Genomic DNA, 72,089 nt, shown 5'->3' on the forward strand with positions numbered 1-72,089 from the left:
ATTTGTTTAGCATGGACATTTTCACAACATTAATTCTTCCAATCCACAAGCACAAATATCTTTTGATTTAGTTGTGTCTCCTTCAATTTCTTTCACCAATGCCTTATATAGTTTTCAGTGTATAGGTAGGTCATCCACCTCCTTGGTTAAATTTATTCCTAGACATTTTATTCTTTTTGATGCAATTGTTAATAGGATTGTTTCCTTAATTTCTCTTTCTGATAGTTTATTAGTATATAAAAATGCAACATATTTTTGTATATTGACTTTGTATCCTGCCACTTTAAAGAGTTTATTAGTTCTAACAGTTTTTTAGTGGAATCTTTGGGATTTTCTACATAAACTACCATGTCATCTGCAAATACTCAGTTTTACTTTCTCCTTTCTGATTTTATTTATTTTTCTTGCCTAATTCTCTGGCTAGGACTTGCAATACTATGTTAAATAAAACTGGTGAGAATGGACATCTTTATGTTGTTTGTGGTCTTAGAGGAAAAACTTTCAGCTTTCATCATTGATTATGAGTTTAGCTGTTGGCTCCAACTGATTTCTTTGGCATGGAAATTAAACATTACTAATTTTACTAGATAGCTAGCATATTTTTATGCATGGTGGCTTGTCATGCTCATGTAGTTTATGCACGGCCAATCTTGTTTCATTCCGTAAATATTGTCCTTTGGCTTGGGTTCTATCAGCCGAAAGGGGTAATCATTATTTTTTTAGTTTGTCAATGCAAAAAGAGTACTTTTTCTAAGTCACTGTATGTGATGACGTGGCAGCTCATTTTGGGGGTCATTTCATTTCCACTTAAGCCTATCCAAAAGTTTCCACTAAAGCTAGGAAGTTCATATAATACCAATCTGAGAAGTTTGTTACTTAAAAGGCTTCTGGAATAGATAATATTGAAAAAATTTAGAATAATATGAAATGATAAAGCAAATAATAGGGCAGCCCAGGTGGCTCAGCTATTGAGTGTCTGCCTTCGGCCCAGGGCATGATCCTGGAGACCCGGGAATGAGTCCCGCATCGGGCTCCCTGCATGGAGCCTGCTTCTCCCTCTGCCTGTGTCTCTGCCTCTCTCTCTCTCTCTGTGTCTCTCATGAATAAATAAAATCTTTAAGAAAAACAAATAATAGAGTATAAATATCTATATTCACACAGAAACAACTCACAATTCATATAAGATGCATCAAAAATATAAGAAAGATATAATTCAGCCCAAATGGAAGAATATCCTGAAAATACAGTTCAGTATGATGGGAGGTAAAGAAAGAAATGCCCCACTAATACCAAGCAAGAAAGCCTAAGCAGGGATCCCTGAGTGGCTCAGTGGTTTAGTGCTGCCCTCAGTCCAGGGCATGATCCTAGAGACCCGGTCGAGTCCCACATTGGGCTCCCTGTGTGGAGCCTGCTTCTCCCTCTGCCTGTGTTTCTGCCTCTCTCTCTGTGTGTGTCTCTCATGAATAAATAAATAAATAAAATCTTTAATAAAAAAAAAAGAAAGCATAAGCACTGGAGATTATACAAAACAAAAGGTAAAGAATCCTTAACCTGGAGCCCATTTCCCCATGTCCACAGGTCATCAGTGGGAATAGAAATGGAGGAGAGACCGGGAACCTATATATTATTATTTTTCTTTTAACCTCACTTCTTAACTGGCAGATAGAAGGTGTGGAGAAGAATGATGTATAAGATGGGAAAGAATATCCCCAAAGCCAACTCTGCAGTTTCAGAACAAAGATAACTTTGAAGAAAAAAAAAATGTGTGGACCTAAGGAACAAAAATGTTTGATTAATCCTCAAAACTATATTCTTATCAAAGTGCTGGCTCAGTGAGATACAAAATTTAAGTGACATAATTTGCTGACATTGTAACCCCAGTAAAAGAGTTTCAATTTAGAGAAAAATCAGGCAAACAAAACAGAACAAAACAAAAACTCAGATTGTAGCTGCCTAGGGTATTGACAGAAGGAAACATGAACTATCGATATCTCACGCATAAGCTCTATAGGGAATGTATATACAAATACACAAATAATGAAGTCAAGGATATGACAACCACAATATTCTGAAAGAAATAATAGGTGGAGAACTAGCTATCCATTCCATGATGAATAGATAAAAAATATTATAACTTGAAACTTTTGCAAAAAGATTTCAAGCATAAAAAAATAAAAAGAAATGGAACAGAGGATATCATAAGTCAGAAACAATTTTTGGAAATTACTATATGTAACAAAAAATTAAGCAATGTGTGTCTTTAGTTTCAAGGAATGTCAAGAAGACAAACTTTATGAAACATGTTGAAAAATGAGTTAATAAGTCATTAGGATGCTATTTTTAAAATCAAATTGACACAACCAAAGAAAAATTAGGCAGAAAAATAATACCAATGAATGGCTTAAGACTTTGCTAGAACCATTAATATACAGAAGACTCTGATAGTGAGTGGTATGGAAAAGTAAATTCAGAAAAATTGCATTAAATGAAAACCTGGACAAAGAGATAAAAAATTATTAGAGATAGATTTGAAATCAGAAATCAGGATTTCAAAAGATGGAGAACTGATGTTTTTCAGAAAGTGACTAGGATAAATAGAAGAGAAACAAACAAACAAAAAACCTCACAGCTATCATAGAGCGCTTCCACATAAATAGAACAGATTAGCCACATTCATTTCTATCCTCCCTTACACAAACCTGCTTAAATGATCTTACAGTAACAAAAAGTTGTGTTGGTCTGCCTGAACAAAAAAAAAAAAAACAAAAAAAAAATTGAGAAAGGACACCAGAGACACAAGATTCCAACAGAGTTTTGGACGAGAGAAAGTGGATGGATAGCAATGTGAGGCCATGAAAGGGATACTAAAGAGAGGTTCAGGATGTGGGCCAACCATACACCTGGAAAGTAAGGTCCTTGTTTCAACCACCCACACTGTCGGTGATTCACTAAAGGAATCACAGGATCCAGCATATAATTATACTCACAGCAAAGATTTGTTACAGTGATGCAGAAGGATTAGTAAGGGAAAAGACATAGGCAGAGCCTGGGGGAATCAAAGTGCAGGCTTCCTAATCCCCCCTCCTCTGTCACACAGAGCACACATTCCTTCCAGTGAGGAGACTGCAGCAACACATGTGCAATGTCTCTACTCTATGAAGCCTGTTTGAGACTAACAGCTTAAGGTTTTTATTAGGGGCTGGTCACGTAAGCACCTTTTGCCTAGCAACTACAAAAATTCCAACTCCCAGGAGGAAAGCAGGTATAGGTTTCCCCTGCTCTCCAAAAGTAGACTGTTCTTATGCAACCATTTGTAAGTCAACAGAAATTCCAGGAGAATTTTGCTTTTAAGAGAAAAGCTGTCACCGTACTAATGGAGATCTTTCATAAAAACAAGCTGGGTAATGTGAACTTTCGGAAAGTGGGTATACTTGTATCCAACATAAGTCACAATGTTTGTACAAACAGCCTACGCATAGTAAAATAACCTTATCAGTAACAAAGTGAACATTCTGAAAGCCAAGATACCGGGTGCCAATCAAGGGCCAAGCTTGCAAGCAGATAGTAACCAGTCTTGTCATGTTCTCTTCTCCATGGTTTCACTCCCAACCTTTACAAAGACTTTTTCTTTCTCCATGGCCTTCCCAGAGTAGAACTTACTTTCTGAAGGAACTGAAATGAGATGTTTTAAGCCTGGGACCCAGAACTCCTGTAGCACAAAATTGAGGCACAGTACTAATGCAAGGAGAGTAAGAAAAAATCTGCATATTGAGCTATGAGGTTCTCGAGCCACCCCACTGTCCAAAACGTTGAAAGATTCTACTCTGGGGAAACTAAGCAATTCCCAAGGGAAAAAATTACCTTGTACTTCCACTAAAAATTTTCCGATAAAAAGATTATAAATATTTTTGGTATATCTCTCTAAATTAAAAACTGATTAAGTTATTTTAGTAGGTACCAGAGATGGTTTTCTAAGTATCCCTTGCCTAAAAACTCCCTCCTCCCTCATCAGTATGGTTTTATGGAAGTGCATTTTTCAGCGCGGTGAGACCCTGTCCCCTGGTCCCATCTGATTTAGAGTTTGGGCCCAACTCAAGTTGAATCCCTTTTCTAGGATATTTTAATTCAGTCCTAGAGAAAACTTGAAGTCATTCTCTCCCTAGTGTCTTAAATAATGAGGTGTAAAATTTGGAAATCATGGGCAACCACATGTCCTGCCATGTGGATAAATTTGCTCTGCAATGGAAGAGAATAGAGTTCAAGGAGGGGTGGCACTGGAGTACCTGGTGTGGAATGTGCCTTACGTCCAACTGCATACTTGCCTCTTCCATGGTTTGTATTCAACATTTTCCTGAATTCTATAAGCCAACCCATTTATTTTTATCTGTATGCTGTTTGGAGTTGGCATTTAGTCATTTGCAAATAAAAGCATTATTATTACTAAGTATATCACCAAAATAAATCATTCTTATTAGGTGAATTTTTAAATTTATTTTTAGTTTTATGCATCCTCTATGGAAGCCAAATGACACTTTTTAAAAAGATTTTATTTATTTATTTGCGTACCCGCACGCGAGAGAGCAAGAGTGTAGGTAAGAGGGAGAAGGAGAGAGACTCTGAAGCAGAATACACACTGAGCACAGAGACAGATGTGAGGCTTGTTTCCACAATGGGGAGATCATGACCTGAGCCAAAACCAAGAGTCAGACGCTTAACCAACTGAACCACCCAGGCACCCACCCCACAAATGACATTTTACCAACATTTTCACTGAGTCAATTACTTCAACTGTAAAATAAAAGCATTGACAGTGGGTTTTCAACCCTGGATGGACATTAAGAGTCACGTGTAGAGTTATTGTTTGTTTTCAATGCTGTGACCCTACTTTGCTTACTTTCTTTTTCTTCTTCAAATATTAAAATTTATCATATGTGGTGTTGGGAAACTTGGACAGCCACATGCAGAAGAATGAAACGGGACCACTTTCATATACCATACATAAAAATAAATTCAAAATGAATGAAAAACCTATATGTGAGACAGGAATCTCAACAAAACTCAAAGACAACCTATAAAGTGGGAGAAGATATTTGCAAATGTCTTATCAAATAAAGGGCTAGTATCCAAAATCTATAAAGAACTTATCAAACTCAACACCCCAAAACAGGAAAATCCATCAAGAAACAGACAGAAGACATAAACAGACATTTCTCCAAAGAACGCCATTCTACAAATGGCCAACAGACACATGAAAAATGCTCAACATCACTCAGCATCAGGGAAATACAAATCAAAATCACAATGAGATACCACCTCACACCAGTCAGAATGGCTAAAATTAACAAGTCACAACAGATGAATGAATAAAGATGTGGTATATGCATATGATGGAATATTACTCAGCCATCAAAAAGAGTGTAATCTTGCCATTTGAAATGACATGGATAGAACTAGAGGGTATTATGCTAAGTAAAATAAGTCAGTCAGAGAAAGATAAATTCTAAATGATTTTACTCATACATGGAACTTAAGAAACAAAACAGATGAACATAGGGGAAGGGAAGTAAAAATAAAATAAGACAAAAACAGAAAGGGAGGCAAACCATAAGAGATTCTTAACTATAAGAAACAAACTGAGGGTTGCTGGAGGGACGGTAGGTAAAGGGATGGGGTAACTGGGTGATAGGCATTAAGGAGGGCATGTGATGTACTGAGCACTGGGTATTGTATGCAACTGATGAATCACTGAATTATACCTCCAAAACTAATAATATAATATATGTTAATTAAATTGAATTTAAATAAAAAATTTGAAAAAAATCATCATTATATGATTTAACTTGAATAGTTATGCAATTTGTTAGGCTAACCTGAGAGATGTTATTGTGGTGAAAGGTTTTTTTTAAAGATTTTATTTATTTATTCATAAGACACAGAGAGAGAGGCAGAAACATAGGAAGAGGGAGGAGAAACAGGCTCCATGCAGAGAGCCCAATGCGGGACTTGATCCCGGGACTCTAGGATCACACCCTGAGCCAAAGGCAGATGCTCAACTGCTGAGCAATGGAGGCATCCCTGTAGTGAAAGATTTAAGAAGAAAAATGAATCAAAATTGTATAATAGAGTATCTATGTATGTAATCTAATTCATCCATATTTCAGAGGATAGCCATCAATTAAATACTAAGTTTGTTGTTGTTGTCATCTTTTATTATAGTTGCAAGAAGGAAACACAAATATCTGAAGCAAAGAAAAATAATAATATGTAAATAATACCAGTGTGGAAACAAAATCTTTATAGTATTTAAGGAAAATCTCACTAAGGCAAGAATCTTTATAGGAAAGAATATTAAATCCAGTCATCTGCAAAGAATTCAAGAATTGTTTTCAAATGTCTATTTCGTTTTAGAAAATATCTATAATACAAAGATAAACAGCTCTTCCAGCAAGGCCTTCCAGACCTCCAGCCTAGTATAGATACTCTGCAAAGTTTAACACACCCAGAGGTCACAGCCTTCTTTTCTCCCTCCCAAGGAAAGAAACAGAAGAAACATGTCTCTTTCTCATTTTCATCCAAATCCTAATTATTCAAAATGTTTTTTAAAAAGTTTTATTTATTTACTTTAGAGACTGAGAGAGAGAGAGTGCATGAGCAGGGGTAGAGGCAGAAGAAGATGGGGGGGGGGGAGGATGACTCCCCTCTGAGCAGGAAGTCTAATCAGAGAACATGACCTGAGCTGAAACCAAGACTAGGACGCCTTATGGACTGAGCCACCCAGGCACCTCTGTGTAAAATAAAACATTTTATCTGTCATTATTTTTTTATTATTTTTACTAATTGAGTCAAGTAAAGACTAACAGAGCATCTACTCGAGAAAAATCACAGTGCCTACTCCAAAAGAAAAGAAAAGAAAACTTACAAATGCCTTACTTTGAATTTGTGGGGATAGAGAAGATCCAATATATAAAAAATATGGACACCAGGAATATATGAATACCAGGTAAACTATAAAGAAAATAAGATCAAACACTAGAGCCATTATATAGTGAAGGGTTAAAATCTAGATTTTTGAATCCAGGATATATCATTTTCCAACTTTGTGCTTTTAACAGGTTATTTAGTGTCAGGTTGCTTATTTTCAAAATGGGATTAGTGATGTCTATTTCAAAAAGTAGTAGTAAGAATTAAATTGGAACATGCAACAGGAATATCACATTACCTAAAATTGGGTACTTACTAAACAGAAGAATTATCTTAGCCAAGGCTCTTTTGATGAGAAGTTTCAAAAAAAACCCCACTATCTTAAGTGGTATTATCTCAAGGAAATTAAAAAAAGAAATTTATCAGGGAAGAAAAAAGAAAAGAAACCAAGAACTAAGTCACTAAACATCTAAGTACCTATTATATTTTTAAGATTTATTTTTAGGGTGCCTGGTGGCTCCGTCAGTTAATCTTCTGATTTAACTCAGATGACGATCCCAGGGTCCTGGGACCCAGCTCCATGTTGAGTTCCCTGCTCAGTGGGGATCCTGCTTTTCCTTCTCCCTCTGCCACTTCCCCTGTTCCTGCGCTTGCTCTCAATCTCTCTCTGATAATAAATAAATAAATAAATAAATAAATAAATAAATAAATAAATAAATAAATCTTCTTAAAAAAAGATTTTACTTATTTATTTTAGAGAGAGCAGGGAAGAGTGGCTGAGGGAGAGTCTTAAGCAGACTCTGCACTGAGCACGGAAGTGGGGCTCCCCTCATGACCCTGACATCACCACCTGAGCCAAAAACAAGGGACCCACATTCAATTGACTGCGCCAAGTAGTTATTCTTAAAAGTGTTTCTCTTACTTTCCCTCTTCCTCTGGTCACATAGGCACAATATATATAAACACATCTGTAACCTGCAAAAAACTCTTAACCACCATCAAGAACCAGTTTAAATATTATTTATTTTTGGGATACCTGGGTGGTTCAGTGGTTGAGCAGCTGCCTTCGGCTCAGGGTGTGATTCAGGGGTCCTTGGATCGAGTCCTGTATCTGTCTCCCTACAGGGAGCCTGCTTCTTCCTCTGCCTATGTCTCTGCCTCTCTCTGTGTGTCTCTCATGAATAAATAAATAAAATCTAAAAATAATAATAATTAAAAAAATTTTAAAAACTTAGAAAACACAAAACTGTGTTCACAAATGCCCAGAACAGAATCACTTTCCTTTTTCTATTTCCTGACATACTGTATGCTCGGTATACTCCTATCTGCAGTCCCATATATACATATACATATATATACACATATATATACATATATATACATATATATACACACACACACACACACACACACATACATACTGGTACGTATTCTGTTCGAGTCTATTCTCTTTGAGAGTTATCAGAGTGAAAACCACAGAACCTGTGATTACAGAGATGTGTCAGCCAGTTTGATCTCTACAAATGGGTTTCACATTGCTGCCTTTTCCATTTCTTAAAGTACTTAATTCTTCCTCTCTAGTTTCTGTGGACCAGGCATTTTGCAAGAGGTTGGATGGGAGATTTTGGCTCTGAGTCTCTCATGTGCTTGGAGACAAATGTTGGCTGTGGCTGGAGAAGGTGACCGGCCATTATCTACTTTTTAAACATAGTCTCAGAGCTTCTACATGTGGAGTAGTTTGGGCTTCCTTGATGCATGGTTTCTCCATGGCAGCTGAATTGCTTACAAGGCAATGTGGGGATCTGGTGTTACTGCTGCATAACAAACTTTCCCAAAACTTAGTGACTGAAAACACAAAAAATCATTCATTTTCTTATGAATGATTTCAGATTTCATGAATCTGAAACTTGAGCAGGACTAAGCACATCAGCTAATGTCACCCAACTGGGGATCAGAGAATTCATTTTCAAGATGGCTTACTCACACACCAACAGGTTAGCCCTGGCAACTGACTAACAAGTCAGCTATAACTATGGAACAGGGGTCCCTTGTGGGCCTTTTCACTTGCCTCTTGGACTCCCTCACGTGAAGTGTCTGGATTCCAAGAGTGTCCCATAACATGCGAATTCTATGACAATCTGACAAATATATATGACAATAGATTTTAAAATCTAGCCTCAGAAGTCACAGAGCATCATTAATGCCACAGTCTATAAGCAAGCCACAAACGTACCAAAATTCAAGAGAAAGGAATTAGACTCTGCCTTTTGATGAAACAGTGGTATAAGATTCTAAAAGAACACATGGAATGAGAAATTTTGTTGAGGTTATCTTTGGAAAATACAATCTTCTGCAGCATATCCTTAAGAATAGGGAAAACCTTATCTGGAATCTTTGGGGTTTGGTATGTTTCAAAAACTGTAATTTTTCACCTTTTAGAAAGGTAACATGGTATATGTAATGCTTCTTGTGTAAAATCCTCCCTAGATCTGTGTAAGCAACTGCAATTAAAAAATAGTAGTATTTTTCCAGTACATAGCCAGCCACTCTAAGTAAATAAACATTACAAAGAGATTTATGTCTGTTCAGATCATGTTTTACCACCAAATGAGTTTGCCACATATTTACAAAAAAATAAAAAATATTTTAGGAGCTTTGTGGGTTTCAGATTTGTCAATAAGTGATTACATAATAAATCATAATATTTAGGAAAAGATTAGTGTCTTGGAGCGTCCTCATGGATATGTATCTTTAAAAATTGTATTTATTTTCTTTGTTTTTAATTATTTTTTAACTGTTAAGCGTTTAGGTCACAAGTTTTCCAAGGAGTAGCACCAGATTTTAATTTTTATATCTTGTCACAAACTGAAAGCAGAATAGTAATTTAACAACTCAAGATTTCCAATATTTGCAGGGAAACGATTCCAAAGTTATGGTGACAATATCTATGAAGAGTATCTTCTATCCAGGAATAATAAAGAGTATGAAGAAGAAACAATGGCATTAGAGAAAAGTGAGTCTCTTCCACCAGCATCAATTCATAATGTCTTTTGGTCAACACAAATATGTTTCAGCGGAGTCTCAAGAGCCATTTGTTGTTGGCAGGGCTAAGAGATCACTGTTCCTATATTTTTTAACACCTCTAAATGTTTACTACAAATAGTTATTGAGGAGAATTTAATAATAGTTAAAATTTTAGATAAAATTTCAGATTTCCTCTAATGTTCCAGAGGCTCACTAGGGTCTTAATCCTTAGCCTAAACTAGACATGGATTTTAATACCCAAACTTCTAGTATCTGGCCAAACCATGTATTTTGTCACCTTGTAAAACAGTGTAAATGTAAAACTGTAGTCCTCACAAAAGCAAGACAAGAACGAGTTAGCTGTTACTTGATCTTTAATAATTTTCATTTTTGAAAAGCGCAGGCTTATAGTACCTACTCTACACTATTGGATGCTTTTTAAATCAATTTTCCGTTAGATAATTAAAAAGATGACAAGCTTATGATAAGGCTTTAATTTTAAAGCCTGAAAAATTTTAACATAGTTAATTCAATTTTACTTTATACATGAGGCAACCAAAGCATAAAGCAGCCTGCTGATTTGACCAAGCAAGTTTCTATCATTGTTAAAGAAACTTTCTTTTTTTCTTAATAAACTCATGTAAAGTAAACCAAATGAACTTTTGCAATATAAAAGGCAGCAGAAGGTTTGCACTTGACTTCCACACATTTTTAAAAACCAGAAAAACGGAATTCCTTTTACAACAACTCTTCAACAAAACCTTTCTTAACACCTTTTTAAATCAGATAGTTATTAATAATATGCATATTTTTCCTGATAAATAAGTGATTTCTCAGGTGATACTATGCCTCTTGGAGCCTTCAGATGAGAGACAAAATGATTACTCAGAGTTCCGTATCTTGGAACAAATTGACGCCCAAAGTTGGCTACACTGCCAGGCATCACCAAGAAGTGTAGGCGTGGAGGTGAAGCCCCAAGTCTGGGCTGACTTTCAGATTTCTTACCATATAATGTAAAGTTTGTTGAAGCAAGGAAGGAAAAATAGCTCAAGAAACCAATCACGTGAAGGGCAGCCATGATCTGCGGGGGTGACCATCTGCAGGAGTTCCAGGGGAGCATAGGCTAGGGGGCTGCAGGGGAGGAACTGACCTCTGCAGGCCTGGCTATTTTGTCCACCATCACTGCTGTTTTCAGCTTGTACTGACCCATGGCAGGAATAATTGGCTTTTGCCACACTCATAGAGCTGCCGCCAGTTATGCCTGTTCCTGTTCTTATTGTTTCTTTTACCTGCTGAAGTCTTGCTCTCCCACAATACTATTCACTCTGTTTAGTAACAAAGTTAAATTAAGAAAAAAGCAACTGAAAAGAAAAAGCAGCTGAATAAAATATTCTGCTTGAAAATTTAAACTGTAGCAACAAAATAGCACATTAAAGATTTTTAGGATTTATTTTTCCAAAATTAGTTTAAAGGGTTTGTGCAATTTGGATCTGAGACATAATTCAGCAAAATATGAATGATAAGCTGAAATACAACATTTACTTTTTTTGAACTCTAATTGAGAATATTCTTAATCAGCATCAAATTTAGCACCCTGGACTAAAGTTTTTGTGGTGAACTTGATTTGCATTTTGACAAATTATCTAAAATTCAAAATTTCTAATAATCCATCTAGTTCACAGAATTTTCTCCAAAAAGGCTTCTACACCTATATTTTTCTACAAAATATAACCTATAAGTCTTGTGTGCACTTCCCTCAACTTCATTTCCTCCTTTTCCCCACTACTTCATTTCTCAGAAAGAGCAAATAAAATACAGTAAAATAAAACTGATGTGACACTTTTAATATTAACCTCAGCTATGTCTGCAAGAGTATAGAATGATGTGATTTTGTTTTGAGGTTTTCTTTTTCCTTTTGGAATGTGGAACATTAGTTCATACCTCAATTTTATCCAGACTTAAATACCCCTTTCTATTTTATGTGTCTTATAGGACCCACAGAGTCTGAGAATGTGACAGAGGAGCCCTTTCATGTCTGGGAATGCGACAGGGAATGTATTATATCTATTTTTAAATCTTCGAAATTCTTGTAGTAGTTGAAACCTGGAAACTAGACTTGAATTATCTCATTGTTGGACCTCACCTAACACCCAGTTACCCTTTTCCTCATGTTGTACACTTGGAGGTTGTTCCTGTCATTTATATGCTTCCTGCCATATCGTCACAGGCCACCATTACTTCCACATTCATTCTCCAACCACTCTCCACCACAACGCTCTGACTAAATGATAACCTAGTGGCTGGAAAGACTTAGGATAGCTTTCTCAAAGCCAAAGTAAATTCTGTTCAGTAAAGTAATTGAATGGTATCTTTGTGAGTTGGAGTAGTTAGATATCTTGCATGGGAATGGGGACCTGCAAAATCCAATAGGGCAGACAAACCAAGAGCCCGGAGCTTCACACTCGGGGAGACAATTTGAGTTTTTGTTCCTCTAAGTGACACTGATACATGAATTGGTCGGCTGAATGTGTTATAACTACTTCACTTCCAGATGTGTTCTCAATGGGCCCTTCATCTGAGAGTTGGTTTGAGTGAATATGTGTTTGCTGAATCCTTCCCACACAAAAAGCTCTGTGTTTATTAACTTTTCTCTAGAAGGCTCTGTGATGGGCAATAGGAAGATAGAGATGCCATGTAGTCTCCATCCTTGAAGGGCTCACAGAAGATAGACACTACTATGAGAAAAGGGTTACACTAGAAAAGTTAGCCAGAAAGACCTGGGAACCCAGGAAAGGGACAGCAATCCAGTCTGATGATGAAAGTGAATATTTTCAGGAAAAAAATGCTTGGTGGATGGTAATGGGTGGATGAGAAAAGGCAGGTAGAACAAAGAGGAGGTGCCTTAGGTAAGGGAGCAACACAGATGAAGGCATTCAACGAAGCATAGTACTTTAGGAAACCACAAGTTGTGTGGTGTTCTGAGAACACATAAAAAGGTATGAGATGAGATAAGACTGGGAGGATAATACCATGGAATAATATCAGGAAGGGTTTTATATTACCCGTCCACAAAATGTGGATATCATTTACAGGCAATGAGGAGCTAGTGCATCACTGAATGGTGTCATTAAAAGAAAGAAGGGATTTTTAATTAAAAAACAAAATTAAAAGCAGGGCACCTGGGTAGCTCAGTGGTTGAGCATCTGCCTTTGGCGCAGGTTGTGATCCCAGGGTTCTGGAATCAAGTCCCTAATCAGGCTCCCCACAGGGAGCCTGCTTCTCCCACTACCTATGTCTCTGCCTCTCTCTGTGTGTCTCTTATGAATAAATAAATAAAATCTTAAAAAAAAAATAAAGGGTACCTTTACCTATTCTATGTTCTAGTCTCTAGTCTCATAACTGAGATTCTTACGTACTCCTCAAAATCATACTAGTATTTGACCAGGGATCATTGTGATGATAATTTTCTAAACTCTAAACAGGATTCAACTTATCCTTCCTCTCCCTACTGATTGTCGCTAATGAAATTTGACAAGACCCATGCCTTCTTTTCTGCCTTTTGTTTCTATTCTTTTTTGTGTCTATAACCAGTGTTACTCAGCATTACCACAGTACCTTCTAGTGTTCAGAATTCTTTCACAAAGAGAAACAATTAGACATGCTCAGTGGTTATGAAGGGAGGGAGTCTGGAACTTTGTTGTTGACTAAGCTTGGAACTGAGAAAGAAGTAAAGAAGGAAATAGAACAGCTAAGGAAATACACTCTACCAGGAAACCAAGGGGGGAGGGAAGAAGGAAAGGGGGCCTTCTTAATAGGTTATCTTTCTCGCTCTCTCTTTTGAGAAGCCTTCAGAAATAGCATTATTCATTACATATACACTTGATATTCTATAAATGTCCATAATTATATTAGCAATGAAAATACAATGGAATGTATTGGACCAGGGCTAAGCCTTCCCAGGCTCAATATCCTACAAATCATTTAACAAAATACAAATGCAGAGCAGTCATACAGCCAGTTCACCAGGTAAATAAGTTCCATCACCGTCTTCTCAAAATTTTGACACATCTAAACCTGAAAATGTCAATATTCTTCCATCCAATAAATTTTTAGAAATGTTTTATTTCAAGAAGAGCCAAAGGAAAACCTCTTTGCATTTCAAATACCTTATTTAGGCATTGAGTAGTAAGTGTTTTATTTAGAAAAATGATTAATCATTCTGTAAGACTTATAAAATACTTATGAGAGGAAAAAAAAGACCTTTAAGTTGGAAAATTCCTCTCAAAGGAATTCTAAATGTCGCAAAGAACATACTGGACCAATTTTTTTTAATTCCCTTTGCATCACAGTGCATAACTCACATCTGGGTTGCAAAAGGGAGGCTGAGACTGTTTACAGATAATCATTATCAGAGACAAAAAAAATCTAACTGTAATGAAGTGGGGCCCAGGGTAATGAAATCATAAGCAGATCTCCCTGAAGGAAGTCCTTGAGTTGGTTGGCCTTCCATCCAAGCCAGAGAAATGGAGCCAGACCATGAAAGCATTTTTGTGTGGATGCATAGCTCCCTCCTGCAGAGGGCTGCCTGCAAGAACACAGGCTTCATAGTTGATGCTTTCCCATCATCTCTGTCCCCTTCTACCAGTATGCTTCTGGACCAATTTTACGAGGTTAGACAAGATAAATATTTTTCTGGTAACCTCCTTGTGAGCTGGAGAAAGTATGCTACAATCCTTTCACTGAGATGAAGAATTTATAGCTTCCTACCAGTAGTTTAGGTTTCTGTTCTGGGCCTCGTGACAAGATTTCCAAGACAGCCTCCCTATCCCCACAGCCTGTTCTCTACCTATCTATCCTCCTACTGGCCTTCCTTAAAACCCCAATTCTTCCAACTGGAAGAAAGTCCTTCCAATCCCAGTGCCTGGGAAACGTGTGGCCAGACCAGGAGGTGCAAAAGGCCCCTCTGTGGGATACCCTGGATAAATTAGAAGCAGACAAGAAGAACAGGGGGTAGGAAGAGGATGTAAAAGAATCCAAAAGCATTGTGCCAAGCAGCTAAGCATCCTGTTCAATTGCTTTAAATGTCCTCTTCCTCCCTCCAGACCCACAAGAGGAAGTATTGCATTAATTTGTTGCCTTTTGGGACACCTGGGTGGCTCAGCGGTTTAGCGCCTCCCTTCAGCCCAGGGCATGATCCTGGAGACCAGGGATCGATTCCCACGTCCGGCTTCCTGCATGGAGCCTGCTTCTCCCTTTGCTTGTGTCTCTGCCTCTCTCTCTGTGTCTCTCATGAATAAATAAATAAAATATTTAAATAATAATAATAATTTGTTGCCTTTCCTTCTTTTGAGCAAATGCTCTAGAGCTCAACTACCATAGATAGAAAAATAAATCAATGTCTAGAATCCTGCCAGAAAGAAGGCACTGCTGCAGAGGATGTTAAGCGCAAGAAATGAGTACAGCAGTCATGTCACCTGCAGAGAAGCTGCCTTCACCTGTTGGCCCCCAGCATTGAATGAAATGGCTCTATTACTCTTTCACTTCTTTTTTTAAAAGATTTTATTTATTTATGTATGAGAGACCAGAGAGAGAGAGAGAGGCAGAGACCCATGCAGAGGGAGAAGCAGGCTCCATGCAGAGCGCCCAATATGGGACTTGATCCCGAGTCTCCAGGATCACACCCTGGGCTGAAGGTGGCACTAAACCGCTGAGCCACCTGGGCTGCCCAGCTCTATTACTCTTAAATCCATGGTTTCCACAACAGTATGACTCTGATAGTTTTATCTGTCAAGAAAAAAACTAAACAATGTTTTCTTCCCAGTGAATGTGCTCCTCAGTAAGGAATAAAACAAAGTCTTCTCAATGACCCTTCTACAAAATATCAAGAGTCTAGGGACAACTGTCCATAGACTAGCCAATCCAGTGATAAGCTTAGGGTAGCAGAAAAGACACCATCAATTGTTCTCCAAATGCAGAGAATCTCAGAATATTATTAAAGGCACCCAGGACTTCTTGGGACAATAAAGTGTTAACAGAAAATATTTAAACTCATGAAGGGGTTTTATTTTCTTTTATATCTTATGATAGATTTTTCTTTTTAATCCAATGTTTATCCACTGTCCTACAATTATAATTTTACTTGATTAATCAAACACTAGATGTTTAAGAAATTTATTTTGACCAATATTACACTTAAAAATGTATCTCATCAAAGTTTTCATTTGCTATTTTTCAGTATTAGCAGTGAGATCTTGATATATTTTTCATATGTTTAAGAACCATTTCTATTTTTTTTCCTCTCTGATCACATTCTGTGTGCATTTTGTTGCTGTAGTTTTCCTGTTGTTTTTAAACCAATCTGTTAAGAACTGTTCATATAGCAAGGAAATTAACTGGTTGATTATCTTAAGAAATTAAAATACTTTTTTTCTGTCATTTTATCTATTTTGACTTTTTATATTTGCCATTTACAATCTATTTTTCCCCAAAACCACTCTTCTTTCTAGAGCTATAATGGCATGTAATATATCTGGGTTATGATTATATGTTCATATCTGTTTCTTTATTTTTTAAAAGATTTGATTTATTTATTTATTTGTGAGAGACACAGAGAAAGAGAGAGAGAGAGAGGCAGAGACACAGGCAGAGGGAGAAGCAGGCTCCATGCAGGGAGCCCGATGTGGGACTCGATCCCAGGTCTCCAGGATCAGGCCCTGGGCTGAAGGCAGCACTAAACCACTGAGCCACCCGGGCTGCCCCCATATCTGTTTCTTTAAAATGAGTTTGAAGACAGGAATGACATTCACCCTTACAGCCTCAACACAGGGTCTGAGTTGGATAATGGATACATAATGGATGCTCAATAAATATTTCAGCGTCCTCATAGCAGAGATTTTGTCTATTTTATTCACTGATGTGTACCTAGCACCTAACCACAGCTTGGCTCTAGTCCTCAAAATATACTTGCTGAACAAATGAGTAAAAGGGTAACTCAAAGTAGTTTTCCAGGAAATACATTAATTTGTGCATTTTTTTATGTCTTTAGAGAAGAAGTTCAGAATTTTTTTGACACAATACAGTGTTATCAAATATAGTCACCATGTTTTACATTAGATGCTCAGACCTTATTTATATTATAGCTCTAAGTTTGTAGCCTTTTACCAACCTCTCCCTATTTCCCCCACCTCTGACTCCTAACAACCACTTTTGTGCTCTCTTTTTCTAAAAGTTGACAATTTTTCTAAGACTATGTATAAGTGCAGTATTTCTCTTTGTCTTATTTGTCTTTGTCTTATTTCACTTAGCATAATACCTTCAAGTTCCACCTATGTTGTGGCAAATGACAGAACTTTTTTCTCATAGCTGAATAATATTCATATTCATGTATATATATTCACATCTTCCTTATCCATTCATCCATCTATGGACACTTATGTTGCTTCCATATCTTGACTATTGTGAATAATGTTGCAATAAACATGGGGCAGACAACTTTTATATTGTTTTCATTTCTTTTGGTTATATGTCCAGAAGTGGGATTACTAGATCATGTAATAATTCTATTTTTAAGTTTTTGAAGAACTTCTATACTGTTTTTCCTGAAAACAGGGAAGGAGTTTACATTCCCACCAATAGTGCACAAAGGTTCTGTTTCTCCACATTCTTGCCAACACTTGTTATCTCTTGTCTTTTTAGAATAGCCATTTAACAGGTTTAAGGTGATATCTCTTTGTGGTTTAGATTTGCACTTTCCTGATGATTAGAGATGTTGAGCACCTTTTCCAAGTACCTATTTGCTACTTGTATGTGTTCTTTGCAAAAATGTCTGTTCAGTTTCTCTGCCTATTTTTTAATTGGGTTGTTTGTTTCCTACTGAGTTATATGAGTCGTCTGTATGTTTTGGATATTAACCTTTTATCCAATATATGACTTTCAAGTAACTTCTCCTATTCCATAGGTTGCCTTTTCAGTTTATTGATGGTTTCCTTTGTTGTGCAGCTGTCATATACAATTTTTAAAACATTTTTATGTAATTAAATTGCATAAATTCAAGTGATAAATTGAATTTATCAATCCTTTTTAAAATAATGTCTGAATTTTACATTTTGCTCAGAAATACTTCCCCATGTTCCAATTGTTTTTATCATTTTTCAAACACTTAAATTTTCTATATATCAGTAATCTATTCTGGAGTGAACTGCAATTTTATAAGAGATTCAACTTTATATTTTTCCAGATGGCCACTTGATTATGGCAAAACTATATTTTCTTCAGTAATATGAAATATCATTTTCACATTATGCAAAGCATCCATGTGAGTACTCAATATTATCTTATTCATTTTTTAAACTAGATTTCCTGAGTGTTTACTATGTACCACACTGTTCTTCTTTGGGCACTAGAGATACAGCAGTATATTTTTTTACTGCTAAAAAATAACAACCATGATGATGATGATAATAATTAAGAACAAGAGAAACAAGAAGATGAGGGGGAAAAAAGGAAGGAAGAAGGAGAGGGGAAAAAAGACAGAAATAAAGACAAATAAATGAAAGAAGGGAAACAAGCCCCTCTTCTCTTCTGGGTTTGACATTGTAGTGAATGGAAACTATACAAAAAAATGAGTTAAAAAATTAGATAGTGATAAGTGCTGTAGAGGAAAAGCAAAGCAGAAAAGTGGAAGATGGAGTTGGAGGTGTGGCAATTTTAATATATTGGTTAGCAAAGGCTTCACTGACAGAGGGGCTGAGCAAACACTTAAAAGAGATTAGAGTCCTTTGATCTATAAGAGAATAAAAATCAACAGCACGTGATTGCATGTTTGAATCACTGTAAGGTAAAAAATATGGCTGGAGCAGAATAAGCAAGCAGAGGAGTAGAGGGAAAAGATACAAAAACATAGAAGGATGTCAGAGACTGGATGTAATGAAATGGGAAGTCTTTGGAGGGTTTTGAGCATAGGAATTTTATAATATACTTTATGCATTTTAAAATTATGGTGACCAATTATTGAGAGTAATAGCAGGTACAGAAATTAAGGTACAGAAATGAGGCAACCAATTAATTGGTGGAAAACAGTACTAGCTTAGAACTAAATGGTAGAGATGAAGATGGAGAGAAGTGATAATATTATCATAAGATATATTTTTTAAAAGATTTATTTATTTACTTACTTACTTATTTATTTATTTATTTATTCATGATAGACATAGAGAGAGAGAGAGAGAGAGAGAGAGAGGGGCTGAGACACAAGCAGAGGGAGAAGCAGGCTCCACACCAAGAGCCCAACGCAGGACTAGATCTCAGGACTCTAGAATCGCGCCCTGGGCCAAAGGCAGGTGCCAAACTGCTGAGACACCCAGGGATCCCCTCATAATATATTTTGAAGGTAAAATCAATAGAGCTGGCTCTCAGATTGGATGTTGGATGTGAAAAACAGAAACACCTGAAAGATAAGATTTTTGATCCCAAAGATGAGCAAATGGAATTGCTGTTAGTATATTGGGAAGAATATGGAAGATACAGACTTCAGAGAAGTAACAGGATTGCTCAGAATTCTTGTGTATTCCACATCTGTACCACAGATGAACAAATTAAAATATTAGAAGCTAGAATAAATTCCTATTTTGCTATAATGATTATCATATTCATAAGGCTGTTCACAAACATTCCACTTTTCTATCCAAGTATCTGGTAGTATTACACAGACCCCTCCAATTTAAGGTTAGGTGTAGCCAAATAACTATCAGTAGCCAATGAAACTAGTTACATGGAGCTTCCATCAATCTGAATTCCTTAACAGGAATTCCTTGTAAAATTCCTTGTTACAAGGAGCAACACTCTTCTATTATCCTGTGTTGGACATATAGCTGGATCTAGAAATAAACTTTGTTGGGTTAAACCACTGAAATTTTAAGGATATTTGTTGACTATAGCATATCTTAGCCAGTCCTACCTTGCATATTCTTACTGATATAGAAATCAAGGATGCCTGGGTGGCTCAGCGGTTGAGCATCTTCCTTTGGCTCAGGGTATGATCCTGGAGTCCCAGGATCAAGTCCCACATTGGGCTCCCTGCATGGAGCCTGCTTCTCCCTCTGCCTGTGTCTCTGCCTGTCTCCCGGTGTCTCTCATGAGTAAATAAATAAAATCTTAAAAAAAAAGAAATTAGAACTCAATGTGAGATGCAGTCATGATTTATAACATAAGCCATAAATACATAGCATTGCTTAGTAGTCAGGTAATGGAAAGCAAAAAACCTGCTACTGGCAGCTAGAAGGATGATGATCAATACTATATACCAATGATGCTTTCAGTTAAAACTGTTACCTAAAATAACCCAAAAGGAAGACTATCTATATTAAGAACCTATAGCTTAAGTGAAAGAGATCAGAAAATAATGTCACTATAGCATACTGATTGCTTTTGGCTTCATTTGATAAGGTGTTATGAGAAAATGAGAATTCTTTATTCTTCATAAAAGAATTTGCTAGCTTTAGGTAGAAGTAAAAGTAAATAAAATGGAATAGCTAACTTCACAAATAAAAAAAGCTACCAAAGCTATGAATTCTCCTTCCTTAACTTGTAGAAGAAGAATTTAATAGTGTCTTAGAATGATAAACACAAATTAGAGCTCATCAAGGATAAACTTAAGAGTGTGACCTTCAAACTCATTGTTAAAGCCCCTGACCAGAGTAAGAGAACAAGAAGAGCAAAGAACAACTAGAAGTTTAATGCTCATTTATTTCTTCCAGTTGGAAAAGGGGCTTAGGGAGGAGAAAAAAAGAAGACCAAAGTCTGCTAGGTTCCTGAATAACTAAATGTGGAGACAAGAGAACTTTAGCAAAATGAACTGGTATGTCTAAAAATGAACTGTGTGTGGTTATTGGCACATAGAACTGAATGGAACCTAGTATATATGGTGCTTGCAATCCTTCAAGAGTTACACTACCAAAAAAACCCACATATTTGAATTGAAAAAAGTCAGTAGCTATTCAAGACTTAAGATCATCTTAGGCCTCTGACTATCCACTGTTATAAAGCAGATTGACAAAATTTCCCAGCACAAGGTGGCAGACAAATTTTCCAGTGTTTATTTCAGATGAGGTCAAAGAGTAATGAAAAAGGAAGAATCTTGTAGAGCAACAGATTCAATAGCCATGGGGACCAGAGGACCAGAGACTGTCCCAGTGAGCAAAATCAGGGACTAATCAAGGAACATTTATTATTGTCCAAGTAGGCTCAGCTAGATTTCAGAATTGGTGTGGACCTATAGCTGCTTTGTGTCTCCTACTCTTCCTTCTTTCTAAGTGGAAATGTTTATTTTGGTAGTCGTATCCTTCTTCCACCATTGTATAATAGGTGTATGGTGACTAACAATTTGTCTATTATGTTCGTAGATTTTCAGACTAAGAGGAACCATATCCAGACCAGTAAAAAGACTAAAATGCATCACTCAGAGATTCTGTACTTGGGGCTGAATGCAATATCTGGATGGAACTTTTGGATAAAAGGTAGGCAAACATTTGGGGAAAAGAAAGGTAAGTGATGACAGTCATTAGAGTTACTCACTTTAGCTAATAAAAACTGACTGGGGCAAAAAAACTGACTGGAAGTCAAAGTCACTTGCAGGTGAAAACTCTAAGACTGTGGGATTCCCCATTGATACAAAGATCCTCAACAAAATATTAGTAAAACGAATCCAATAATACACTAAAAAATCATTCACCCTGATCAGTAGGATTTGTTTCAGGAACACAAGCATAGTTCAATATTCGCAAATCAATCAACATGATACATCACATTAGCAAGAGAAAAGATAAAAACCATACAATCATCTCAATAGGTGCAGGAAAAGCATTTGACAAAGTACATCTATTCATGAAAAAGCTCTCAAAGAAGTAGGTTAAGAGGGAATATACCTCAACATAATAGGGGCCATATATGAAAAACCAACAGATGACATCATACTCATTGGTGAAAAACTGAAAGCTTTTCTTCCAAGAACAAGAACAAGACAAGGATATCCACACTCACCACTTTTATTCAAGATAGAACTGAAAGTCCTAGCCACAGCAATCAGACAAAATTAAAAAAAAATTTTTTTAAAGAAAAATAAATAAAAAGCATCTAAATTGGTAAGGAAGAAGTAAAACTTTTACTATTTGCAAATGTATAGAAAACCATAAAGACCTCCAAAAAACCCTGCTAGAACTGATAAAAATGAATTTAGTAAAGTTGCAGAATACAAAATTAATATACAAAAATCACAGAAAAAGAAATTAAGAAAGCAATCTCATTGATAATTGCACCCAAAATAATAAAATACCTAGGAACAAACTTATCCAAGGAGCTGAAAGACCCATACTCTGAAAACGATAAAACATTGATGAAAGAAATTGAAGATGACACAAACAAATAGAAAGATATTCCATGCTCATGGATTGGGACAACCAATATTGTTAAAATGTCCATACTACCCAAAGTAATCTACACACCTAATGCAATCCCTATCAAAATACCAACAGCATTTTTCACAGAACTAGAACAAATAATCTTAAAATCTGTATGGAATCATGAAAGACCCTGAGTAACCAAAGCAATCTTGAAAAAGAAGCACAAATCTGGAGGTATCACAATACCAAATTTCAAGATAAACTACAAAACCATAGTAATCAAAACAGTATGGTACTGACACAAAATAGACATGAAGATCAATGGAACAGAATAGAGGCCCAGAGATATACCCATGATCATATGGTCAATTAATCTACAACAAAAGAGGCAATAATATGCAATGGGAAAAAGACAATCTCTTCAACAAATAGTGCTGGGAAAACTGGACAGCTATATGCAAAAAAAATGAAACAGGATCACTTTCTTATATACCACACACAAAAATAAACTGAAAATGGATTAAAGACCTAAAGGTGAGGCCTGAAACCATAAAATTCCTAAAAGAAAAGAAAGTAATCTTTTTGGCATCAGCTGTAGAAACGTAGGTCTAGATATGCCTCCTCTGGCAAAGGAAACAAAACCAAAATTAACCTATTGGGACTACCTACCCCTCCTTCCCCAACCCTCTCCCCCTCCCCTCCCTGTCCCCCCTCTTCCACCTCCCAGAAAATCATTTGCACAATGAAGGAAAACCATCAACAAAACAAAAAGGCAACCTGCTGAATAGGAGAAGATATTTGTAAATGACAGATCCAATAAGGGATTAAACAAAAAAAACAAAGGAAAAAGAGACAAACAAGACCTAGATTCACAAATAGAACAAACTGGTAGTTGCCAGAGGGAAGGTGGGTAGGGGATAGGTGAAATAGGTGAAGGGGATTAAGAGTACACTTACTGTGACGAGCACTGAGTAATGCATAGAATTCTCGAATCAATACATTGTACACCTGAAACTAATAATACACTGCATGTTTACTACACTTGAATAATAATTTTTAAAAATGTGGGATTCCCCACATTCCCTTGTTCTTCAATCTGTCATTATGAAAGTATACGACAGAATGAGGAAGCATGGCACCTCCATGTGCTGGGAAGGAGAAGGGAAACACTTGTGAGCAGCTGTAATGACTGCCATCGTCTCCTTTTTCCGAGGGAGGAGAATAATTATCCCTGAGATATTCTAGTCTCAGCCCCTCACCTAACAAGCGAAAGAAAAATAAAATAGCAGAGCCTTCCCACTCCCCATTCTGAATCTACGGGGAGAGAGGAGGAGCTAAGGTCTCAATCAGAAAGATCAGAGTTTTAAAATAAACTCACTTTAAAATCATCAAAAGTGACCCCAGTTTTAATCTGTCCAAGATGCTGTCTGAGATACTATAAAGAGCAATCCATCTGAGCATGGTTCCAGTCAGTGACTGGAGCAAAACAGAATGGTGTCATATTCATTCCCCACTGAGTACAGACTATTCAAAAACCAGTTACAGCTGTGACCCCATTGGAGAGCTGTTGTGCCAAGATGAATGTGGACTCTGAAACAGATGAACATGGAAATACTATTGAATATGATAGAACTGAATTTGAAAGCAGGTAGAGAACGCTGTAAACCTAAGAAAGCATAGAGTGATACTCAAAGGTTTAGAGGGGGAAAAAACAAAGATGAGTACAGTCTTAAGAGTTTGACCAAGAGATGGACTTTTCTGTCATTACTTGAGAAATACCAAAAATGGAGGAGCATAGAAAATGATTTTTAAAGTCTCTATCTCAGACCCTGAATTTCCAAACAGGAAACCTCTATAAATTAGAAATGTACACAGTGACTTAGGTGCCAGTGCCCTGGAGTATGAAACTATTCATATGTCCCCATGCCTAAATACACCACCCCAGAGATCAGCTAATGTGTTGGAGCAGACAGTGGGGAAACCAGTATTCCTTTTGATGCAAAAAAGTAAGATATCAATAACTGAGTTTATTTTTGAAAGTGGCATTCCCACCCATTAGTGGTTTAGTGCCTGTGACTGAATGTCTCAACTAATCAAAACAGATTTCAAGATGTGTCGAATACCAGAGATCAGAGCATGTCAGCTTTTTGGATAAACTTCAGGAGGCTGATTGAAAAGGCATCTATGTAGATACAGACTGTAACAATGGACAAACTGGTAGGGATCTGGCCATAGTACCTCACACTCAGGGAATGTAGATGGTCTCTAAACCAACTTAAGCAGGGCGATTTTCCATGAGTTGCTTTGCTCTGAGATCAATATGACTAAATTCTAACACTTCTCTCATCTTCTTTCAATGACTGATGCTAATAAAAAAGCACTGATGGCTCATATCCAAGATTTGAAAAACAGGTGTCAAATGGATGATTTCAGGGGAACTGGCCTAGTCCCTAATGAGCTAGAATAGACAAGACATTATCAGAGCAGCTGGAAGCTCAATCAACTGCTTTGTCAGCTTTTGGGAAGTCTGGTGTAAACACCTTCCCTGAGGCCTCTTCCAAAACATTCTGGCAAGATAAGAGTGCTCTACCTTTTTAGTTTGATGTAATTTTGTTTATTTTAATTTTTGTTAGCCTTGGCTGAGGATATCAATTCCAAAAAAAAATATTGCTAAAACTAATGTTATAGAGCTTACTGCCTATGTTTTCTTCTGGAACTTTTATGTCAATTATGCTTCAAAAATTTTTTAAAAATTGTGTTCATACCTACAAATGTTCAGGCCCATCAATCCACCTGCCATGTAAATGATGGGATGATAGACAGAGGTAGAAGGATCTGCAGGAGGAGGTCTGAGCTCACAGTGGGACTAAACACACACTGCACAACCATGACGAGGAGATCCAGAGATGCCCATAAGAAGTAATAGAAGTGTGACTGCCCATCTCTTAGATTTCCTGTGGCTGAGGTGAACATTTGTGGGAGGTCACTCTCATGAATGTGAAGTCAAAGGCATAGGAATTACATAAAAGCAAAAGCAGGCCTGATGGATCTTGAAAACCACAAACCAGTTAGGAAAAGAGATGGCCGTGGTCCCAAAAGAAACTAGTCCCTGAGCTGGTTAGGAAGAAAAAAAATGTGAAATTACTCCTGGTGATGGACATACAGTGGAAAAGGGACTGGCTGTGACTTGGCAGCCCAGGCCTCCCATGGGCACTGGAAAAGTCTGCAGAGCTCACAGCCTGAACCCTCCTCCCCCAAGGACCTAGATAGAGATAGAAAGAGGATTAAAACATGAAAGTAGGATTTCCTGAGCCAGATTTTTGAAATTCTGAAGCTGAGAGGAAGTGAACAATATGATAGAAATTCTGGTTGGAAGATCAGCCTGGACTTTCGTTCAAAATTAAATTCTGTGTGCCTTTCTTTCTTTCTTTCTTTCTTTTTCTTTCTTTCTTTCTTTCTTTCTTTCTTTCTTTCTTTCTTTCTTTCTTTCTTTCTTTCTTTCTTTCTTTCTCTCTTTCTTTCTTCTTTCTTTCTTTCTTTCTTTCTTTCTTTTTTTTTTATTCATGAGAGACAGAGAGAGGGAAAGACACAGGCAGAGGGAGAAGCAGATTCCTCTGGGAGCCCTATGCGGGACTTGATCCTAGGACCCCAGTATCACACCCTGAGCTGAAGGCAGATGCTCAACCACTGAGCCACCAAGGCATCCCTTTATGGCTTCCTTTAAGGCAAAGACAGCTTCTCACTGCCCAAGGAAGCTATAAATGCTATGAATCAGTCAACCATGGAAAAATGAAGAGCTCAGAAGGTCCTTGCCCAAGTTTTCTCACCAGTTAACTGCCTGAAACTTTTGTCAAATTCCCTGGAAGAATAGAACCCTTGAAAAAAAGCAGAACTAAGGTTTAATTTCCCACCGATAAAGCATGGAGCCTAGCAGCCAGGTTACATTAGAATGATAAAAAATATCACGTTGTGATTCTTTTCCCATCCGAGTTGCATAGAACAAATCCATATCTAAATACATACATTGGATAAATATGTCTCTAACCAAAGACTTCTCCCAGATACAAAAAATATTTTTGTAATATTTGGAAAATATGGATAAAAAGAGACAATATATCTGCATTCTTTTACCACCAGAACTTCTGGCCATTACTAACAGTTGGTAGATGACTTCAGTGAAAAGTCATTGTAATGGGTCAGATGGCATTGTGTACCTTTTGTAACAGTATTACAGTTGCTCAAGGTTTGGTATAGTTGTTCTTATTACACCCAGTCCCATAAATACCATCTATGTATTCTAAGGACTTCAAGATTTATATTTCCATCCTAGACTCATTTCTGAGCTCTACACATCCAGTTGCCTACCTGATGCCTCCACCTGATGTTCACAAATCAAACTCAATGTGCACAAAACTCTTCTTCACTGTGCTCTCCACCTTAGCCAATGCCTCCTCCATCACTCACTTACTAAAGCAGGGATTCTAAAAATGCTCTTGAGAGTGCCTGCTCACTCATTCTTCATTTGAAATAATAATAGTAATAATAATAATCCATCCCAACTCCTAACAGCTCTACCTACAAAATAGATTTCAAACTTCTCACATGTCACCAGTTTCTCTGCCTTACCCTGGTCCATCATCCCTCCTCTGGACCACCACAATAGCCTCCAAATTTGTCTCTCCTCTTCCTGTCCTGCTGCTCTCTATATTATTTCTCCATCCTCCCGTGTCCTATTTTCACCCTCTTTACTGTCTCCCATAATTCTCTCCTCATTTCTTTTCCTTTCACTTATAACTGTAAACTCCAGAAGCATCACATGCCCAGTGATGCCCCAACAGATTCCTAATCTAGACCAGATTCCCTCCCTGTTCCTCTTGCTGATGAAGCCCAGTACTTTCCCTCCATAGCAGTTATCAAAGTTTATCTGTTTATTCACATTACTTTTCCCATTGTATCCTACCTTCTGCTTAACTCATTTCTACATGGTGCTAGCAAAGTGTTCAATAAATATTTATTGCATAAATGAGATGCTGCTGCTTCTCCTGAAGATCATGCTGGAATAATGCTTCAAGGGAATTTAAAAGTCATTGACTCCAACCCCTTCGCTTTATGATTGAGGAAATCAGTGGGCATCAGGTACCTCACTCAAGGGCATGCAACTAGCCAGCTGGCAGAACTGGAACCTGTGATCCTTAGCTCTCATTTTCCTATAATAATTCACTTAAGTATAATGAATTTCAAACATTAACCAAGACTTCTTCACTTTTTTCCATTCATTAATTGAGTGCCTACCATGTTAGCCCTGAGCCACAGGAAAAAACAAGGTAGAGACACTGACCCCATGGAGCTTTTAGTTACTGGAAATGGGTTCCTGGAATGAAATATTGAGACTTGGCATCATCTATAACTCATTGATATTTCACAGGAACTCTAAGAATAGTTTATTTCCTCAAGGGAAACCGTTTATTATTTTATTGTGATTGAATTCAGAAAAATATTTTTTTCCTCAGCTTGTTAATATAATTTCACATGAGAGCTTCTGAACATTAAAGAGCTTAAAACTGATGGCCAAGCTAATTTTTTATGTCTTTATCTTACAAAATCAACAAAACTTGTCAATAAAAGAGGGAAATACTAATCAATCATGTAAATGTTTTGCTCAATTTAGGTCTTTATCGTTAAGTAAAAAATTATTTGATGTTCATCTGCCCATTTTCAATATTATTTAGACATCCTTTCTTCCTTCTTTCCCTCCTTCCTTCCTTTTTTTCTTTCTTCCTTTTTCTTTTTTCTTTCTTTCCTATTTCTTTTGGTAAGATCATCATGTTCTCTCTTGGTCTGTTTAGCTATCAACTCTCAGGCTGCCAACTGAACTGCGTACAAATCTCTCTGGAATATATTTTAAAATTTCCTTCTTGTTTATATGATATCTCACTTTCTGGCATTTGCCTTTTCTTTAAAGAAAAATTTTTTAGACTTTGCAACACAACTCTTTAGCAAAGAACTATCAGTAAGGAAATCGCAGTTGTAGATTTGTTTTTAACTCTTGTAAAAGAACAAAAGAAATATTTTTAATTCCATAATTTTTAATGACTGTTGATTTAATTGAAAAGCAAATATTTGTACATTAGATGAATTTAAACAGGAACAAACTGTGTATTGTGTTTTATGAAGATTTTATATCTATATATATACTATGTATATGTACACTATATTATGTATATATTCACATTGACTAATTGCACATCTAAAGACTTTTACTAGGAAGGCTTAGGTCTACAAATAACTAATAAAGTAAGATGTTTATGCATGAAAGGACTTTCTCTGAACTGAATCCAAGGAGCTGAAGTGCAGGATGCCAGAAATAGGCGGCACTGATGGGCAGTGAGGGTAGGGTAGAAACAGGGAGACTTCTTGACTAATGAAAAATGTTAAGTAAGTAGGAGTATTTACTTGTTTTTAAATTGTAAACGTGAATATTTAATGTTGGGCAGGGGGCATAAAAGACTATTTCATTTTCTCATCAGGCCCTAAATGGCCTACTTTAGCACATGACTGCAGAATCTCCATGTGGGAGACTCATGTGAACTACTTATTTAACATCTTTAGTGATATAATCCCTAAAAGTAGAAAGAAGCACCAAGATTCATGAGTGTACTGCTACTGGTGTCACAACATCAAAAGGAACTAAGACGGGAATCCAGCTGCTAGAATTTGAATTAGAAGAAGAAACGACTGCAGATTGTTTATAGAAGCACAGATGGCTAAAGAGAAAACAGTTCTTCCCAGAGCCCGCTTGCCAGGAGAAACACTGGCAGGACACAGTTGCACTTTGTTAACATTTCCCTCCAATTTGAAAGGGTCCTAATTTCACTGCTGGACAATGATATTTGACACTTTCATATATGACTTGTATGCAGACGACAGCTATAAAAGTTTGAACTGGAAAACATCTGGAGAGAGAAAAAAGCAGTTCACCTAGCAGGAGGTCAGGGCACGCAATGACCTTTTGGAGCCCTCAAAAGAATTACAGAAGCTTCAGAATGGCCAAACATGAAATGAACTGCCAAGCATGACAAACACCTAATTTAAAAAGCATGGGCCTGATTCAGGCTTATAAAAAAAATAAAATCAGAGAAAAGGGATCCATTTGTAGACATTTATGATAATTGTCTATCAAGTCCAAAGTTTACACCACAGCTCAAGTGAATGTACAAAAACAATTTGTTTAGGAACAGTCTGACCAAGTTGGCGTAACTATTCACACAGAGGCACAAGATTAAATACACCGTGTATCTTTTGTAATTCTGTGTTGATTTTCACATCTTAAATTTTACATTAAAAAAGAACAATTAACGAAACAAAGAAATGCATCATTAACCTCCTTCTGCTTTCCGATATAAGAAAGATTAGCACATCACATAATGGCCAAATTGGCCAAATCAAGACACGTCTACAGAAAAGAGAAAGGAGTAGCGATAATAATTCTTAAAGCTTTCCATATTTATTTAGTTTTCTATTTAAAGTTGCTCACTCCCGGAGTGAGAATGCAAACTCCTGGATAAGCACAAGCACTACGCCCAGTTGGAGTCCAGCAGAGCCTCAGGCACAAGAAGGTCTGGTTTCTCAAAGTAATGGGTTTTTCCAACTTCAATCCAAACAAACCAAAGAATGTGAGAAGATATGAAGTGTAACGTACCCCCCATCATGTGTACCCAGTTTGTATTGGGGGAAGACTCAAACCAGTTAGTATGTACTTAACTAATAACTATGCTATTGACTTCTGTTAATAAAACGTATATCTACCAGTCTGGAAAAACTAGATACTTAAAAAATAGTTTCAGAAAGTCACATAACAAAGTGAAAAATTAGAACATATACTTCTGCTCTGATTTACAAGGATTAGGCAAATCTCTACTCCTCAGACATTCTTTTAATGCCTATTTGAAAGTCTGTGCATCGGATTTCTTTTTTTTTTTTAATTCAATTTGCTAACATACAATAATAACATACAATGCTCATCCCATCAAGTGCCCTCCTCAGTGCCCATCATCCAGTTACCCCTGCCCCCCTCCCCTTCTGCAACCCTTTGTTTGTTTCCTAGAATTAGGACTCTCTCATGGTTTGTCTCCCTCTCTAATTTTTCCCACTCAGTTCCCATCCTTTCCCTTATAATCCCTTTCAGTATTTGCATCAGATTTCTTTACACAGAAATGAGTTTCTTCCTTCTCAAGTTCTCTTCATGTAATGCCAAAGAATCAGGTAAATATAGAGTAATTCATTTGGTTTTCTAGGCATTACCATCTCTCTTCAATCACTCCCCTAAAGACATTCCTACATTACATGGTTTCATTCCTTTTCTTTCTTTTTTTTAAGATTTTATTTATTTATTCATAAGAGACAGAAGCGAGAGGCAGAGACACAGGCAGAGGGAGAAGCAGGCTTCCTATGGGGAGCCCAATGCAGACTCAATCCCCAGACCCCGGGATCACCCCTCTGAGCCAAAGGCAGATACTCAACCACTGAACCACCCAGGTATCCCTCATCATCTTTTCTGAATTCAGCCAGGATCCTATACAGCAGGGATTCTCAACATGTGTTCTAGATCTTCAGTACCAGCGCCCCCCTCCCCACTGAAGGGTCTAGTAGACAGTAGGAAGTACTTGAAGGCTTCTGCACACAGACAGGTGTTGCTAGAGAACAGCTAGATGGGGTGAGACCCATTAGAGGTTGTGATAATTGTCCAGGTAAGCATTGTTATGGTTGGGACTGAGTCTGAGTTGGGACTGTGGTAATATGAATAGAAACCATGCAAAATAGTTAAGAACTGAAAATGGCAGGATTTATGAAATGGAGTCAGGGGAGAAAGTGAGACAATTTTGCTTGTGACTGAGAGAGAGCAAAGGATTTCAGAGACAGGGATTGGAGCCTGAGCTCTGCAACTCACCAGCTCTCTGACATTGGGCAAGTTCTTTTCCCTGCTAGGCCTCAGATTCTTCCTTAGAAATCATGCTGCCATCAGAGGGGTGTATGAAGGTTGAAAGAAATCATGTATAGTGGGATTGGCACAGAGTCTGGTACATCAGAATTGATGGAATGTTTTCAAAATTTTAAAATTTAGAGAAGTAGTCTTTAGGCCTTGTTAATATTTTCCAGAATATACTGTAGATTCAGGATCTGTATGTCTTAGACTATATAATGTCATGGCATGAAAATACATTAAAAAAAGAATACTTTGAAAGATAATGAAACAATGTGGGAATGATGAATTCAATTCCATTATTTATATACTCTAGGTCCAACATTGCATTAAGAACATATATTAAATACTAAATTTCCACTTTTATTGTTTTGAAAAATTAAATTAAAATGATTTCTTGTACCTCTCACATTTCTGAATATTTATGCATTCTTAATGAATGTTTGTTTTTCTATGAACTGTCATGTATATCACATAAAACTGTGTTCTTTCTGCCCACATACACACACATTTCTTTTTCCTTAAAGAAATGGCTTCTCGTTTTTTAAGAACTAACTCTCAGGTACCTCCTCTGCTCGTCTGTGTCACCTTCCTTGTCTCCTCATGTAGAAGGGAGTAAGTGGGGCTGCTACCACCCACTTGCATGTCTTTATTTACATGTCCATCTCTCCCAGAGTAGCTTCCTTGAAAAACTGTTATCACCCTCTCCATTCCCATTAAACAGATCAGTTCTTGCTACAAAGCGAGTACACCACAACTTTAATTCTCTAAAAAATTATGCCCCAGATATTAACACGAAGTATCTTAATGTCAAACGTAAATCACTGTATCCTCTTAAATCACCCACTATTTAGTCAAATTTACTAAGTGCCTGATACTATGAGAGACACTGCAAAGTAAAAACACATGCTCTCTGCCCCCAAAGAATTAAGAAAACAAGTGAAGAGCTAAGAAATAAATACGTGAAACATTACATAGCAATAATACATCTCAATAAATGTTCAGAATAACACTGGAAGCTATTTCACTGGGCATGAGGTGATTAAGTTCCAGCGAGTTAGTAATTGACTTTAAGAAGTTTAGAAGATGACAAAATTATACCCATCTGCCATGGTGAGGGGTAACTTCACAGAGCTGATTGGATTTGACCTTACCCTGAAAAATATATGGGGACTTCCCCAGGGAATGTACTCTAGGTGAAGAGGACAGTGTGAGCCAAAGCAGAAGATCATTAAAGATGGAAAAAGAGAGGGGCACCTGGATAGCTCAGTGGTTGAGCATCTGCCTTTGGCTCAGGTCATGATCCTGGGGTCCTAAGTTGGAGTCCTGCATCGGGCTCCCGGCATGGAGCCTGCTTCTCCCTCCTCCTGTGTCTCTGCCTCTCTTTCTCTTTCTCTCCCTCTGTCTATCATAAATAAATAAATAAATCTTAAAAAAAAAAAAAAAAAAAGATGGGAGGGATCCCTGGGTGGCTCAGCGGTTTAGTGCCTGCCTTCAGCCCAGGGCGTGATTCTGGAGTCCCGAGATTGAGTCCCACGTTGGGCTTCCTGCATGGAGCCTGCTTCTCCCTCTGCCTCTCTCTGTCTCCCTCTCTGTCTTTCATGAATAAATAAATAAAATCTTTAAAAAAATATATGGGAAAAAGAAAAACAGCTTCTGGGGACTGTAAAGATATCTGGTTGGCAAAAGTGCAGTGTTCAAGTATGCAGAAAGTGGGAATGCTAGGCTTTGGGGTGCCAGTGAATATTAAGGAGTCCAGGAGGTAGGGATAGCATGCTGAAAATGTTTTAGTTGGACTGATCTGGGGGTAGTGAACTTGGAGGGGAGGGGAACAGTAGAAGGAAAGAGGTTAACAATCCTAATGTTCATTTATAGAGCCTGCTTTATGTCAAGCATTCTAACTATTTTTCGTAGTTATCCCAATCCAATAAGGTGAGTGCATTGGCCTATTTTATTTACCCTCGCTGGTATGCAACACTGTTAGGATTTGATCCTTGGATGTCTAGCTCCAAAAGTTTGCATCTGATGGGTGCTGTTTCCAAAGGCACAGTGTAATAAGGGGTTGTGGGATGGCCAGGTGGGTTCAGATACATGGGAAAGACTTGGTACTCATTGACGTGAGGGAAAGGCAGTCAAAACCAATTGGAAGCTTTCATGTTTGAGGGATGAGAAAATTATGATGAGAATAATATAGGGAAGGTAAGAAAGGGAATAATCTTAGGAGGCAATAAAGAGATTAGTAAAACATTAGAAAAGTGTCAAATGGAGGCAAGATGTTTAAGTGGAAATGTCTGGTGGCTGGAAATTTTGAGGAGAAGCTCTAGTTATACTTTCTTCACTCGGATGCATCTGGTAGCACCCATACCACAATGGAAGATGAGAATGTCCATGGAAATCCAGACTCATTCTAGGATCACAAAATCCCTTCCTTCCCAATTTTTTCTCCAAGTTTGCTTAAAAATTGTGAAACATGAAAAAATTTGGGCATGATTTTGAAGAACTTAAACATTGTGGTTCAACAGAGCAGACATTTTTTTTTCCAACCAACCAAGACTTTCCTGCTTTTCAATGCCAATTTTTCCTCAAATATCTTTTTTCCTACCAACTTAAAGTGTGAAAACATATGCTTTCCTTTGCCCGCACCCTGTCCACAGCACATCCTGTAAAACTCCGTCCTTCAGCAGTTAACTTATAGCTTTAGAATGATACAGGTCTTAAAATAAAAGTTAGAGGGCTCAAGAAAAACAGTGGGTTCCTAATGTAAATATGTCATGAAGCCAAACATTTCAGAAAATATTCAAGTTATATAATTTTGCTTTTCTTAAAGAAGTCTTTTGAAAGCTATTGCTTTTTTTTTTCTGTTCTATTTTAAAATATGAAGTTTGTGCCGAGATCATTTCCCCTAGGGTTGCAAATGTAGGCAAGCTGTACTTGGTTCTCCAAGAAAGGTACACAAAACTTAACCTTTTGGTATACTCTGGAAAAATGAAGCATTTCCTAAACAGGCTCTGCACAGTTGGAGTAAACTGTAATACTGAGTTTAGTGTATGCCTCACTCTGGGAAAAAAAAAAGGTTTTAAACCTCAATAAACTTTTATTTCTAATATGAATATGATCCAAAAGTAGATAATGTGGCATTGTTCGGTTGCTAAGAAGGAGATTGCAAAATGCACTGTAGCCAAGCCATTTCTATATGTATTCCATAATCCAGAAAAAAAAAAAGTCCAGTGAATTAAAAAGCCCAGTATGGACATCTCATATTCTGTCAAAACCTATAATAATGAGGCAGTAAGGAGAATGAAACTTGTTATTTTAAGGCAGGTGGGTTCAATTAGGGGGAAAGAAATGCTTTTGGGATCCAGAAATTGCAGAGGCATAATAGGTATCTTTAGAGTGAAAGAGAAGAGGGTTATTCTTTTATTAATAACAACAACGAGCTTAACTGGAAAGATAACCAGGAGAGGAAGACAACAGAAAATATTTAACAGCCATGGAAGTTCATTTCAGCAGAGTGGTTGACACTGTGTAACTTATTTCAAAGCGTGTGTAATAATAGGAAATGTGTTTCTCCTCTGTAAGCGTTTGGCATTGCTTGGTTTCTCGCTCTTCCATTCCTGAATGTAAAGGGTGCATGATAATAATAGTCCAACTGGGATGCTTGGGTGAGCAGGCGATACCATGTTCCCTAAGAAAGTGCAATCCCAGCCAGGCTTTCAAAACTTCAGAAAATACTAAGCAGCCTTTTCAAAGGATAGCAATATTCTGTACCTAGAATCCCAAAAGCAGACCATTAAAGAAATTTTGCCAAAAAAGGGATAACTCAGCATTGTCACTGTGTTTTATTTCATTTTGTCATTTAAAGAAACTCCTAAATTTTGTGTACAGAGTAATTGGGGTGTTGGGAAAGATCAAAATATCTAACAAGCAGAGACATGATCTGGCAAAGTGTTATCTTGATGAAATATCATGCAGGTACTAAAAATGATAATTATGAAAACTAAAATGAAACATTAAAGCCATTATGATTTAACAACTATTGATAACACAAAATTTATTATAATTATGGGGAAAAACGTGCATTTGCACATGGTTCAGCTTACAATTTTTTACTATATGATGGTGCAAAAGTTATACACATTCAGTAGAAGCTGTGCTGCAAATTTTGAATTTTGATCTTTTCCTGAGCTAATGATATGTGGTAGGATACTCTCTTATGATTCTGGGCAGGGGTAGCAAGCCACAGCTCCCAGTCAGCCCCATGATCGTGAGGGTGAACAACTGACACACTAACAAGCATTCTGTACCTACAAACTGCTCTATTTCTCATTTTCAGCACAGTACTCAAAATTTACATGAGAGATTCAACATGCTATTATACAAAAGGCTTTGTGCTAGATGATTTTGCCCAGCTGCGGGCTGTGCATGTTCTGAGCACATTTAAGGTAGGCGAGGCTAAGCTATGATGTTTGGGAGATTATGTGAATCAAATGTATTTTCAACTTATGATATTTTCAACCTGTCATCAATTTATTGGGATGTAACTCCCTCATAACTTGAGAAAGATCTATATACCACATGAAAGTTATGGTGGGTAATTTATATGATGGATTTTTAAATTTTTTTGATCAATTTTAGTATTGTTTTATGAATTTCAAAACAATTCCTGAACACAAGTGTATTATAGTCTCTTTATATGTCTAACACAAAAATAGAAATTTTGAGTTCACAATTTTAAATGAACTTTTATTTTCACTAAAGAGATAGACGAGCATAACATTTGGCTCGGTTCAAAGCCTGCCTCTGCCACTGTTATAAGCTGTGCAACCTTGGGCAAGTTAACTTTTCTTTGCTTCAGTTCTCTCCTTCATAAAATGGAAATACTAATTGAACCAACTTCACAGGTTTATCATCAAGATTAAATTAGATAATTCATAAAATCTTTAGCCGAGTGCTTGGTACACAGGACATTTCACTAAATGGCAACTACTGTTGCAATTTTGCAAAATAGAAGGCAAATTTACATACACTTGTATGTACACACATATGGCTATGTGTGTAAGGACATTTTGCATATGCCTGTGACACACACTCCGTAAGTGGTTATTATCACATAGTACTCACCTAGCTACATTTATTGAGCATGAGCACACACTATGCACCAAGAATTAGGGTAAGAATTTAAAAACATATATTATGTTTTAACATAGTATTATAGTATTGCATCCTTACAATAATCCTGACCTTTAGAAATTATTATCCTCATTCTACAGAATGAGGGGAAGTGAATGCTGAAAGAGCTTAAATAACTTCCTGCAAATCACAGAACTGCTGAATGGCAGAGTGAGGCACGAATAAAGCTAGCTGACACCAAAAACACACTCTTAACTGCTACCCATACTGCTTTCAATAAGTGGGAAATAAGATACACTTAGCTCATATTTCAGTCCTGTATATGCCTCCTCAGTCTGGTGACACTCAATAAAATGGAGGCTCCAGTTATTCCGTCAATCACTAGGGAGGGTAAAGTCCTTCTGGGAAACCCTTTGAAGTTTTTTTCTCAGTAAGAATCCTGGTCCCCCTCACCTCAGCTGCACCCAGCCAAACCCTTGGGATTACCCTACTTCGAGAAATGAGGATAAAGAGTAGTGAGGTCATCCCAAATTAGTGTTAAAGGAAAATCATTCCCTATTAGACAGATATATAAAGAAGAGTCTTCCTCTGCAAATATGTTGTTTTAAATATTCAGCATTTTATTTTATTTTTTTTATAGATTTTATTTATTCATGAGGGACACAGAGAGAAGTGGAGACATAGGCAGAGGGAGAAGCAGGCTTCCTGCAGGGAGCCCGATGCGGTACTCAATCTAAGAGCAGACGCTCTACCACTGAGCCACTCAGGTGTCCCAACTATTCAGCATTTTAAAAAAGTTTCTTTTTTTATTGTTGGAACTCCTTTAAGGTTTCAGTGTGCTACTATGAAATTCTGGATCTTCAAGAGGAGAATTTAACATGTAATATTTCCAAGATTATTCTCTTCCCCAGAAACCTTATTTCTGGGAGCCCCAATTAACACCTTCTGTAATCCCTAGGAGCCCATTCCGGGGAAACTAATTTAGTGGAAAAAGCCACCAACAGGTGTCAGGAGACTGGAGTTTGGGTCCCAGCCCTCCACACACTCAGTGTGATTTTAGGCAACTGTTAAGGGCCTCAGTTCCCCGCTATAAAATTAGGAAATGGTGTCTAATATACTATTGTGGTATGGAATATCTTTCTGTGTCAAATGTCTGGAAAAATCTACCTGCAAGATTACTCCACACCACAGTGTGGCTCTTAATTCCATCCTTCCACATGATTGAGAGCTAATTGATAGAGAAATGAGTGTTAAAAAGATTGAAGCCCACATTGTTTGCTCTCAGCATAATATAGGAGGAATGTAAAAATTATAAAGCTAATAACAAAACTTAGTAACCTAACAGGACTCAGGAAAAATACTCTTATGCCAGGCAATACACTGACACCACACTCAGAAAGCAAGCCCAAGTGTTTTTATTGTGTCATTTCTCTTTGCTTATGCAGCCCCCCTCCGGTCTTCAATACTTGCTACGCATCAGTCAGGTCAATCTCCCACATCAGCGAAGCTCACTCTTCCTAAAATACTTGCCCCTTTCTGCCCAAAATGGTGCTTCCCATCTGACGCGTGAAACCTTTCTTGATTCAGGAGATTCTGAGCTTCCTGAGAATAAAACTCTGTTTTCTTGCATTTCCAGTTCCTTACAGTTAGGCATGTTGTAAAGACTAAATGACAGCACCAGTTCACAGTATTCTTCTTGCTCTAACATCTTTTCTACTTCTATAGTCATATAGGTGAGGATTTAAAACTACAATTTGCCATATATAAACATTTTTCCTATATTTTTCCCAGATGTACAAAGTATCTTTTCTAGTAGGTTGTATGGGACTTATTCCTGCATTTGTCGTAATACCTCACATAGAGTTGGGCAAGTAGAAAGTATTCCTTAAATACCTGTTGATGTCTATGTGATTGTTGTCTTTTTAAAAATATATTTATTTATTTATTTATTTGCGAGAGAAAGAGAAAAAGAAAGAGGGAGAGAGTGTGTGTGTGCATGCACTAGTGGGGGAGGGGCAAAGGAAGAAGCAGACTCCCCACCCACTGGAGAGCCCGACATGGGGCTCAATTGCAGGACCCTGAGATCATGATTTGAGCCGAAGTCAGATGCTTACCTGACTGAGTCATTCTGGTGCCCCTGTTGTTTTTTTTTGTTTCAAAGAACCATGATAATGTTAACCATATCGCTGAACTGTGATTAGCACTTTACATGTATTATTTATTCCTCATGCGTACCTTTAAGATAGATAACACCACCCTCATTTGTACATGAGAAAACTAAAAGTTAACGAAGCTAAATTCTTATCTCAAGGTTATGTAGTTATTAAAATAAAATATCTACATATTTTATTGCCAACCACAACACATCTGAGCATAAGCAAAAACAGTAAAAGTCATTAAAGTTATAGATTTTTTTGAAATATTTATTAACTGACAGTTGGTTTTATTATATTGGTAAATCCATAAAATAGTTTTATTGAAAAAGTATTTTCAAAGTTTTGATTTTTTAAAAATAAAAATATATAAAGCAAAAACAAAATAAGTTAATAATTAGTCCTGCTACATATTTCAATCTCTAAAGTTGTTTCATAGTATCTTTTCAGAAATTTCATTTTCATTATGGTCTTATTAAGTTTTTCATAAATTTTTCTTAAGTCTTCTTCATAATTGCATTTTATGTTAAGTAAATTCAAACTTAAAAGACATTTTTAAAGATTTTATTTATTTATTTATTCATGATAGACACAGAGAGAGAGAGAGGCAGAGACACAGGCAGAGGGAGAAGCAGGCTCCATGCAGGGAGCCCGACGCGGGACTCGATCCCGGGGTTCCAGGATCACACTCTGGGCCAAAGGCAGGCGCCAAACTGCTGAGCCACCCAGGGATCCCCTCAAAGTTAAAAGACTTTCAACGTACTTTTCTCTATGAAATATACTTTTTATTAAGAAAAACACTTTCTAAAAGTTTTGATGTTGGGGCGCCTGGGTGGCCCAGTGGTTGACCATCTGTCTTTGGCTCAAGGCATGATCCTGGGGTTCCAGGATGGAGTCCTGCATCAGGCTCTCTGAGAGGAGCCTGCTTCTCCCTCTGCCTATGTCTCTGCCTCTCTCTCTGCCTCTCAAGAATAAATAAATAAAATCTTTTTATAAATAAATAAATAAATAAATAAATAAATAAATAATTTGATGTTCACAGAAAAATACCTTCTAAATGAACTCTATTCTCATTTCTATTTTCTTTCTTTCTTTCTGTGTGTGTGTGTGTGTGTGTGTGTGTGTGTGTGTTAGAACAGATAAATTTTGCAGGCCAAGTGATTTTATTCAGGGTTGTGATTCAGTTGTTTATTCTTTTTCTTTTAAGGAAGGTTCTTAAAATAACGTTTATTATCCTTTGAATACTTTTCCAAACAGATGCTGCAAAATTGTAAGTAGGTACCCGCCATTCCATTTCTATTCCAATGTACGATAAAAATGTGTTCAATTAAAACAGGAGTTCCATCAAAAGAATCTTCCCATGTGTCAAGATATTCCAAAATGAAACTTCAGAATTCATAAATTAAATCTTTTTTCCAGATTTGGTAGGGTATAATTGTTATAAAATGGTAATGGTTAATTCTTTCTCAAGTCCCCAAAAGTGTCCCGAAGTTCTTGGACCTGCCAGGAAATGACCCTCCCTCTTCACCTGGTAAATCTGCTGGGAACCCTGTAAGCAAGGTATCAGGCTGTTTTTCCAGGGGGCACAGGGGGCTTTATTGGCTCTGTATAGTCAACCTTATTTCCTTAAGCTGTCTGGTGGTGTCTGAGTTTGTGCAGGTCTCCCTCAAATATGACATTCTAGTCAAAGCCTTGGTAATATAATCAGTGTTTCCAGTTGTGTCCTATTACTCTTATTGAACTTATGCAAATGAGTATATTATGAAAATATAAGAATATTGAAGGGATTAGGTAGAGAAGATAAATGTTTTGTTCACAAAGATATGTTTCATCAAATTGCTGTAAGTTATAGTTATCTTAAGAAAAAATTTCTTTAAAGCTGGAAAAAAAATCAGTGTTTAACAAAAAGTCATAAAAATTACAATCATCCTCAAAAAAAAAAATATTTAAAGTATACCTGTGGTAAAATTTGCTATCTGTATACATCGAGAAAGGATTCCCTCCCATCCATCACATGACGTATTTACATTTTTTGTTTTGCTGTGAACATTTGAGTTCTACTCTGTTAGTAAATTCTGATTATACAGTACCGTATTGTCAAATATGATCACCATGTTTTATGCGAGCTCTTCAGATTTTATTTAACTGATGGCTGAAAAGTTTGTACCTTTTTACCAACTTCTCCTTATTTCCCACATTCCCCTGACTCTGGCAATCACCACTGTTCTTTCTTTTTTTTTTTTTTTTTTTTTTTTTTAGTCACCACTTTTCTGATCTGCTTCTGAGTTTTACTTTTTTTAAAATTTTTTTCAGATTTCATATATAAGTGATAACATGTAGTAGCTTGCCTTTCTTTGTTTGGCTTATTTCACTTGGCATGATATCCTCAAGTTCCATCCATGCTGCTGCAAAAGGCAGAATTTCCTCTGTCTCACAGTAGAATAATATTCCATCATATACATAAACCACATTTTTTTTGTCCATTCATCTATCAACACTTAGATTGCTTCTATAGCCTGGCTATTGTGAATAATGCTGCAATGAACATAGAAGTGCAATTATCATGCTTTCATTTCCTTTGGATATATACCCAGGATTGGGATTGCTGAATCATATGGTAGTTTGGTTTTTAATTTTTTGAAGAACATCCATACTGTTTTCCATGGTGGCTGAAGTAATTTGCCTTCCCAACAGTTCACAAAGGATCCTTTTTCTCCACATTTTCTCCAACACTTGTTATCGCTCATCTTCTTGATGATAGCCATTATAATAGGTGGGACATGACATCTCCTTGTGGTTTTGATTTGCATTCCCTGATGATTAGTGACGTAGAGCACCTTTTCAGATACTTGTTGACCATCTGTATACCTTTGGAAAGATGTCTATGCAATTCCCCTGCCCATTTTTTTAAATCAGCTTGGTTTTTATTATTTGCTTTGTTTTGCTATTGAGTTGTATGGATTGCTTATATATTTTAGATATTAACTCTTTATCAGATATTTGCAAATATTTTCTCACATTCCATAGGTTGTTTTTTCATTTTGTTGATGGTTTCCTTTGTTGTGTAGAAATCCCTTAGTTTGGTATAGTCTTGTTTATTTTTGCCTGTGTTGGTGATAAATCAAAAAAATAATTGCCAAGACAGATGTAATGGGGCTTACCACCTATGTTTTCTTTAAAAATTTTAATGTTTCCAGGTCTCAATACTTTAATCCATTTTAAGCTAATTTTGTGTATGGTGCAAGATAAGGGTCCAATTTCACTCATACTTTGTGGTAAACTACCATATATGCAAGGGTTTAATTCTGGGGTCCCCATTACTGTTCTATTAATCTATTTTTTTTAGATTTCTGTTTTTATGCCAGTACCATACTGGTTTTGCTTACTATTGCTTTGTAATATAATTTGAAATCTGGACGTGTGATACCTTCAGTTTTATTCTTCTTTTCTCAAGATAGCTTTGTCTATTCAGGATTTTTTGTGGTTCCATACAAATTTTAGGATTGTTTTTCTATTTCTGTGAAAAATATCATTGAAATTCTGATAGTTATTGTATTGAATATAAAGATTACTTTGTGTAGTATGGCTATTTTAATAGTATGAAATCTTCTAATCAGTAAGTGTGCAGTATTTTTCCACTTATGTCTTTAATTTCTTTCATCAATGTCTTATATATACTTTTTAGTGTACAGCTCTTTCCTCTCCTTGGTTATATTTATTCTTAGGTATTTTAGTCTGTTGAAGCAATTTCAAATGTGATTGTTTTCTTAATTTTTCTCTCTGATAGTTCAATACCAGTATATAAAAACACAATTGATTTTTTTTCTATCCTGCAATTTTACTGAATTTGTTCATTAGTTCTAATGTTTTATGGTAGAGTCTTTAGGGATTTCTATATATAAAACCATGTCACCTGCAAATAGTGACAGTTTTACTTCTACTTTTCTGATCTGGATAACTTCTATTTCTCTTTTTCTTGCCTAATTGCTCTGACTCGAACTTCTAGTACTCTGTTGAAAAAAAAAAAAGTAGTGACAGTAGGCATCCTTGTCTTTTTCCCTATCCTAGAGGAAAACTCTTCAGCTTCTCACCACTGAGTATGTGTTTACTGTATCCTTGTCATATGTGGCCTTTATTGTGGTGAGGTACATACTCTCTCGCCACTTTTTGAGAATTATCATGAATGGATGTTGCATTTTGTAAAATGTTTTTTCTGCATCTATTGTGATGATCCTATGTTTTTGGCTTTCATTTTCTTAATGTGGTGTATCACATTGATTTGTAGGTATTGAACCACCTTTGCATCCCTGGAATGAATCCCACTTGATCATCGTGTATCCCCCTGTGTCACCCTATTGGACCGGAACTTCAAAGTCTTATTTTAAATAGAATCATCAATGCAACTTGAATTTTCTATTTTTCTCTAGGCATAATGTTGACAGTCAACTAGTTGTTCTTATTTGTGGATAAGGTGATGTGGCAAAAAAAGAAAGCTAAAGCAAAAACTGATCACTTTAGAAGCAAAATTTAGAAATAGTAGAGGAGCTAGGACTTGCCAAGCTGGAAAATACAACTGTTTATCATCTCCTGTCTCTCAGCAGGAAAAATATCCTCCAAATACAATATAGTCTGGGATGTAGATCAAATCGAGGGAGTCTAAATTAAATCTTGAATCCACTAGAGTTCATGTTATTTGATTTTCAGTTTCTCCTTTAATTTGTTGATATAACCATCATAATTTTCCTGTTATAAACTTATTTTTAATAATTGTAGTTTCTTAAAATATTTTGAAAGCTGAAGTTTTGGAACTCTTCCATTCATGAAATACTTTGATCAAAGATTTCCAGCCAATTTGAAAAAAATGCAGCCAATATTTAGAAAACATTTACAAAAAGTGTAATACTGTCATAAATCATTAAATTGGTTTAAGTTCAAACATTTCTAAAGTCTAATGGTTTATAGGCAGAACAGAAAAATACATATTGTCATTTAATATTTTGGTAGTATCAGGTTTTCCACAAAATAGTTATAGTTCAGTGATTCTAAATGTGTATGTATAAACTTTGACAAGTAATTTGAAATGTAGTTCTGCTATATAAGATTCTAAAGCTTATAAGGACACTGTGTATACCATGACAAGATGCTTCACCAATATCTGCATTCATAGTGTCAGATATTTTACATTCAATGCTGAAATTTTTCATTGAATTTATAGCAGGCTTCATCATGCAAATTGCAGTTTTAGCTTGTTCCTGATGTCTCCTACCCAAATTGTCCCTAAGAGTCTCACTTCAGCAGAATCAGTTGGAATTCTGAAAATTAATTTTATACTATTTTATAAAAGTTTGTATTTTACATTTAGAGACACTGCATTTTATTTTCTTATAAGTGACTCTAAATTGAAACAAATCCTTTAAAGGACTTTAGCAAAGGCTCTGGCACATTTTTAGTTTATAAATTTGCTCATGTTTTGTAAGGAGAAATAATTTTAAATTTATTTACATTTGAAGCTCAGTTAACCTAATTATTCTCTTCAGCAATGTTACCACTTAAAAAGAATTAAAATATAAAGGCATATCAGAAATGTAAGCATGAGCCAAACACACTTTCTACAATAGGAAATTGCAATAACTATATCTGCAAAAAACAAGCTATAAGTATTTGAGATTGCAAGTAGTAAGCTTGTCACGTAAGTCAGATAAGGTTATGTTTCTGAGAATTGGGTTTTATTTAGCAATGAAATGTTAGCACTATTAGAAAGCAATCAAGTTAATAATTATATACTTATACTGTGTATATAACACAGGGGACATGTGTTTGATTTGTAGAATATTCTAAATTTTTATTTATTTATGATAGTCACACACAGAGAGAGAGAGAGAGAGAGGCAGAGACACAGGCAGAGGGAGAAGCAGGCTCCATGCACCGGGAGCCTGACGTGGGACTCAATCCCGGGTCTCCAGGATCGCGCCCTGGGCCAAAGGCAGGCGCCAAACCGCTGCACCACCCAGGGATCCCTGATTTGTAGAATATTCTAAATTGATATTTTAACTCACAAACTAACAGAATCATGCTACAAGAGGTGGTCTCATGAAGAAAATGAAGAATACATTCCAATGAATACCACTTCTCTACCTCTCCTGGATCACATCCCTTCATTCAGGTGCAGACAACTCCAAAAGCCAAGCATCAACAGGTCAATCTTAAAAAGTTTCTGAGGGTTTTCCATCCCTTATAGAATTAACTACAGCCTCCTTAGCATGACATATAGAATCCCCTACCATCAGATCCCAATTTACTTTCCAGCCTCCTCTCTCTCCCCCATCTTATAGCAGTCATGGCAGTGTTCTTACCTCTCTGCCTTTATTTGTGGCATTCCTTGTACTGGTGTCATTCTTTCCCATCCAGTCAGTTCTTACCTAGTATTCAAGGCCCACCTCAAAGATAATCTCATCTCTGTAAAGAACTAAGTACACCTTCATTTACAGTCCCCGAACACTTTATACATAACTTTATTATGGAGGTTTTCTTAGATTTTTAATATTATTTTTAGATAATTTTCTCCTCATTCAGGCAATAAGTTCTTAAAGGCAAGAATTTTTAATTATTAATTTTTATCTTTCTAGGTACTACTTTATCTTTTACATTTACTTCAGTTAAATAATTAGATTTTTTTCTAAAGAGTAGGATTTTTTTTTCTTTTTAACTTAAACTTTCAGCTCAGAGGTTGCTATAGATGTGAACAAAGCCATGGCTTAAAGCAAACTGTCATCACCAGCACACAGTGTTAGTGGCTGTAGCAGGTTGTTAAAGACTCAGGGCATTGTGGGTTTGATTAATCAATGTGCTTTCTGTATGCACAATTAATTCTAAACTGTTTTCCAAACATTAGGAACTTTATAAGGTCCTATAAGTGCAAATATAGTGAGAATGTTGGAAGTGTTATTAAAAGGTATAAAATTACCAGGGGAATAAAAGCAAAGAAAAATAAAAATGGAAAGTGGAGAAAAATGACATAAGTATATACATAAAAGATGAGTTGTTTGACAACGGGGATATCTGTAAAGAATAAGGAACAAACTATCCATGCAGGAGTTGGGAAGTCCTCCGTCTAGGGACATTAATCCCAATAATCAAAATGCAAGTTCTGTAAGGAAAGAGACTGTCTGACATTTCAGGCTATAAATATTTATTTGTTGAAGTCAAAGGATCAACCAAGTAACCAAAGACAAAGTATAATTGGACAAATAAACCAAATTTTAGTATATGAAGAGAATCAGCATCAATATTTCTTAAAGATTGAAAAGGAGAACTTAAAGTCTGCGGCTGATGAAAGTGCTACTACCCACCAGTCATTACTATCTGGGAATAATTCAGTGGGTGCAAGACCCTTTAAAGTCTTTAGAAGAAGAGAATGTGTGGTATAGCAGTGTGAGCCGTTATGGTGGTTACTAAGAAGCTTCTTACATGGAAGCTACTAAGAAGCTTCCTACATGGAGCTTCCATCCCTTAAGATGGGAGTTCCATGCATCAACAGTGTCTCAATTGAAGGGAAATTGTTGATTTTTTAAAGATGACTGAGAAAAAGTTGTGAAGAAGAATTGCAGGACTGCATTGATTTACAAATGAGCAAAGAAAATGTATCTACCCTTCTTCACAAGTCTCACAAGTCCTCGACTCAGTGGAAGAGAATGAGATCTTACCCTTGCAATTAGTGGCATCTCAATATTTTCTAATACAAGAGCCTGTTTACTGTCACTCTTCTCTTTTGAATCGCTGTTTAGTCATTCAAATTTTCTTCCTTTCCATGCCCACCTTCAGGGTGGATCTGGGTTAAAGCAAGACAGGTAGGAATTTTACATGACTTCACTGTGAAGGAGAGACAACAATCCAAACACATCGATCCTTGTCTTGGCCTCTGTCCTTTGGGGTCTCTGCTCTCTGTTGTGCTCTCTCTAGTCAGCCTGGTCTTTGAACACCGTGCTGGCGTCCAGACAGCTGCCGTTCTCCTGTTTGCACATCTTGATGACCCAAACCTACGTTAGCTTTCACTTGCACTGCGGGGCTCTTATAAGGTCTTTGGAGTCCCTGCCTTGACAAGTCTGCCTTTCTCTAGTCTTTGTGAAGCATCTTCTGCCTCTATTATGACAAGCCCCTCTGGCAGGTTCACCAGTCAAACTCTTAAGTATGTTCCATTTCCCCCAAGAGCATGTCAGAATTTTGAGATCTCTTCTATGATTCCAGAGTCCAAATTCAGCTTGAGAACTCCCAGTCAGGCTTATCTATGCAAATGTCTTCTGCTACAGCCTCTAATATGCACTGTTGCTATCTCCCATCCTGACATTTTGTTTGAGAACACACACCAAGGCAGTCTTTCTAGGGTTCCGAAAAGGAGTGACCTAATATTCCTCTGCTTTAGGTTTTTCCCTTAAACTAAATAACACAATTTGTTCCCTAAGATTTGGGCCCATGGTCTAAGGTCTTACTGCATATTTGATCTCCATCTTCCCCTTCCCACAATCCCCTGGGAGAAGCAGTTGGCTTTCTACATTCTCTTCTTTCTGAGTGGAACTTTGTATCTGACTCTTCCTTTTCTGGAAAGAAGACTACTTGTCTCAGTTTTAATGGCAAAAAGTTATCCTTTCTTTACAATGGGAAAAATTTGTAATCTGAACTAAAGATGTTCATAAAGAAACTGTTAAATTATTTGGAACTTGGAATTATAAAAGATCAAAATTTATTACCTCATTATCTTAAAAATGTTATCCTTACTTCTTCCAGTTTTGAAAGTCAAGAAACAAATCACACTCGTATTTGGCACCTAACCTGATTGTAGAAGAACGCCTCCTATAGCCAGGATAGAATTATTTGTGAGAAATATAGCAGACATATAAATTATTTATAAGTAATCATAAAACCTTAAGAATCAAAAGTAATGCCTAGTTGAAAAGCTATTCAGTTTTTCGCAGTGCAAGTTGCTTAATATAACATCACAAAATTAGGAATTTGGCCATCTTTTATTCCAATTAGCCTGCAAAAATACCTTCAGCTGTGTCCTAGATAAGCTCTATCAGCTAAATATAAAGAAATGAAGAAAAGTTTTAAATCTGTCTTATTATATATGCCAATTTAACATTTGGATAGAGAAATAGAGAAATATATGCACAGCCATAAACTATCACATTTTGTAACTATTTATAAAATAAAACATTGGCAGCTCAAGGAAGAGTGATGAATTGTACTAGTACTGAGAAACAATGTAAAATAACAAAATTCTTAACTTCTTTCAAGTTAACTGAAAAGATTAACCCAATAAAGGAAATTACTTAACTCTCAAAAACTGATAATATTTGTGTCTATACAGCTTGGGAAACTACTGATTCCACCTTTACATTTCTAAATAAAATTTTCATGTTCTCTTTCTACTTTGTTTTCATTGTGCATATTGTACTAAGATGTATAATGTATATATAACATGGTTTTAAATAAAAATAGCCTTTTACTGTTATAGATAATTCCTCGTTTTGAGATGCCGAAGGATCCACCTTTATTATCCCTTCAAGTAATGCCTATTTCACATCCACTCTGGAAAGTGTAGTGTTACAGGCTGAGATATAAAGATAATTAAGACACAATGAGTATTATTATGTCGTTATGGAAATGGGAAGTGCAATTATAAAACATTTTTAACATAAAAGAGTTAAAACCACATGACATACATATGAGAACTTCCACTGATGAATGCTCTAGAAAACACCAGTGCAGTCTTCCAATGTAGAGCAGAGGGCACTGTGTCACAGAGGAGAAACGTCAATAGGTCTATCTTTCTAGCCTTGAAGTCAACAAGTTTACATTCCATCCTGTTCTGCAAGTTATTGGATAGAAGATTTAGGCAAGTCACTTAACATCTTTGGGTGTGTTTGCTTGTCTACCAAATGGAATAGTAGGGTTGATGCAAGGACTAAATTAGATGTCAACATTAAGTAAAGTCTTATCACAGTGACTGGCATAGTGACATCATTTCTCTTTCTAAAGACCTCATACAGGTTATCTGTTTCCTTCCCCCAGAACTGTATTTGGTCCTTTGAATTTGCTCATTCTCTTTGAGAGTATTGTGTAATTCATTTGTTCTAGAATATATTTCTTGTTGTATGGAGATTGAGAAGAAAGACAAAAAAGAACAGAAGAGAGTGGGCTATGGAGAATTAGCTGGTTTTTGATTAAGAATCTCTGTTCCAGGGATCCCTGGGTGGCTCAGCAGTTGAGTGCCTGCCTTCAGCCCAGGGTGTGATCCTGGAGTCCCAGGATCAAGTCCCGCATCGGCTTCCCTGCATGGAGCCTGCCTTTGTTTCTGCCTCTCTTTCTGTCTCTCATGAATAAATAAATAAAAATCTTTAAGGAAAAGAAAAGAATCTCTGTTCCAGAGTCACACACAACATATTACAATGTTTTTCTATCATACATAATAATGTAGTAACCACACACATGATTTTTTTTTTTTACTTTACCTTTTTTTATGGTGCCTCTATGGGTTAAAACTTTAATCTGTTAAAGTATTTCAGATGAAAATTTTAACTTTATTTTGTCCTTTCCTTTGCATGTTTTATATGGAATCTGTTCATTTATGCTTTTCCCATCTGGAGACTTGGTGAATTCAGCAAGTAAATTTGATTTCTTGAATCACCTTGTTCACATTTGGTTTAATCATATAAAAATGTCAGAAAAAAATAGATTACTGCATTAAAAGACCTAGACTGCTTAAAATAGTAATTATTAACCAAGTAAGAAGTTAAGAAATCACTACTTTAGTTGGTATTTGTAATTTCGCATCAAGCCCCAAAAATGATCCACTTGTAAAATTACAGACAAATAACATGTGGATATATTGAACAAAATTCACCTTAATAAAAACCAAATCCAGCTGAAAGCAAAGATCCAAAATCTGAAGCCCAGAATAACAGCAACCACTGCCATTTGAGAATGCCACTCTTTTTTCGGCAAAGTGGTGGTTTTACCACCCACTGTCTGACCTTCTACATACAACTCTAACAAGCTTCCTTAAAGTTAAAAAAAATAAAATAAAAAGGAAGGGGAAATAAATGCATGTGCCATTGAGTTCTATGTTTTTTGAGACTTGTGACACTTTTTTATTATGACAGAAATCAAAAGTTTCTAAGAAGTCTGTGCATGTGTAACCATGAGTGTGTGCTAGAAGAGACAGAAAGAGATTGTGAGAAAGAGAGTAAATATATCTAGGATAAAAGTTTAGAAAGATGCACCATTAGCTGTTGAAAGTGCTCAACTATGAAGATTACAAAGGGAGGGGTTTTTTCACATATTCCTATATGTTTTGCATTTTCCCACAAATGTTACACTTAACAATTTTTTAAAGAAAGGAAACAAATATTATGGTGCACTTAACAAAGCATAGCAGCCTACATTCAAAGGTTAGGATAATTCTTCCTCCAAGTTTTCCCACCTCAAAAAAGAGAGCCATCACCTAGGTGCAAATACGACTTCAGGTTAGCTTCTCTTTCCTCACACGGTACTTCCAGCCCATTGGCAAAATCCGTTGGCTCTACCCTCGGAACACACTCTGAATCCAATCAGTTCTCACCGAGGCCCCCAGCTGGGCCAGGTCCAAGCCACGACCCACCCCCCAGCCCACCCCGCGCACCCCCGGGCCGCCGGCCTGCTCCCCAGGCTTCTGTGCCGCGCTCGCGCTCCTAGGCCGGGGGTGCGTGCTGCAGCCAGAGTGCGCTGCTGGAACGGCAGATGATTACTCGTTTCTGATACCCTGCTCAAAGCCTGTTCGCATTTACTAAGAAAATCCAGCCTCAGTACCACTTCCTGTCTTCCTTTCCAGTCCTGCCTCCCACCACTCTCCCCTGCTTTCCTTCGGACCTACCCTCTGTCCATCAAGTTTATCCAGCTCTTTCCAGTTGACCTGCTTGCATTAGTCTGCTAAGGCCGCCGTAACAAAACACCAGTCTGGATGGCTTAAATAATAGAAATTTATTTTCTCAGAGTTCTGAAGGCTAGAAGGGCAGGATCAAGGTACTGGTAGGTTCCGTTTCTCTGGTGGCCTCTCTCCCTGGCTTGTAGACGCTACCTTTCCTATATCCTCATATGGCCACTCCCCCAAAACCCCAAACCCCCTTCCTCCTCCTCCTCCTCTTCATCCTTCTCTTCCTTCTCTTCTTTCTCCTTCTTCTTCTTCTTCTTCTTCTTCTTCTTCTTCTTCTTCTTCTTCTTCCTCTTCCTCTTCCTCTTCCTCTTCTTCTTCTTCTTCTTCTTCTTCTTCTTCTTCTTCTTCTTCTGGTTTTTAAAATTGATTTATTCATGAGAGACAGAGAGAGAGAGAGGTAGAAACATAGGCAGAGGGAGAAGCAGGCTCCCCATGAGGAGCCTGATGTAGGACTCCATCCCAGAACCCGGGGATCAAGACCTGAGCCAAAGACAGAAGCTCAACCACTGAGCCACCCAGGTGCCCCCCCAAATCCCTTCTTCTTATAGAGAAATCAGTCTTCTTGGATTCGAGACCCATATGACCTCATTTTACCTAAAATCCCTCTTTAAAGATCTTATCTAGAAATACAGTCTGAGGTACTAGGGGTTAGGACATCAATGTATGATTTTGGAAAGGATGCAATTCAGCCCAGAACAATGATCTTTCCTCTGGCTAGAATATTCTTTCCCAAGAGCTTTATGATTCCTTCTTTCACATCATTCAGGTCTCTGCTCAAATGTCCTCTCCTCAAACATGCCATCTTCTGTACAGTGGCACACAAATGCACTTCATTCTATGCCTCACTTGAGTCTAGTTTTCTTCATAGCACCTCAGTGACTTAGTACTAAGTATTTTTAAATTTTTTTCATTATTTTTTCATCTTCATTTCCCTCACACTTGCACACAACTGTATTCATATGCACACCCATATAAACCAACACACGAATAGACACACATGCACACACACACACACATTAATGTATGCTTCATGAAGGCAGGGGTTTTTATCTGTTTTACTTATTGCTGCAACCCCAATATGTACAAATCTACCTCGAACATATTTTTAGCTCAGCAAATATTTACTTGATCAATTACTAAATATTTTGAAGATTTTACAAGAAATATCCATGAGGTCTGTCTTTTCAGAAAAAAAAAAGATTTTATTTTTTTTCATTTGAGAGAGATAGCAAGAGAGACCTCAAGCAGGGGCGGAGAGGGGAAGAAGCAGGCTCCCACTGAGCAGGGAGCCCAATGCAAGGCTGGATCTCAGGACCCTGGGATTTTGACGTGAGCTGAAGGCAGACACTTAACTGACTGAGCCACCCAGGCACCTCCAGGAAGTCTTTCTAATAGCATAAAGGCAAAGGATAAAAAACAATACCTTATATAGACCATGCACAAAAAACATCATGGAACATGATATTGATAGTCATGCTCCCTACAATTAACATTTGCATATTGACTATTGAACATCAAATTTAACAGAATATGTTTTTACCGTGATCAGTGTAGTTTACTAATTACATACTGAATTAGACCAGTTGTTCTAAACCAAGGTCAACTTTATCCAGCCAGAGGACGCTTAGCAACATCTGATATCTGCGGTTGCCACACTGGGGTAGTAGCCAGGGATGCTGCTAAACATTATTCAATTCAAGAGATAGCTTTCCTGAACAAAGAATTACTCGGCTCAAAATGGGAATAGGGCTGACATTTAAAAACCCTGCTCTAAAGAAATTTAAATTGGAATAACATAAGTTCTTTGGCTACTAATTTATCCCTAACTTACCCCAATGGCATTTTTTGCATAAATGATGAATTCTATATAATAAAATACTAATATATTTAAAAAAGTATCCTACTCCTAGCCAGCTCCAGATAAAATTGCAAATAATGGAATTTTATCTTAGGAAAATTTTCATTTTTCCTTTTCTAACTGACTCGCCTTTTACTATCTCTAAATCCTATCAGCTAGTTCCTTAAAGGCTAGGATGTCTTCCTACCCAAGCCCATTCCTTAGGGTCCAGAGTTTTCACAAGATAACCATCTCTATGGTAGTTCCATCCTGATAGATACCATACTATCTTTACTTTGGCTAAGCCTCAGATTGCCTTCCAAGTTTTGTCACTTATCTGTGTCAGCTCAAAATAATAGAAAGGTGGTAACAAACCATAAAAAAATAAAATTAGCAGGGAAATATATAAAACTCTACATTTAAATCTTGTTGCCTGAATTTCACCAGGAGGGGGTCAGGGAGATGATTTCACCAAGGTTCATGTTGAAAGAATCTGGTATATTTATTGACCTCCAAGCTGAACATAAGCCAGAACTGTACTGGAAGTTTAATGCCCTTATCCAAGAACACGGTAGACCAACTTAGGTTGAGCTGTTAAGCACTACCTGGAATATACAAGAAAGTATTGGGAACTCACAATCATTACATGAGCATTAATTTCTTTCTTTTTTTTTTTTTTTGAGCATTAATTTCTAAGGGCACACTGGTAAAAGAGAGTATTTTCTATGGAAAAACTACAGAAACTTGAAGTGCTAGTGCAACAGAACAGAACACTTAGAATAGAGTAACAATCTCCAAATGCGCAATGACTCTCAGAAAAAGAACACTCTTTGCTTTGCTTTAGAGGAAAGAACTTATATTGAGGTGAAGTTGTAAGGACAGGGTAACTGACTTATGCTCAATATGGAGGAATTTTATGACATCTTGGTAAAAAGTGCTGCTTCACAAATAGTGTGTTTCTTATTACCGGAAATATGCAAGCAGCAACCACAGGACTGCTTCTCAGAGACACTGCAGAAGGGACTCCTATTTTGGGTAGGAACTGAGACTAAAATCTCTACACGCCCTTCTAATTCTAAGATTTCATGAGTCTAACCATTTTCTTTTATTAAAAGCAAAATATTTAACTATTCTCTCCCAGGTGAAAATGTATTTGGAATAAGGTTTTCATCTTACTCTGTATAGCTATAAGACAGTTTTGAAAGAAATGTATTATTTACCATCTTTCAGACACTAGAAGATGGTGGCATTAAATAAGAACCTTTATTTGAAGTTATAATAAAAATGATAATTGATGTCAGTTTTTCTGACTTATAATTATGCCCATCTATTTTAGGCACTAGAGTAAGAATACATATAATTTTTAGTAGCACAATCTTGCCCTATGTATCTCTTTTATTTTTTATTTAAATGCTTTCTTAGATATATTTTGAGGTAAAAATAAAAATTTTCTGTAAATTATGCTTTTCATTCAAGAGTCATCAGGGAATAAGGAAGAAAGCTATTGATTAGACAGCAAAGGATAGGTTTCTAGTTCTGTTTTGTTCTCAATGTTCTAGGATTTTGAGCTGACTTCTAACATTCTGGCCACTAATGACTGTGTCCTCTACCCAATTAATAAGTCTCTAGATCTCATTCTCCTCATCCTTAAAATTAGAGTTTATAATAGCTTATCCCTGAGATTTCTTTCCTCTCTTATTTTCTATTATTCTATTACTTGACATCATAGATGAAGTTACTATGAAAGCTACTGGTAGAAGTCTTAAAGATTTCAAAGAGCTGTACAAAGGAAAGATGCCAGGAAATCAAAGAAATAGGACAGACCCCAGTCCCCTGCATATCTTAGTGTTTCAAGTGCTATTATTGACATGTAAAGGTTTAAACAGTACTCTGGTGACCTGACCAACTAATCTTAGAAATTATAGCTTTTTGAGAGTCAATCATTAATGTAGTACTGTAGCTTGATGAAATAAAAAAAGAGGAATGCATGGAATGCACATGTGAATATGAGCTAGGTAAATAAGCCTATGTCATAGTTGTTCTTTAATTCTGTTCAAAGATCCATATCCTGCAGCAGTTGATAAAAATGAAATTTCTTTGACAAAAGTGAAGAAGCCATTTTGAAATGTCTATAGCAGTCTGAAATGTCAAGTCACAGTATTGATTAATATTGGTTAGGTTACCAATTGGCGCTTCACATCTGAGTTTCTTCAATGCCACATCAGTGTGACCATAAAACTTGTAGGGTAGCCAAAGGCAATACTGTGAGGTGACCAGTAAAGTAAGTCACCATAAAAGCTGCTGTATTCCCCTCTTCACCAGATGGGGACAATTTGTCTTTGATCTAAGTAAGATTCCAACCTCAGTTCCTTCGAGTAGTATATGTATCGCTTACCTATTGACTCAACATGGGTTATATTAATACTCTTTACTCTTTAAAATTGTTAAATAAGCTCTTAGAATTTTTTAATGAAATCTCTGTATGATTTCAAAATATTAAGTAAGTTACACTCTTGACAATAACAAATTGTACTTTAAAAGCTTTCTCAACTTGATGGTGAAACAAAATCATCACAAGAAATAACTGTTCAGTTGTTTCTTTGTTTCCACCAAGAAAACAATCAATATTATAATTTAAATCAATGGTTTATTGACTAGTACTGCAATATATCTCAGATTATTATTAAGTAATAATTTCCCAGTGTATAATATGTAAAAGGTACTACTAGAGATTGAGAACTCATGCTTGAATCTAGAAAATCTGTTTCTTTTTAATTTTATTTTTGATCCAAACATTATCTGGTACCATTTATTACTTTTTAAGTATTTTAAGTTTTTGATGGGGTCTCCATTTTATTATTTACTTCTAATTTTAACAGTGTCTATGTCCTAAAAAAAGTCTCCTTCTTTTTTAAAATTTAGTATAAATTTCTTTGTGGCTAAGTATCTGATCAATTGCTTACTACCTACATACTTGAAAAAATTACATTCTCTGCTTGAAGAATATAAGATGTGTACATCAAACATATCAAGTTTGCTAAAGAAATACTTATTTTTCTACCTAGTACATTGATCTATTTCTGAGAAGGATATGGTCAAAAATCTTTCACTATTGTACTTATATAAGGCTTTCCTTGAATTTTTAATAATTTTTGCTTTGTGTATTTTGTCACTGTGTTGTCATTTTATGGCAAATCTTCATAAACTTAGATTCCTATCATCACACAATATGCCTGTTTATTCTAAGTATTTTTAGCCTTTAATTTCATCTTGCTTAATATTAATATTGTTATTCCAGTTTTCTTTTCTTTTGTATTTTCTTTATCCCTCAATCCCTTTATATGAGGGAAGGAAGGAAGGAAACAAGGAAGGAAGGAACAAAGGAAGGAAGGAAGGGAGGAAGGAAAAAGAAAGAAAGAAAGAAAGAAAGAAAGAAAGAAAGAAAGAAAGAAAGAAAGAAGAAAGAGAAAAAAAGAAAAAGAAACTTTTTAATTTCAACATTCACTTGTAAATTCACAGATCTGAATTTTGTTTTGTGACCTAAAGTACCAATTTCTGACTTGTAATAGGTGAATCTAGTCCTTCCATATTTAGCAGAAGGCCTACTGTTGTTGACTGTCCCTTTCACCTTACTCCATTATTTACTACTTACTTACATTGTTGTTTCCCTAGTTTTATTCCCCTCAGTTTTGTTAGTTTGATTGAATTGCTGCTCATTCCTATTTCCCCCATGTTAATTTAAACTTTCTGGTGTATTTTTCCATTCCCTTAATGGTTACCATCTCCTTCCCTGCTCTCTTAATCAGACACATATGTCACTATGATTGCTTTAAAAACAAGATACTAACTACCTCCCTGTTTCCCCACCATAATGTTATAATCCTACCTGCTTCTCCACCTCTCAAAAAATAAAAAATCACTTTGAAATACTTTTACATTCCCCACATTCTTCCTTCCTTATATAATCCTCCATCCTTTGGGTTACTTTTATCTTGCCTTTCTTTCCCTACATACCAATGGTTTACTGAGATAATTTAGTGATTACCATATCAAAATTTCTCTTATGAAATGTCTCTTCTATTTCAAGAGTCTTGATCCAGCACTTATGTACTGTTAGACAGTGTTTTCTTAAACTGATATGTAGAATGTTAATGTGATAACTTTTACTGAGCATATATTATGTGCCAGATTCTCTTCTAATTGTTTTAGATTTATTAACTCACTTATTCTTTGCAACCACACTGTGGGACAAGTCCTACTATTATTCCCACTCCTTATTCTGTAGGTGAAGAAATGAGACAAAGAGATGTTACATACTTGCCCAATGTCATACATCAAACGAGTGACATAGTCAAGAACTAAATTCAGGTGAGCCACTCAGAGCTTTCATGTATAATTCTCGGGCTACATTGCCTCAACCTCATTTTGGTCCAGGTTGCGTCTCTTCATTTTGGCCCAGGCTGAAGTCCTTGTTTGGTTAACAACAAAATCGTTATTTTATTCTAGTCTTTTCTCAAAATTTTTCCAAATATAGGGAATCTAAGTGGCATTCAATCTGAGTTCTTGCCTATCCCTGAGATCATATCTTTCATCCTGACATGTGAATTCATCTTGACTACGTACAGGATTCTTGGGTTATGGATATTTATCTCTATGATCTGTCTTCCATATTCTAATACTGCAAATGGAAAGTTTTCCTTACCTTCATTCAGCTAAGAAACTGTAGGAAAACAGAGAATAGACATCTTCCAGGAACATCATAAGTGTGCTATAAGTGTGCTGACATTCTGCCTTTAGTCCATAGGTTTATGGATCAGACCAACACAACAAGATTCCCACCAGTATTTCAACAACTGATCTTAATTCCAATGTGCTGTTAGGAGAAATAACCTCCTATCCATGGAGCCCCCTCAACCTAAAAGAAATGGATCAGACTAACAATTTAAACACACCCTGTGAGATAGAATTGCTGCATGAGACAGATGATCTCCTGAATAAAAATTAATCATGAACACTTAAGAAGATTCAAACACAGTACAAAAGAAAAGGATTTTCTAGAGATTCTAGTCATTATTTTCAAACTAAGACAAATCAGTAGGTAATAAATAAAGGAGTTCAACCACTGAATGACCAGATCAATAGACAAATATTTTAAAGCATAAAAATGAAAGAAGTAGAAGTTATGTGGGAAAAGGTGAAAGAGTTGTAGAAGATCTAGCAAGCAGCTAATTGGTATTTGGAAAGAAAAAATGGAATACATGGAAAATAATATACTTGGGCTGAGAAAAGAGCTGAATCTGTACCCTGAGATCTAGTCAGTTTTCATGAAAAAGAAACACATCTAGGTATATCCTAATGAATAAGAATAATGTCAGAAAAAGTTCTAGAAAGGAAGAGCAAATTGTTTATCAATGAATATTTCACTCTCACACTGTGAGTAGAAAAAGTGTGTTCCATCCTAGAATATTCCATAAAGTTGTCCTTCCCATGATTGATAGACACAATCAAGAAAAGGAAATCTATTCTGCAGGACAACTGGTCCTGTTTTTTCAACAAGTAAACATCAAAATAAAAGGGACTGTGCTTAATGAAAGAAGACTTTTTAGGGGCATAAATACCAGGTTGTTAATCAGATACTATTTTGGATGAAGCAGCAGCAATGATCATTCCGATATCGACTGGAGAAATTTTTTTAATTTTAATTTTTATTATTTATTTATTCATTAGAGACCCAAAGAGAGAGAGAGAGAGAGAGAGAGAGAGAGAGAGAGAGAGGCAGAGACACAGGCAGAGGGAGAAGCAGACTCCATGCAGGGAACCTGATGCGGGACTCAATCCCAGGACTCTAGGATCACACCCCAGGCAGAAAGCAGGCGCCAAACCACTGAGCCACTCAGGGAGAAATTTAAATAAGATTTAGGTATTATATGAGATGAAAACTTACTCAAATTGTAAAATGGTAACTGGAAAAAACATGTTATGAAACAAGTCACACAAATACATATGCATGTATTTATATTGATGTATACACACACAATACACAAAATAGGTATACACATATGTAAGACTATATGAAAAACTATATGAGTATTATATATGTTATATAAAGATCTAAGATTGGAAAGGATATGCATTAGAGTTTAAAATGGCAATCTAGAGAGTTGGTGGCAATATGATTTTTATTTATTTTCTAATTTTCAACAGTGCAAAATACTGCTACCATAAAATATATGTAAATAGTATTGAATCCCCTTACATAAACATATATATGATATATATATATATGTTATTATATATATTACTAGAGAGATAGAAGGGGCAGAGGAAGATGAAAAGCCAAAGGAGTGGGGAAAGGATGATGGGTGGAGGAGAGAAAGGGGAGGAAGAAGAAAAGTAGGAAGGTAAATCCTGAAAGGAAATTCAAGGATCTCCACAGAAGGGGTGGAGATTCAAGGACAAAGGGCAGCCATGCTACACAATCACTACAGGGTCCCTGGTACACTGCACAGCTACAGATGCAGATCCTGGGAGGGTCTTGCCAGTTCAAATTACCACAAACTACCACAGGAGGAAAATGTAACCTAACACTTTATGTTTAACTTTGCACACATCAAAATATGGCATAAAATGTTTCAGAAAGACAAAATTAGAATCAATTTTGAAAGAGAATCCTAGAGACGCCTGAGTGGCTCACTCCGTTCAGCATTAGACTCTTGATTTCGGCTCAGGTCATGATCTCAGGGTTGTAAGATTGAGCCCCACATAAGTCTCCATGCTCAGCATGTAGCCTAAGATTTTTTCTTCCTCTCCCTCTCCCTCTGCCTCCCCTGCCCCACCCACATATGCACACCCTCCTCTCTCTCTCAAAAAAAACCAAAAACAAAAGAATCCCAAAACCTAGATTAATTATGGATGTCTCCAAATTAGAGTGTTTATTTATGTACATGTTAGTGATGTGAGTTTTATGACATCCATTTCTCTTACAAAAATATCCAAATAATTACAATAAGTTTGGACTGTGTTTTGTGACATTTTAATAGTTTAAAATATCACTAATTTAGACTTCACATCTTTGAACAGCATAAAAGTTTAAGCTGGCACAAAACAATATTTACATTAAAATTGCCATGAAAAAAGAACTTCTGGACAAGTTCATCTTATAAATAAAAATGTGTGAAGCGTGTTTAGTTTTTATAAAATAACTAAATATTGTTTCATTAAAGAACTTATAATACTCCATATAAATTGAAGATGCTGAATTCAATTAAACCTTAGTATATGTCAGCAACAGCTGATCAAAATCTTTGGCATTTTTTTCCCCTAATTTGACTGACTAGGGCCACTTGACAAAATAGGTGCTACTATTATACTAATCTTCCCTGAAATTAGTCAAGATTGGGGAACTTCAAATGTTGATATACTTAAATATATTTAAAATAACTTCAAATTTAGTCTTTAAGTCATGAAGAGCTATAATCAGAACATTGATACTACTGCATTACTGGAGTCACATTTAGGGCTTACTCTTGCCCATTCCTACAGTAATATTCCTCCATCAATCTGTGCGTAATATTGGATACTATTATCAGCCAAATGGTTTGATGGATTTTTTTTTTTTTTTGCCAATTGATCAGCTCTAAATAAATTTTCCCCTATTAGGTTCTATAACACTTCATTTTTTAGGCTTCCCAGGAACTAACAAATAGCCACAAAACCAATTTAGAAATACAAATTACTGGTATTGTTGAACAATGACTGTGATGTATGAACAATGGTCTCACTGAGGCCAAACCTCTGACCACCAGTGTTTGGCTCTGTGACAGGATGAAGAATCAGATTACATGCTGTCTTTGAGAGTTTTCCTCTTGGGCCTTTAAATCATGTCTGTGTGGCACCGTATAAACCAAATATTCAATCATTTTTGTGCAGCACAATTATTTTAGTTTGTTATGCAGGTAAGTACCAAGTCATCAACATTACCTTTAAAGAACTCAAGTTCTCCTTCTACTTATTATTTGTCAAAATATATCGACATATTAAGATTTAGTTCAGGGTCTATTTTTTATATATAAAATTCCTCTGAAGGTTTTCGACTAAATATGGTTCTAATGAAATGCTGGCAATAATGTCATAAACGAGCAAAATCTTCCAGGCAGTCTGAAATTTTGTTTTCCAGGAAGCATGAGACGTAAATGGTTGGAATGCATCTTGGGATGAGGAATATCAGTGGCATGCTTATACAAACAGAAGAGATAACTTTTCTAGTTCACTAATATACTAGATCTATAAGAGCACAAGGACACAGTTGGCATTAAATCATATTATCTTTTCCTCTGCATGCTGAATTGAACACACTGTGCTCTGCCCTGAATTATCAACTCTTTCCCATTCATGGTTAGTCTGAATACTTTCACCTAGCCACACAGCCACAGCTGCCAAAAATGCATGCAGACACACCCTTGTATTCTTAAAATGGATGTACTTACCAATTTCAGGAGTTCCCTTGCTTAATGTCTCAGGATTTTCTGCTATCAGCCTGGATGTTCAACATTAAAACAAGCTTGCTCATGTAATTGTTCAGAATTTTAAAATTGTTCATGTGCCTAAAATCTGGGTGATGATTTGCAAACGACTTTCATTAATTCATTTGTGTGCTACCAGTTGGCATGTATCCAAACTAAGGCCTTGTTTTGATTTGAATGAAGACAGAAATCTCCAGGAAGGAAGAAAAGGTGGGAGTAGGAAAAGAGAACCTTTACCCTCAAGATTTGTACAACCTGACCTCTTTTTTCCACAGTCATTCTTACTCCCCATTGGCTTTGGCTGTTTCACACTTTTCCATAAGACAGGTATTGCAGTCTTTCCTACTAAAGGTGATGAAACCAGACTCAGTGATCAGATCCCTGTACCCTTAGAACCAGGTCAGCATGGTGGCTGACATAGGGTAAAGGGTTAAAGCCTGGCTGCCTATGAGCTGCGACACCTCAGAAGTCCCCCAATACTTCTTTCTGTGGTCCATTCAGCTCTCATCTCCCTCTCATTGTGCTCTTCTTATTCTCTGACTTAACTAATTAGCTGCTCTCCCAAATGGATAGTGCTTCAAGCCAAGCCACCTCATTAGACACTGGCCAAGATGCAAGTGAACACTGTTGGGTCAGAAGCCCAAGTCTGTTGGAATGCAAGTCCACTTCTGAGCTGGAGTTGACAGCGCAGTGCTCTTGGCAAGATGGAAAACAGCAGGATGAGCACCCTAACTGGCAGCTCAAGGGCAGGTTGCCAGGCTCCAAAGCCTTACAGAAAACTGTTTGATGTTGCATGCCCTACATGACAGTATTTTCCCTTCAAGTTGTGAGCCATATCTTGTTGGTTACTCTTGAGTTTTGTCCAAGCGATTTTTTAGCAAAACTCCAAATACTGGTTTGAGTTGATGAAATCTTAATTTTGTTTTCTTATGTTGACAACTTGCATTTTCAATAACTATCCCTTGAATTCCTCGAAATGGCTCTAAGTCATCTATAAACCCAGTTCTCTGGTACTTAAGAAGAATTATATATCTTTGAAGGAGGAGGTGAAACTACACAGATGCCACTCTGCGTTTTATACCTAGGCGATTCAAAACACAGATTCCCCTTATCAAAAAAATATACTAAGATAGAAATTCATGGAATGACATAACAGAAAGGAAAGCCCAGGGTCTTCAGTTAAGACTAGGGAAGCTATACCCTTGCTACACCAGGACATTTCCTTGGAACAACTGCTCTTCCCCAGATCTCTCAGATAGTTGAGAAGTGAGAATGCAAGTGAATCTGAGGTCTGAGCAGCCCAGGTGGCTCAGAGGTTTAGCGCCACCTTCAGACCCAGGTGTGATCCTGGAGACCTGGGATGGAGACCCACGTCAGGCTCCCTGCATGGAACCTGCTTCTCCCTCTGCCTGTGTCTCTGCCTCTCTCTCTCTCTCTCTTTCTCTCTCTCTCTGTCTCTCATGAATAAATAAATAAAATCTAAAAAAAAAAAAGCCTGAGGTTTTACTAAGTTGACTCACAGGACCGTCTGCTCTCCTCTGGAGGTGTGTGCATATGTAGAGGTTGCATCCACCTTTACTGCTGAAGACAACATCCCATTTGTGTAGTCATCTCTTTCAATAAATTCACAGATTTTACATTGTATTACAAAAGAGAAAGAGTTAGAGAATGTCAGCCCCCCGAAGAAAGCAGATTATTTTGTCTTTATTCTCGAAAATGTGATCCTCAGACATTGGATATTTTAGGATTATCTGAGAAAGAAGCAGATTCAAAGGAAGACAAAGACTCATTGTCTTTTTAACATAAGCAATATGTTAAATAAGCAATATGATAAAGCAAATGACGCCAGGTGAGCTTAAATAGGAACCAGCCAGCTCTATAGCTTAGGTCATTATTCAGTCAGATGTTGACAAATTGGAGAAGATAGTTCTGGGAATTTCAAAAAAATCACATTTATATTCCCACCTCATATTAAGGCACAGCATATGACTCTACAGTTTGTTTACTGCACAAATCTAAGGAGTGCTATTCATAGGGACAATATTCATCTGAACTATATAATAGACCACGATCCCCTTGGAACTGTGCAGTGCAGCAGCCCTACCTTCTGGTCTGTGTTGCCTAAGAACAATAGCATTAAAGGAGACTGCTCTCTTCTAGTCTCTCATCTGATACAGCATTTCTTTATAGTTTGCGGGCATTTAAGCCTTCCTAGCTTGCACAACAAGGAAAAACATAGAAACTGAAGTCAGTTCTTGACCCAAAGTCACACCTTTTCCAAAGTGGCGACATCCCATGAATAATTGATGGAGGTATAAAGACTTGGTCCTCTCTTCTATCTTGAGGCAGCTCAGAGAGGCCATCCCATCATGAGAACCTCCCTCTGTGTCAGCTAAGGTCTCTAATGAGGCTGCATCAGAGCTCAATTTCTTCCTCCCTCCTCCTTTCTTTCTTTCCCTTCTACAGGCATTGACCTCAAGAGGACTCACTAATAAACCTCTTATACACCAATCTTCATCTCCGATTCTGCATCCAGGGGAACCCAAGAGGAATCATCCTTAAATTCCAAATCCCATGCTGTCTTTAGCAAACCACACCTGGCATCTTCAGATCTTCAAGAAGTTTGTCAATAGTAGATACAGAAGAACTCAATCATATACAGAACAATTAGTCTCTTTTATGTTATTCCAGGGGGAAACTACCCCTGATCTAGTTTTTCTCATCTTCCAATATTCTTTCTTACCACTGATTCTTGAAATCCTTTTGAAAATGCAAAAATTCCCCATTCTATAATCAAAGTGTATTTTAATAAAGATACCCACAAAAGGCAACACAATAAAAAATTACTACAGTGCATGATATGTAGTCCAAGGGGCAGGGGTCCAGCTATTGGAAACATATGGGAATAGGTTAAATAATAATCTACCTCATGAATTCCCATGAATAATTGATGGAGGTATAAAGGCTTGGTCCTGCATTCTGGTCATCATTAGATCTGTGTTGTACCTACAGCCTCAGTGGGCATACGTTCAGTATTTAATAGACTTATTTCCTCTGCTCTCTTTCATGCTAGGACTGGACAAAAGAGTTAATGTTTCTTTTATTCATGAAGATTTAGCTATGCCTATCATACAGCATGAACATATAATAAAAGAATGTAACATAAAGTGATAAGCTAGCCAGATCTGCAAAGACAATTGAATTTAATTTTTTTCTAATTACTGAATAAAAACAAAACATTGTTCTCCCTGACCACCTCATCCAGCAGAAAACCAGCTCTAAATCTGACCATGTCTCCTTTCCCATTCGTTATTCTAAACAGAATTCATTACAGGAAGAAATAAGAATGCATGGTATGAGGAAAGAGGAAGGTTTTATCATCCAGTGTTCACGCATAAACACATGTATGTGTACAGGATCATGTATGCGCCCATACACACACAGACACTCTACATTCCTAGATCCCTTATCAGCCACTGTGGATTTTTGTTGTTATTATTTACCTAGTTGTAATTTTGTAGAAGCCAAAGCATATCAAATTATACTATGACAATAAACAACCCCAATGGTTTGCCATAGCAAAGCTAATTTTTCTCATACTACCTATCCATCACAAGTCTATTCTACATCATCTTTATACTAGGACCCAGGCTGCAGGAATGGCTATGACTGGTTTTCTTCTAGAGATATCTAGAAATAATGTGAAATAGAAGAAGGTGTCTAATTTTCATAATAGGTACCTGGCATAAGAAGCAAATAGATAATATTTATGTACCAAAAAAAACCCAGAAAACTTAGTAATAAAAGGCTTTCTCATCCAAAATTTAAAGCATATGAAAAAAATGAATGTCTGTCTTCTAGATTGAAGACTTTTTGCTTTTTGATTTTCTTAAGAAGATCGTCTAAGAAAACGTGCTGTTCATTTTTAAGTAAGAAGAAGGCAAATCTGGGATCCTGACTCCTTTGTCCAAGTTTGTCCAGTTACAAACCTACTTTGACTTCACATCTGCTGAGGAAAGTATTTCTGCCTGTGAGGTTTGGCCATAGTCAGGGATCTCTCTTAAAACAAACAAATAAACACCTAAGAATACTATTTCAATAACATTTCTTGTTATTATCCTGGTGTTCTGGCTTCCACTGATCATCTTGCTTAAGGCTGTCTGAATTTCAGATTTAATCTTCCCCACCCCGAAAAACAAAACAAAACAAAACAAACAAACAAAAAACCCACCACCAACAAAAACAAAAACCTGTCTCCCGGTTCTAACTCTTTCCCATACTCCATTTCCTTAGCAAGGAGCCCGAAAGGAACGTGACTTATTGTAGAAAGAAACACCAAATATAAAAACAATCAAGAAAAGAGTAAAAAGAATAAATGGCTTGATTGGGTATTTTGTGAAGACTTCAATGATAAGGATCTTGTTTTGTCGGAGAAATTAAAACCCAAAGCAAATATTCATTCTCAAGAGGAATTTTACTGTCCTAGAGGAGATTTACTGAGAGACCATACTTGGGACTTAAGGGGAAAAGTAAAATAGAAGCAAGACCTTTATTCCTGTCATTTGGATGGCCTCATGTGCAAAGTTGAGAAGCCAGCCACATCCTGACCCAAGCATTCTAAGTTATCAAGAGTACTGCCTCACCCCTGACATACCATACTGCCTAAAGAAACTAAAATTAGTCTTTTGGATTAAAGTATGTAGGGCCACTGGTTAAGTGTTAATACGATTATATTGTCTTTTAAAAAGAAACACAAGGCCAGCCCGGGTGGCCCAGCAGTTTGGCGCCACCTGCAGCCTGGGGTGTGATCCTGGAGACCTGGGATGGAGTCCCACGTCGGGCTCCCTGCATGAAGCCTGCTTCTCCCTCTGCCTGTGTCTCTGCCTCTCTCTCACTCTCTCTCTGTGTCTCTCATGAATAAATAAATAAAATCTATAAATAAATAAATAAATAAATAAATAAATAAATAAATAAAAATACAATATTTAGGATTTTTTCCTACCAATTATTAAGATCTTGAGATAAAAGAAAGATTTTTAAAAACAAGAAAGAAATATTTAGATTCAGTGGCAAAACAAAGGGGAGACCCTGGGAAGACTTAAATCCCACTACCTATAACCTCCATCAGCCTCTCCCAAAACCACCTCAAATACAGTTTAATATAAAGAAAATGTTGTGTCTGTTCACCAATGCAACTGCACAGACTTTCCCTTTCAATCAGATTACCATGCTAATTTCCCTCCACAATCTTTGCAGTGGCCAGACCACAGGTCCCTCCCCACCACAAGCAGCTCCCAAGTGGAAACTCTAGAGAACACAGACAAAGGCAGCTCCACAAATGGAAACACTAGAGAACAGGATAGAGGAATTTGGTATCCGAGAAGTTGACTTGTGAAAGTTAGGAAACACAAAGAGAGGAAGGCAACCTGTTAGTTCATGGAAGTGTCAAGCATGCTTCTGCTTCACAGAAGTGATGGTAACAAGAATTCCAACCTGGCTAGTGGAATACAACAGCAGTCAACTGGGCCGGCAACAATAGGAAGGTTAGTGGCACCTTGGCCCTCAGAGGTAGATGCACTCATGGCAGGGCAACCAAGACTAGAGGCTCAGGGAATAGGATCCAACTCCCTGCAAAAATGATAATAAACACTAGCCAAGGCCTAGAGCCCCAGTCTAGGAGGCCTGGCTCAACTAGTGTCATTCCCAACAATTCTTGCCAGAGGGAAGATCTGCCGTGCCAGGTCACTCTTGGCTTAGAGACTAGACTAGGTTTAGGCCTGAATGTAGGCCCAACAATTGTTCCACCTTGAGAAGTCAGGAAGAAGCAGGGAAATGAGTACTTTTTTAAAATAATCGATGTTTTGTGGTTCCTGCTCTTGGAAAAGTTGTCATTGTTGTAAAAATTAAATATTTACATTAGTTGGCTAATGCTATTTTGATTTTGCTAACTTTTTAGAAAGAAAATGCAAATGGTAGTGTAGCTTTTGCAGAAGCCTTCATCTTAGGACAAATAGGTACTTTATTTCCTCCCCACTTCAAGAACACTATACAGTAATTTGATCATATATTAACACCCAAATTTGACCCAATGATTATATTCACAAGAAGTAAACATTTGTATTTCTTTAAGGTTATTCACCTAGTGTTTAAAACTTAACGTGTTTCCTCATTTGTATCAGCTGTCTAAATGCCTCTCTATTAATATTTAAGCCAAACCACACGTTAACATTTCATGAAGCTTTCACTTAGGATTATGATATATACAGTAGATCTAGATAAACATGATCCATCAACTCAACTATGGATAAGACAAAAGCCTCTCTCAGGGGCTGAAAACAAAGCTGACAGTGGGAGAGAGGTGGAGGAGCCAAGGAAAAGTTCATAGGGAACTGGATGAAACATATCTTTGTTTTTCCATTTAAGAGCAATATTCGATGAAGCAAATTATCAAATACAAAGATGTGAAGTCTGTTTCAGATGGGACCATGCCCCTCACAGTTTACAGGGCTTAAAGATGGAGAAAAGGACTTGTGTCTCATGTTCCATCTTGGCTTATGTGGAATTTTATTCTCTCAAAAAAAAAATGGTCAAACATAGTTTATATCTTTCAGGTTTGCAGAGCTGTTAATAGATTTGAGTCTCATTCCATGTTGATGGCTCTACAGTGTCAGCAAAATTCCTTGGAAGCACATAGGCTGGCAGTCTTCAGAATAAAGGATAGTCAAACCATCAGGGAACTTCAGCATTCAAGGGCATTCAGATGCCAATGACCAGATCCACTAGATGTCACTGTGTGGGGAAGTCACCTGGAGTTAGAGGGACATGCATTGATGAGGAGAGAAAACGCTACAGGAGAGAAGGCCAAATGACAACAGAGGCAGAGATTGGCATGTGTGTCTACAAGCCAAAGAACACCTGGGATTGCCAGCAACAACACAATCTAAGAGAAAGACATAATACAAACTCTTCTGAGGTCTTCAGAGAGAGCATGGCCCTGCCAACACCTTGATTTGGGATTTCCAGCCTCCAGAACTATGAAAGAATAAATTTCTATTGTTTTAAGTCACTTTGTGGTACTTTCTTACAGTAAAGGCAGCTAATACAACTCACTTCTAGACCAGGTTACCTGACCAGCAATACCCCCAAGTCTGACCATTTCTGGCCACACTCTGCCTATTCAGCAATGTCCAAACTTCTTCACTGTCTGGATTACTGATAAATGCTCTTTTCAACAGCTACTACTAATTTTTCCCAAGAAGTTCCAGTTATTTTTTCCACTTCTGGCTCACTCCAAAGAGTTCCAGAGGTTTATGAAATGTTTGGAAAACCAGAGGTTTCTTTTTTCAAAAGGAAAAAGAACTCTCTCATCTTAAACCTCTCTCCCAGAATGACCTTAAAAGGCTTGAAATTATATGTTATCATGGGTTGCTAAAAAGCTCATATTTGAAGAGTTGTCTGGGGAATTTCTCTCCTGGGGCTAGCATTAGGGAAAGGAGACAAGAGACATTCCTGCTTTAGGATGGCTCTGAACTGCTGTCTTTTAGGCCTGCCTCAGAAGCAATAGTAAATAACTTTCTCTAGAGAGTATTAGAAAAGCAGGAAAAATTTTCTTAGTTAAAGCCATTGGCCTACTCAGAAGGTAGAGTTCTCTTCCATTATCCATGTGATATGGGTCAAGACAGTCATCTTCTCTGATTATTTTTATTATGTAAGATGTTAAAATGGCTCTTCATAAGCTCCCTTGTATCAGTAAAATCTGATCAAGCCACACATTGCTTGATCAAATTATTTTTTTGATATTTTTTGTAAACTTATTTTTTATTGGTGTTCAATTTGCCAACATAGAGAATAACACCCAGTGCTCATCCCATCAAGTGCCCCCCTCAGTGCCCGTCACCCAGTCACCCCCACCCCCCGCCCACCTCCCCTTCCCCCATCCCTAGTTTGTTTCCCAGAGTTAGGATCAAATTATTTTTTAAAAAAGATGTTATTCATTTATTTAGAGAGAGAGAGAGAGGAGGAGGAGGAGAAGGAGGAGCAGAGGCAGAAGGACAAGAAGACTGTGCAGAGTACAGAGCCCAACATGGACCTCAGGACCCCAAGATCATGACCTGAGCCAAAATCTAGAGTTAGTCGCTCAACCGAGTCACCCAGGTGCCCCACTTGATCAAATTCTTTACTTTCATGATTTCTAAACTAAATTAGAACATTAAAAATGTTGGGTTTTTTTTTCCTCCAGCATTGGTACATATATTTTATTCAAGAGCTTGGTTGGCTCTTCAGACTTCTGTTACTTCCCCTGGCTTTTATCAGAAGAGGCTTCAATTTTGGCACTTTGCAATGTATGCTTATGGATTTATCTTCCAGTCATTGTCACATGAATGGAAATCACATTTGTATATAGCCTTTCAATCTTTAGGGTCTGAAGAAAAAGATCCGAAATACGGTTGCAATGCTGGACATTCCTTCTTTTGCCCAAATAAGTAACTCAGATGTGACATGACTTGGGAGAAGTGGTAGGCAGAAAGATGCAAGGGGAGTGAGAAGCTCACACCAAAGTTGCTCTCCCACATGAAGAATTTTATTTTATTTTATTTTTTATTTTTTCCACATGAAGAATTTTAGATGGATTTCTTGGCAAACCAGAGAATTTGGAGGGGAGATGTACATGTAGTAACATTACCAGTAATCCTGGTAGTAAACTACTTGAGTGAACATACATACCAATCCTCTTTACAGACTGTGCTCAATATTTTATCTAAATTAGCTGTTTAGAACAAAAAAACCTGAGATCCCAACCCCAGTTGCTGGGATATGGCAATTTACTGACAAAATTTCAGCCATAGAAAAAGCTAGCAGTGATTCCCTAGGAACTAGAAATCTCTTCCTTTCTTAATGTGTAGAGTTGCACTTACCGAGATCACAGCCACCAGTACATGGACTACTTAAACTTTAATTTTAATTAACTAAAATTAAATAGAATTTAAAATTCATCTTTTGGCTTTTGATAGCCACATTTGAGTGCCCTGCGGCCCCTTTTGTCTAGGGGCAACTGCATTGGACAACACAGATAAAGGCTTCATCCAGAAGAGGCAGTAGATCTCAAAAGAAATTTATAAGGGGTTCTCAGCTTTGTCTCACTATCTGCTGCATCCTTTCATTTTTTATTTAAAAAATTTAAGCTTAAAATTCACAGTAGTATGATAATGTATATATCACATTTTCTTCCTAATTATAAAAATCTGGAAAAATCTTACTTAACAGATTTTTTCGATTTAAACATGCTGTTCTTCAATAATTTTTTATATTCTTAGAAACCAAATGATCCAAGATCATTGGCATTTTACCATATGATGAACCTGAGCGTGCTCTCTTTGTATTGGAATATATAGGCAATTTAGTTTTTAAATGTAAGCTATTCTGAAAATATGATAAAGTACCACGGAATTAGTAAATTTTTAAGAAAACCCTTCCCCCAGATGTTTATAATTTCAAGACTGTTTGAACTTAAAAGAGTTAAAAAAAAAAAAAACTTAACTTAGATACATGTGGCAGTGAAGAGCTATAAAAATTTTTATGGCTATCATAAAATAACACATTAATATTAATATACTTGATGCCATTGATGTACCATCCCCATGTGCATTGACTAAATGCTTTTCTTTGGACCTCGCCATATTTTTAACTTTAAATAGAGTCATACTAACAATATGCTGATGAGAGACATTTCAAGTCAGTTTAATTCTAAAAAGCAGTAACAATTCTATTTCTAGGTTGTTGGTTTTATTGACTAAAATCTTAGTTTATTTTTTAAAAGATATTATTTATTTATTCATGAGAGACAGAGAGAGGCAGACACATAGGCAGAGGGAGAAGCAGGCTTCCTGTCGGTGTCCATCGAAAGATGAATGGATAAAGAAGATGTGGTTTATGTATACAATGGAATATTACTCAGCCATTCAAAATGACAAATACCCACCATTTGCTTCAACGTGGATGGAACTGGAGGGTATTATGCTGAGTGAAATAAGTCAATCGGAGAAGGACAAGCAGTGTATGTTCTCATTCATTTGGGGAATATAAATAATAGTGAAAGGGAATATAAAGGAAGGGAGAAGAAATGTTGGGAAATCAGGAAGGGAGACAGAACATAAAGACTCCTAACTCGGGGAAACGAACTAGGGGTGGTGGAAGGGGGGAGGAGGGCGGGTGTTGGAGGGGAATGGGTGACGGGCACTGAGGTGGACACTTGACGGGATGAGCACTGGGTGTTTTTCTGTATGTTGGTAAATTGAACACCAATAAAAATTAATTTAAAAAAAAAAAAAAAAGAAGCAGGCTTCCTGGAGAAAGACTCATGCAGGACTTGATTCCAGGACCCTGGGATCACACTCTGAGCCAAAGATAGATGTTCAACCACTGAGCCACCCAGGTGCCCCTAAAATCTTAGTTTAAATAAACCAATTCTCCACATACATCTGACTTACAAATATAAGTAGAAAGAGAGGCCATGGTTGTCAAAAATAGGACAGCAATACCAGTGATTTGTGGTTGCCCTTATTTAAACCCTGAGATACCTGATACATAAACTGTACCCAGATGCCTCCTCTCCCCAGATATGATCCATTGGAGAATGTAGATGACTCAAAGAAACTGATTACCTTTTGGGGAAAAAAAAACATATGCTCTCTAGACAATTAGTCAGTAGCTTCTTCTCTTACGTGAAAAAACACATTTTATCTGAGTCACTTAGTGGTTGGTGAACATCCAAATAGACTAAAAATAGATGAAAAATTCATATAAACATGTTTTCTTGTTCATGTTTCTCCTCAAAGAAAAACTCTGTAAAAGCAACATAATCCTCAATGAGCCTGATGAGTCCACAGAGAGCTTAATGACTCTTTCACATTGAAAATGGTGTGGACTGGGGCGTCTGGGTGGCTCAGTTTGTTAAGCAACCGACTCTTGATTTTGGTTCAGGTCATGATCTCAGGGTCAGGGATCAAACCCTATATCAGGCTCTGTGCTCTGTGTAGAATCTGCTCTAGATTCTCTCTCCCACTGCCCTCCCTATCATGTATGCAGGCTCTCTTTCTCTTAAAATAAATAGAATAAAATAAATAAAATAAAATAAAATAAAATAAAAATGGACCACAAGC

This window comes from Vulpes vulpes, chromosome 1 (genome assembly GCF_048418805.1).
Source record: "Vulpes vulpes isolate BD-2025 chromosome 1, VulVul3, whole genome shotgun sequence".
Classification (NCBI taxonomy): Eukaryota; Metazoa; Chordata; class Mammalia; order Carnivora; family Canidae; genus Vulpes; species Vulpes vulpes.